This window comes from Uloborus diversus, unplaced genomic scaffold (genome assembly GCF_026930045.1).
Source record: "Uloborus diversus isolate 005 unplaced genomic scaffold, Udiv.v.3.1 scaffold_552, whole genome shotgun sequence".
Lineage (NCBI taxonomy): Eukaryota > Metazoa > Arthropoda > Arachnida > Araneae > Uloboridae > Uloborus > Uloborus diversus.
The window spans coordinates 1-70,361 of record NW_026558739.1 but is presented as its reverse complement, the minus strand read 5'-3'; the positions used below and the strand labels follow the sequence as shown (position 1 = coordinate 70,361).

General features: G+C 34.5%; 33 non-coding genes across 33 annotated transcripts; all 33 read left to right on the top strand.

Annotated features, from left to right (window-relative positions):
- Window positions 1-49,019: 49,019 nt before the first annotated feature.
- Trnas-cga (transfer RNA serine (anticodon CGA)) lies at window positions 49,020-49,101 on the top strand. The gene has a single exon. It is a non-coding gene; the product is annotated as a tRNA-Ser (tRNA).
- A 454-nt stretch (window positions 49,102-49,555) lies between these two features.
- Window positions 49,556-49,637, top strand: Trnas-aga (transfer RNA serine (anticodon AGA)). Its single transcript has one exon. It is a non-coding gene; the product is annotated as a tRNA-Ser (tRNA).
- A 566-nt stretch (window positions 49,638-50,203) lies between these two features.
- On the top strand, window positions 50,204-50,285 carry Trnas-uga (transfer RNA serine (anticodon UGA)). Its single transcript has one exon. It is a non-coding gene; the product is annotated as a tRNA-Ser (tRNA).
- Window positions 50,286-50,592: 307 nt separating this feature from the next.
- Trnas-cga (transfer RNA serine (anticodon CGA)) lies at window positions 50,593-50,674 on the top strand. Its single transcript has one exon. It is a non-coding gene; the product is annotated as a tRNA-Ser (tRNA).
- A 453-nt stretch (window positions 50,675-51,127) lies between these two features.
- Trnas-aga (transfer RNA serine (anticodon AGA)) lies at window positions 51,128-51,209 on the top strand. The gene has a single exon. It is a non-coding gene; the product is annotated as a tRNA-Ser (tRNA).
- A 559-nt stretch (window positions 51,210-51,768) lies between these two features.
- On the top strand, window positions 51,769-51,850 carry Trnas-uga (transfer RNA serine (anticodon UGA)). The gene has a single exon. It is a non-coding gene; the product is annotated as a tRNA-Ser (tRNA).
- Window positions 51,851-52,154: 304 nt separating this feature from the next.
- Window positions 52,155-52,236, top strand: Trnas-cga (transfer RNA serine (anticodon CGA)). The gene has a single exon. It is a non-coding gene; the product is annotated as a tRNA-Ser (tRNA).
- A 453-nt stretch (window positions 52,237-52,689) lies between these two features.
- Trnas-aga (transfer RNA serine (anticodon AGA)) lies at window positions 52,690-52,771 on the top strand. The gene has a single exon. It is a non-coding gene; the product is annotated as a tRNA-Ser (tRNA).
- A 566-nt stretch (window positions 52,772-53,337) lies between these two features.
- Trnas-uga (transfer RNA serine (anticodon UGA)) lies at window positions 53,338-53,419 on the top strand. Its single transcript has one exon. It is a non-coding gene; the product is annotated as a tRNA-Ser (tRNA).
- Window positions 53,420-53,726: 307 nt separating this feature from the next.
- On the top strand, window positions 53,727-53,808 carry Trnas-cga (transfer RNA serine (anticodon CGA)). Its single transcript has one exon. It is a non-coding gene; the product is annotated as a tRNA-Ser (tRNA).
- Window positions 53,809-54,261: 453 nt separating this feature from the next.
- On the top strand, window positions 54,262-54,343 carry Trnas-aga (transfer RNA serine (anticodon AGA)). Its single transcript has one exon. It is a non-coding gene; the product is annotated as a tRNA-Ser (tRNA).
- Window positions 54,344-54,909: 566 nt separating this feature from the next.
- On the top strand, window positions 54,910-54,991 carry Trnas-uga (transfer RNA serine (anticodon UGA)). Its single transcript has one exon. It is a non-coding gene; the product is annotated as a tRNA-Ser (tRNA).
- A 4,444-nt stretch (window positions 54,992-59,435) lies between these two features.
- Window positions 59,436-59,517, top strand: Trnas-cga (transfer RNA serine (anticodon CGA)). Its single transcript has one exon. It is a non-coding gene; the product is annotated as a tRNA-Ser (tRNA).
- Window positions 59,518-59,970: 453 nt separating this feature from the next.
- Window positions 59,971-60,052, top strand: Trnas-aga (transfer RNA serine (anticodon AGA)). The gene has a single exon. It is a non-coding gene; the product is annotated as a tRNA-Ser (tRNA).
- Window positions 60,053-60,617: 565 nt separating this feature from the next.
- On the top strand, window positions 60,618-60,699 carry Trnas-uga (transfer RNA serine (anticodon UGA)). The gene has a single exon. It is a non-coding gene; the product is annotated as a tRNA-Ser (tRNA).
- A 307-nt stretch (window positions 60,700-61,006) lies between these two features.
- On the top strand, window positions 61,007-61,088 carry Trnas-cga (transfer RNA serine (anticodon CGA)). The gene has a single exon. It is a non-coding gene; the product is annotated as a tRNA-Ser (tRNA).
- A 453-nt stretch (window positions 61,089-61,541) lies between these two features.
- On the top strand, window positions 61,542-61,623 carry Trnas-aga (transfer RNA serine (anticodon AGA)). The gene has a single exon. It is a non-coding gene; the product is annotated as a tRNA-Ser (tRNA).
- A 566-nt stretch (window positions 61,624-62,189) lies between these two features.
- Window positions 62,190-62,271, top strand: Trnas-uga (transfer RNA serine (anticodon UGA)). Its single transcript has one exon. It is a non-coding gene; the product is annotated as a tRNA-Ser (tRNA).
- A 307-nt stretch (window positions 62,272-62,578) lies between these two features.
- On the top strand, window positions 62,579-62,660 carry Trnas-cga (transfer RNA serine (anticodon CGA)). Its single transcript has one exon. It is a non-coding gene; the product is annotated as a tRNA-Ser (tRNA).
- Window positions 62,661-63,113: 453 nt separating this feature from the next.
- On the top strand, window positions 63,114-63,195 carry Trnas-uga (transfer RNA serine (anticodon UGA)). Its single transcript has one exon. It is a non-coding gene; the product is annotated as a tRNA-Ser (tRNA).
- A 564-nt stretch (window positions 63,196-63,759) lies between these two features.
- Window positions 63,760-63,841, top strand: Trnas-uga (transfer RNA serine (anticodon UGA)). The gene has a single exon. It is a non-coding gene; the product is annotated as a tRNA-Ser (tRNA).
- A 308-nt stretch (window positions 63,842-64,149) lies between these two features.
- Trnas-cga (transfer RNA serine (anticodon CGA)) lies at window positions 64,150-64,231 on the top strand. Its single transcript has one exon. It is a non-coding gene; the product is annotated as a tRNA-Ser (tRNA).
- Window positions 64,232-64,684: 453 nt separating this feature from the next.
- Window positions 64,685-64,766, top strand: Trnas-aga (transfer RNA serine (anticodon AGA)). The gene has a single exon. It is a non-coding gene; the product is annotated as a tRNA-Ser (tRNA).
- A 566-nt stretch (window positions 64,767-65,332) lies between these two features.
- Window positions 65,333-65,414, top strand: Trnas-uga (transfer RNA serine (anticodon UGA)). The gene has a single exon. It is a non-coding gene; the product is annotated as a tRNA-Ser (tRNA).
- A 307-nt stretch (window positions 65,415-65,721) lies between these two features.
- Trnas-cga (transfer RNA serine (anticodon CGA)) lies at window positions 65,722-65,803 on the top strand. The gene has a single exon. It is a non-coding gene; the product is annotated as a tRNA-Ser (tRNA).
- A 452-nt stretch (window positions 65,804-66,255) lies between these two features.
- On the top strand, window positions 66,256-66,337 carry Trnas-aga (transfer RNA serine (anticodon AGA)). Its single transcript has one exon. It is a non-coding gene; the product is annotated as a tRNA-Ser (tRNA).
- A 563-nt stretch (window positions 66,338-66,900) lies between these two features.
- Trnas-cga (transfer RNA serine (anticodon CGA)) lies at window positions 66,901-66,982 on the top strand. The gene has a single exon. It is a non-coding gene; the product is annotated as a tRNA-Ser (tRNA).
- A 453-nt stretch (window positions 66,983-67,435) lies between these two features.
- On the top strand, window positions 67,436-67,517 carry Trnas-aga (transfer RNA serine (anticodon AGA)). The gene has a single exon. It is a non-coding gene; the product is annotated as a tRNA-Ser (tRNA).
- Window positions 67,518-67,970: 453 nt separating this feature from the next.
- On the top strand, window positions 67,971-68,052 carry Trnas-aga (transfer RNA serine (anticodon AGA)). Its single transcript has one exon. It is a non-coding gene; the product is annotated as a tRNA-Ser (tRNA).
- A 564-nt stretch (window positions 68,053-68,616) lies between these two features.
- On the top strand, window positions 68,617-68,698 carry Trnas-uga (transfer RNA serine (anticodon UGA)). The gene has a single exon. It is a non-coding gene; the product is annotated as a tRNA-Ser (tRNA).
- Window positions 68,699-69,002: 304 nt separating this feature from the next.
- Trnas-cga (transfer RNA serine (anticodon CGA)) lies at window positions 69,003-69,084 on the top strand. The gene has a single exon. It is a non-coding gene; the product is annotated as a tRNA-Ser (tRNA).
- A 453-nt stretch (window positions 69,085-69,537) lies between these two features.
- Trnas-aga (transfer RNA serine (anticodon AGA)) lies at window positions 69,538-69,619 on the top strand. The gene has a single exon. It is a non-coding gene; the product is annotated as a tRNA-Ser (tRNA).
- Window positions 69,620-70,179: 560 nt separating this feature from the next.
- Window positions 70,180-70,261, top strand: Trnas-uga (transfer RNA serine (anticodon UGA)). Its single transcript has one exon. It is a non-coding gene; the product is annotated as a tRNA-Ser (tRNA).
- Window positions 70,262-70,361: the final 100 nt, after the last annotated feature.

Here is a 70,361-nt window from a genome sequence, read left to right as displayed (position 1 = left end):
GGATACAGTGGGGTCGCACAGTTTCCTCCAAGGTTTACCTTCAGCAGCCCGGGAAGCAACACGACGAAATGCATTCCTCCAAAACCTCTTGATTTTAAATCCAGCAGAGTGGAGCGACAAAACTCCACGAGAAGTTGGAGAATACTAGATCCTTTCTTGGCCAAGAAGTCAGCTTTCTCATTTCCGGGCAGACCACAGTGGGATGGTACCCACTAAAAAGCCACAGTTTCTCAATTCCCCTCATGAGTTTTTTGCAGCTCTGTATACGAGACCCCTTAATTTCATGGTGATTACTTGACAAAGCCTGTAAAGCAGAGGTCGAGTCTAAAAGTATTACTGCTTTTTGGAAGGGATACAGATGTGAAGAGAGTTGTTGTAAGGTCACATGAATGGCTTCGAGTTCTCCATCGAAACGGGTTGTGAAAGATCCAATATATTGATAAAAAGAAAAATGGTCACAATGTATTCCAACGCCAGCACCCCGGGAAAAATTCAACAGGGACCCATCAGTACAGATGTGAATCCATTCGTCAAGAGGGAAACGAGTGTTAATTGTTTCCAATGCAATGGCGCTGAGTTCAGTAGGATTTAGGCCGCGTTTTTTTTTTTTTTTTTTTCGTCCACAACCAAAGTCCAATCTGACATCGAGTTCCAAATGGTTCAGTGGTTTCGCAAAAGATAGAAGTTTAAAGGGAGCATCATCAATGTCATTGTATTGGGTGTTCTCACGAACACATTGAATGAAACCTCTCTGAGTCTTTAGATCACGTATTTCACAATGACTGAAGACTTCCACAATGACTCTCCAGAAATTGTTTGGGAGTCTAGTTAATCTTTACTAATAATAAAAGAAGATTGTCACAAAGTTAGTTTTTAGCATGGGGGTGTGCACCTCGAAGCGATTTTTCAAAAATTCGATGTGGTTCTTTTTCTATTCCAATTTTAAGAACAAAATTCTCATAAGATGGACGAGTAAATTACGAAATTATCATAACGTGGAACCGTAACGTGGGCACAAGCCAATTGGCGAGAAAATGCACCATATATTATTTGTAAATATACAGGCGATCCAAAAGACCTTATAATTTTCTATTACGGGCAAAACCGTGCGGGTGCCACTAGTTAATGAAATAAATTACGATACAGCTTATTTGGATCAATAAAAATGTTTCGACATCAATCTATTTGATGTGTTTTCATCATTGACAATTTCAAACGATGGAAAACACCCTGCCCAGCGTTAAAATGCATTTCAAAGGGTTTAACTGACACATGCTTGCGAATAGCTTCTTTTAACTGCGTCAAAGAAGAAATCTGATCTCTATCCACATGTGACTTTTAATAAACCCACAACTAGAAGTCACAAAGTGTAAGATCTGGGTACTTTGGAAACCATTCTTGCAGATTCTTCATTCTTGTAAAACAGTACGAGCCGTGTTTTATTTTCTGTCTCTTCCTCCTATTAATCATTGATTTTGTGCATCGTAACAGTATTTTATGTTGAATAATACAGCTTTTTTTAATTTTTTTAATAGAGTGAAAATTCAGTTCATTATGTATGCAACGGTAATATATAGTTAAAGAATTATTTAAAACAGTTTGAGGGGTACTTGCAATATGCCAGACAGTCCGGTTATATTGCATGCAGTTCTGCCTTAGCTCTGGCTTAGGGCGGTAACTTACTGCTAGTTTGAGGGTTGTTTACAAATGTCTGAAACATTTAAGAGTGCTTATAAAAATTCGTGGCCTACCCTTTTCTACAACGCGAAATTTTGACTTACGCGAGGGGTCTTGGAATCACATTTGTAGGATTTGTAACCGGTACGGTGTCATTTTAAATTGTACAGTAAATGTGTCATTAGGAAAAAAATACCCCCAAATATATAACTTTGTTCACTGTCAAAGTTTTGTGAGATGTTCTGATCATTGAATAAACAAGAAAAAAACTTTTCAAAATACACAGTACAAAGAATATTTTATTACGTGAAGATTATTCTTATTATACATTGCTTTTAAGCCTCATGCAGAGTATGAACATGAATTTCGAAATTATTTTAAACCTCAGTTTCTAGCTAAATGAAAATATTTTGTATTTTTATTTCTTGTATTTTTTCCACACTAAGTTGTTGACCAACAATTTCTTCTTCTTAAGCAGCACTACAGCCTGGTGCAGGACAAGACTTTCTCTGTGTGCTTCCTCCAGGCGGTACGACTTTCTGCTAGGTTTCTCCATTTATTCCCAAGATCTTAAAATCTCTCACAAACTGTCAAACCACCTTGTAGCTGATCTCCGTCTTCTCCTGGTACCCTCAATCTCCGAAAAGGTTAGATTTTTAACTGGGTCTAAATCTGACCCACTATTTAGTAACAAAAAAAAATGTTTTAAATAAAAAATGATAAAAATAAATGTTTATTTTTAATAATGATAATAATTAAGAAAAAAATAATAAACTGATTGTATAAAAATAATACATAATTATAAAAATTTGCACATTTTCTAGCACCTTTACTACCCTACAATAATATTGAAATTACGGATAGGATACGGGAACTGTTAACATGTGCTCCCAAATGTTGTAATCGTAAGTGCCCCATCATCTACTTTAGAACTTGTTTGCAAAATTTAAGAATTCTTAATGTAATAACAAAATTTAAACACTGACATGAATTTATTTGAATGTTCATGCAACGGTTTACATTAACTAAACTTAGCTTATAAGTTAGTTCGAAATGTGTTTTCACGTGAAAAAGAAGGAGATGAAATTACATACAACACCACTAAACAAAGAAGTTGTCGCCTCGGATGCATAAAATGGCTCATTGCTCTAAAGGTTTGACCATCATGAGGTAGGACCTTAGAGCAGGAATTTGTAACTGGAAGGAGCAAGTCAACGCCGCACGAGATACACTGTTTCTAGCGTGGTGTTGAGCAAGTCCAATGGTTGACTTAAAAAACGGTGAAGCAAAGATCCCAAGTCACATGTTTCAACTACGACGAATGGGAGACACGTTTTACTTGAAACGAGTGACAGAAAACCGATTTCTTCCAATATGTTACTTCAAAATATATTACGTGATTTGAAATCCTTGTTTCAAGATTTGAAAGCTTCACTCTCTCCACCTTGTATAATGCCCTCCTCAATGGGTAGAACTGGTTCTAGTCCATAAAGCCTCACACACACACACACATATGTAGGGGTGTGAACAGTCCACACAACTACACATGTGAATGTGGCTTTTGTTTTACTTAAATGTTGTATCAAAACTGTGAGTGTAATTACCTTAGGGCAGGAATTGAAATGGAGGGAGTAAGTCCAATCATTGGCTTAGCAAAAGCTGTCCCTAAGACCCCAAGACACGTGACTTAACAACGACGAATGGTTGGCACGTTTTTGCGTGAAACGAGAGAAAGAATCCTGATTTCTTCCAATGCTTTGCTTTAAAATCTATCACGTGACTTGGAGTCTTGGTTTCATAAATGAAAGTCGTCACTCCCTCCATTTTATCTCTTCTCTATGGTAATTACCTTTGAGCAGGAATTTAATTGGAGGGAGCCAATCATTGGCTTAGCAAAAGCTGACCCGAAGACTTCAAGTCACGTGACTCAACAACGACGAATGGTTGGCAGGTTTTTTTGCGTGAAACAAGCGAAAGAAACATGATTTCTTCCAATGCTTTGCTTTGAAGTCTATCACGTGACTTGGGATCTTGGTTTCATGAATGAAAGTCTTCACTCCCTCCACTTTATCTCTTCTCTATGGTAATTACCTTTGAGCAGGAATTTAATTGGAGGGAGCCAATCATTGGCTTAGCAAAAGCTGACCCGAAGACTTCAAGTCACGTGACTCAACAACGACGAATGGTTGGCAGGTTTTGCGTGAAACAAGCGAAAGAAACATGATTTCTTCCAATGCTTTGCTTTGAAGTCTATCACGTGACTTGGGATCTTGGTTTCATGAATGAAAGTCTTCACTCCCTCCACTTTATCTCTTCTCCATGGTAATTATCCTACCATCTCGGGCATTACAGTTCAATCAATGGTGTCGTTAAGTGAACGATTAAAAGAAGGAAAAATCCTGAAGTTTTCGGCCCATTTCCTGATTGCAAACTATTCTTCAGGCTTTGTAGTAATACGTAATACTTCGTTGAAAGTGCGGCCATGCTTTAAGTAAGCGGCATTCTCATACTTTCCCCTTATACAGTGCAGTTCCATTTTTGGTCGAAGCAATATTTTAAATAAACAGTCCACCTGCATATCTCGCTGCATGCAAAAATTAAGTTTGAAGTTTTTGCAGCGACGAAGGAAAAAAAAAAAAAATACGGACGAAAGCAAGGGGAAAAAAATATTTTCCCATGTCTCCAGCAACGTAAAACGGCACAAGAGCGCAAAATAACCACGAATAATCAATAGCAATCCTTTTTCCCACGAATAAAATCTCCATATTGTGGAATCGGAAGGTGCACAAACAGTGTTTTTCCACACATAATGTCAACTATAGAACGCCACTTTGGTAACGTTAGTGAAAACTATAGGTATTACCCATTGTGTTCCTCAGCTCGGCCACAAAATATGATATGCCTGAGTTCGTTCAGAAAATGATTTTAATGATATGGATTACGATTCACGGAGATGGAAGTAGAAGTCATTTAAGCAGCAGGGCGCATCAAGATATAATGCATGTTCAGTACTCATTAATATACCTCCAGCCTCCGTCATCTCCACATAAGCTTCCATTCAGTCTTTATGTACTTCACGTGCTCTACCGTAACGCTATCTACACAATGAACACTTCAATTGTAATGTTCCATGCGCCTCAGGCCCATGTGCAGTAAACTACCTTTTAGTGAAAGCTTCGAGTTTTGAGAATGGAGTTTTAAGAGCGGATTTTCGCGAGTAGCGTTTTTGAGTTATGGATTTTTTTTACTGCCATTTGCGGTTTTTGCTTTTTACACATGGCTGAAATTAAGATGGGCAAACACAAAAACTGATTGTATGGGAGCCGGATTTTGATATGAGGTGATAAAATACAGGATGTTTTAATACCTTAACGCGATTCCTGATACCGAGGATTTTTGTAAGCTTTCAATGTGAACTCAATGATTTTTTTTCGGCTGCAAAAAGTTACTTTCATTTTCCTTCTAGTTCTTTATACTTGAAACCCTTCTATATATTTAAAAATTTTCGGGGAGATCTAGCGAGCTTGTTTGGTTTTTTTGGAATTGTACTGAATTTTTCCTCCGTTAGGCAGGACTTAATTTCTAACAAAAAAAGTGCGAGAGAGCCCTAATAGTCTTCAGAACTGTTTTTCAAACGTAAAGAGCCTCTTTTTGTTTAATAATAAAAAATTTCCTTAAAATTGAAAGCGTAGAACTTCTGAAAGAGTGGTACTACAGTGCCATGGATTCAGGAATTAAAAACTACAGGTTAAACTCAGCAGATATTTTAAACCTCCTGCGGCGTGCAGAAAAATTACAGAAACATAATCTGCAATCTGTCTGTGGGATTAAGCAGTGTTTTTTGTGCACATGTACGGTTATAACGGTTCGAAGTACTTTCAAAGACGTCTTCAATTTTTCTGCCGCTATGTTTTTTGGCTGGGGCATTATATATAGAGTGACGAAAAATAACTCGGACCCTCTTGAATAATTTTAATGCTAATGAAAATATTTCGACCGAACTTCAAAATGAACAAAAATACATTATTTCGTCTAATATATTTGGGTCATTCTCCAGAAAACATAACTTTTGAACGCAAATATTTTTCAATTTCGAAACCTTTTGTTTTCTTTTCTTTTCTTTTTTTTCATTCTTACATGAAAGTTTTACTTACTAGAAGTTCCAATAAAGAATGACCCAGCTAAGTTCCAATTATTTTACTCATAAATAAAAAAAAAAATGCCTTGTTCATGGAAATAAAAAAAAAAAAGAAAAAAAAACTTTTAATGATTAAAAATCGAGTTCAATTTAATATCAAAGTAGTAATTTTGTTGATTGTGCAAACAATCAGCTATTTTAATGGTTAGTGGGAATTATTAAGCTCTCTTAGTTAAATATGGCTTAATTAGAAGTTTCAAGTGAATGTTAAAAATAGTGTTTAGTAAATTTGAGGATATACTGGCAATTTATAATTTTGGTAGAATGCCTATTACTGATGTATTTCCCCTCCATTTATTTTCACCTGAGAAATAATGACATTGATAAGGTCTGTCACGGAGGTGAGGAATTTTCTATTAATATAGGCCTAATAGATACATTTTTCAGGGAATTTTTTTTTCTTGCTACAATCTGTACATGTTAAGCAAATGAAAATATGTTCACTTCTTTATTTACATTAATTTAAATCCTTGAAATTCAAGTTCACGGAGGTGAGAAGTCAGAATAACCATACTATTTTTTAAAGCAAAATCTATCTTCTTGTTTTTCGACAAAAATCTCACAACTTCAACTATGGCTGAAAATAAACAAGGGGGCTCCCTTGTATCATGGAAAATAAAATTTGATGTCATTACTGCCACGTGTTAATGAGGAATGGCGTTTTGTGTTTAGGTAACGGAGGTGAGAATTTATTGTGTGACATGACTCCTTGTCCTACTAAAACGAACTAAAACACAATATAAAAAATAATAAATATGCTTAAACAAATTAGTATTTGAGACACTTGTGAAAGGAATAATAAATAAATAAGTATATACTTTTAATTAAACAAGTTATTAAGCAACATAATCAGTCACACAAGGTGTGTGACATGCCACGGTGTGAGAATTCACATGTTGTGAACCGAAAATACACTAAAATAAAAATTATTACTAAAAAATTGTTGAAATAAGAAATCATTGTTAAATGAATTGTTCCTTGGCGTTTTTGCACTAAAAGTTGTGTGACAGAAAAGTTACATTTTTTGAAGAATGACCCATTTGCAAATTTTCAAAATGGCTACCGTTAGCTTTAAACGTGTCACAAAATTTTAGGCTACGAGGCGCAACTCACTTACTGATATTTTGTACTACTGCTTGTATAAAGACTTCTTTAGGGATGCCTAAGTTTAATGAGGTTTAGCAAACACCCTTGTCTCCAAGATGTACCAGACAGAAAGATCCATTTTTTCAAATCTGAGGAATACGGTGGCCATTCTGGAGCTCCAATGAAGTCCGGAAAATCTGTCTTACACCAATCTTGAGTGCCTTTAGCTCTGTGTGCAGGTGCAGAATCCTGTTGGAAGGTTCATCTTATGTTTCCAAAGAACTTTTGCGACCAAGGTAAGACAGCACCTTCCAAAATCAGTTTGCGATATGTTTCTTGATTAATCTTTATCCCATGATCAGCAAAAACAAGTGGTGCTTTCCCAATCCTTATATTATATTTCTGTAGCCTGTTTTTGGTTTCTACGCGAGATATTCTTCAATTCTTGGTCGATTTCTTTGATTTACACCTTATTTTAAAGTTTATCATTCAGGCTACTGACGAAAAATAGACCCATGGTCTAAAAATTGTTTTTTCTGTCAAAAAACCTGTTTTAAAGAACCAGAATGAGATTTTCGGTTAAATTTATAACTTTAACTTGCACTGCAACCGACAGAGCTGAATAGCTCGATCGGCAGAATCGTTCGACTGGTAACCAGAAGAATGAGTGTTCGGGCTCATGTCCGGACAACCTGCATCAAGAAATAAGAGAAATATCGCGCTTTACATGAACAATTAATAACAATGAATAACAAATATGAGGGGATAAAGTAGATGCGATGGAAACGCTCCTTGCTGTTATGAAAACTTGATGCAACATGGAGCTAAATTGATTCTTAATTGTAAGGCTTTTTTTTTTTTTTAAAGCTTTGGCTCCGGTAAGAAAATTAAAGCATAATGTAAGCGAAAATATAAGTATCAGGTTTAAGATTTCAGACTACAATGGAATTGATTTTGTTCAGAAAAAAATAATAAATCGTATATTGAAAATCTAATGAGTAATAATCTTCTAATGAGTTTTTGTAAAAATAAAAAAAAAATACTACCTCAATTTGAAGGGCAAATATATATATTTTTTCTTTTTGCAAAAAAAAAAAAATAGCTTATCACATTTTTACTACATTCGAAAAGCTTCGCTTAAAAAAGAACTTAGTTCAAATTATTTTGCATTTTAACCTTGCTGGTAAATGATGAACATCTGCTGCCATCTAAGCCATAATGGTTCAAGCAGCCTGCGATAACAAATTATAAAAACTTTCAAAAATAAAAGCACTTCTCTTCAATATCTTATTTTATATATTATTTCTGTGGATTATTTTTCTGTCAGTATGCGAGATGTTTCTAATCTCTTGAAGAAATTCTCCCCTCATTTTAAAATTTATCAGGCCGGCTAATGACGAAAAATAGACTTGCGGTCTAAAAATCAATTTTTCGGGAACGACCCTTGCTGTTGCAAAACCTTGACGCAGCCTGTAGTTCATATGCAGATTGTTTTCTTCTTTTTTTTAAAGCAAATTTATAATTTTTTTTTTTATTATTTTTTAAATAAATCTTAAAAGCACTAGACTTGGTTGTTCGGTTAAATTGATAAGTTTTTTTCGGTAGAGCGTTCGGCTATAAACTATCTGAACTTTGGGCAAGCTCGGGCTGTCCGACATAATAGCAAATTTACATTAATATTATGCATTACATGTACTCATAACATACAACAAATAACGCACGAAATAAAATAAATGCAGTGGGAATGCTACTTGGTGTTTCGACTCCTTTACAGTGGCGGATCCAGAGGCCTGTTTTTTGGGGGGGGGGGGGGGCGATTTTATCCATGGGCGATTGGTCCATAAAAAATTTTTTTTGGAGGGGGGGGGGTCAGAGAAGTCACGGGAGGGGGGATGTGGGCAGCGCCCTTATTTATTTATTTATTATTTTATTTTAAATTTTATAAAATTGGGCTATGGTATTTTTGTTGTTGGTTAAATGATCGTCTCAAAAAAAAAAAAAAAAAAAAAAAACCTAGGGACACGACCTGAAATCTCGAGACAAATATCAACAGTAGACTTCCTTCTTTCGATTCAAAGCTCCAATTTAATCTTCATCAAAAAACGTGACAAACATTTAAAGTACCCTTATTAAGTCAATTCTTCTTTCTTTAAACAAGTGAATCGATCAGCACCAGCATTTTCCAGTCGATCTATAACTTTGAAGTTAGAAAAACGGAGGGGCAGTGCCCCTTTGTTTTTGAAAAGGAGAGTTGCCCCCATGAGTTGCCCCTATGATTCCATCCCATCCGTTCTCACATGCGCTCAAAAGTATCGGACGCACAAAAGCTATTTCGTTGCGAAGATCATTCATGAGCTTTTAAATTGAGTCTTACAAATAAAGGAAATACATTCCCTTATATCGCCATTTGTTATATATTTTCTCTCATCCTATTATGGAATGAAAGAAAATACCATTCTAATGTAATGTGGGATTTTCAGAGATCGATATGACATGGATTTATGAGGCATTTCTATGAATCTCCTCGGTAATACATTTTTGAATAAAAATAATGATTGCCGAAAAAATGAAAACAAGCAACTACCAAAGTTCATTATAACTACAAATAGCGGCAGTAAAAAACGCGAAACAAAAGTTTAAATAAAGATATATCGAAATAAATCTTGTAACAAAAATTGCTTATATGATAGAACCAGAAGCAAATAAAGCGGTTAATTTTCGTTATACAAAACATAATTTTCCACTATTTAACCAGTATTAAAATAAATTTAGGATCAAGATAAAACATTTTAAGTGTAGTTTACTTTTGTTTGAATAAGATTTTACTAGGAAATGCGAAATACAAGAGACAGAAAAGATCTTTTAACAATTAAAAAAAAAAATTGATCTGTTAAAAAACCATATTCTGTTACAGCATTGTTAAATTACACTTAATCAGTGGCGTAGCAAACTTGGATGTCAACCGGGGTGGTAATCTGGGCTATCACCCCTCACCCCTCCCCATCAACCGAAGGCGAAAAAAAACCTTATTCAATGTTCGATGAAAGAAACGAAGTTCATACAATATTCATAAACAAAACGAAATTGTGTGTCCCCTCCCCCCCCACCCCGAGAGGGATATCATCCGAAATAAACGTTTCCCTCGTATTGATACCAATGCATTGGAGAGATTATAAAACATATGCGAATTTCTGTTGGTATTTATATTTTTCCGTTGGTATTTACATTATCATCTCTTACATGCGTTTTGGGTGTCTCCGCCCCCCCCCCCCCTGCCCCACTCCATATGAGTACCAGCCGCCTCAAATGCCCTTCTAGTGAGACCAATATGTTTGATAGAAGAAAAATATTTTTTTTTCATGTTGGAAATAAAATTCAGAATTGAAACATCGAAATTTCTCATATTCATTTTAGTGTCACACTCTAGGGGGTGTCACCCGGCTTAGCCCCGCCCTGCAAAATAATTTTTAATATAAATTGAAATGTTGGGGAATTTTTTTTAGAATTGAAGCATTTAAATTTTTCAAAAAAAGTTGAAGATCAATTTCAGGTGCCACCTGGGGCAAACCCATCCGCGCCACCGTAGCAATGCTACTGACTTCATCAACTCACATTTATATATAAAATAATTAAATTTATCAAATAGATAAAGGAGGAAAAAAACCCGTATTTTCATATCAATCAACTAAAAAACCGCAAATTAAGGAAATATGTAATACCCGCCCCCCCCCCCCCTGGAGCAAAAATAAAACGTATGTATGGCACCAGTTATAAATATGCAGGAATGATTACACCTTCGAACGATATAAAACAAACGCTGAGAAGGAAATACGCTTTCAATTTTTAACATTTATCATTTAAATTTTGAGCATAAATGAAAAAAATTTAATGTATAAATTTTGAATTTGAAAAAAATTAGATTATTCTTCAGAAAGTGTTCAAACAAAACGATTTATTTTGGTATGCAACCTAATAGTAAAAAAAAAAAAAAACACGAAGTCTGTTGGGGGGGGGCGATCACCCAATCGCCCCCCCCCCCCCTGTGGATCCGCCACTGCTCCTTTATGCAGGATACAGTCATCATTCAGATAAGTTGACTGTTAATCGAAGGGTGTTCTTACTTTTTTTCAAAACTTTGACTCCATCCAGACCATTAAGCATAATGTAAGCGTAAAAAAAAAGTATTAGATTTACCTCAAGGGAATCCTTTTTGTGCAGAAAAACATTTTCATTGTATGCTGATATGTAGATTTTTCTAATTTGTTCGACCTTTTGTACAAATGAGAAAAAATACTACGCCAAATTGAAATTACGAGTTTCACCTAGTAAACCTTTAATTATTTATTCGAATACGATATAAAACATTAAAATTACTATCAACTTCATTAGTAAGAAATCATTTTCTTTTCTGCTTTCGGCTGAAAAAAACAATACATTTTGTCTACGTTCGAAAAATTACACTTAAAAAACGAACTCAGTTCAACTGGTTTTGGTTTTGAATTTTAAGTGTTCAATTAAAAGAAAAGCATGTGCGGGCATTTAAGCTGTAACGGTTAAAGCAGCCTGCTATGGGAAATTGTTCAATATTCAAAAATAAAAACTTTTATTTTCATTTGAATTTATTACTTCTCTAGAATGTTTGTTTCAATCGCTACGTGAGATCTTCCTCATTCTTAAATCAAATTCCATGTTTTACGAATAATTTTAAATCGTACCATGCTGGCTAATGACAAAACATAGACGCATGATTTTTTTTCCGACAAAAAGCGTTTTTGCTGTTTTTTATTACGCATTCTTTCAATGAATAGCATTCGAAAAGGAAGGCGCAATTGCTAGGTTTGTTGGAAATTCGTGCTGTTAATCAGAATGGCGCCAGTTCGAATCCGTGCCAATAAATATCTCTTTAATGTTTCTTTTTTTTTTCCCGTCAGATGCTCACATGGGCAGGACTGTATTTGCCACAACCTGTTTTTCACATGCACAATTACTGCTTTTTCACGAGACACTCAGCCACACTTTTTATGATATTTATGTTTGCATTGAAAATACGTACAACCAAAAGGTGAGCGATGATCAGATTATCACAACGTTGTATTTAACGAGGTTTGGTTACTGATGTCTTCAAATTACATGCCTTCTCTTGTGCGCTTACTTTTTTCCGTTTACTTTTTTCGGTTCTTCTTCATAATGTTCTTTCTTTGAAATTTGTAAAGAGCGAAATGCCTTATGAAACGATTCGAAGCACAGTGTGGAGTTCCGCACGGGTCGACTAGTAGCACATATCTCACCTTATACAATTACAGATGGGGGTCGTTGACGCCGTTCAACAACTCAAGGAGGTCTTTGAGATAAAGCTGTGTTCTAAACCTCATAAAACTGTGGCATCCTTAAAGACCTAAAGAAACCCTTATGAAAGGAGTGGGATAAAATATCAATAACTGAGTTGCGGCCCCTAGCCAAAAATTCTCTGACACGTTTAAAGCTTTATATTAAGGCTAAAGGTAGCCATCAAGTTGAAAATTTGAAAATATATTAGACGAAATTATGTATTCAAATTTCTTAAAGTTTAGTCGGGATATCTTCATTGACATTAAAATTATTATGTATCATGAGTGTCTAAGTTATTTCTTGTGACCCGTACTTTTGTTTGAAAACATAGTAATACAACTGAAAGTTGCATTTTGCCATCTGAGTCACGCTGTATTGGATTTGCAGTGCTATTGCAGTGTCGGATTGAGGGTGGATCCTTTCCCGGATGGTAACTTCTGGGGACGGCAAATTTCCCCTATTTCTGCATTTCTTGCGCTGGAACTTGGTATGAAAACATGACGGAAGAAAGGTAAAATCAGCAGTTTCTAATTTTTGCCCGGACTCGGAAAAATCTAAGATCCAGCACTGCCACAGAATCGCAATTTTCGTTCTGCTGAGGAGACATGTGGAAAATATTGCCAACAACCTCAACATACCATTCTCTCTCCATTGCGCAAGGGAAAAGTTATCAACCTTTTATTTCGATTGATTCAAACCTGTTGACACATTAATCATTTATACTAATGTCGCCCACTTGCTGTTGTACGTTATGTTCTTTTTCGAGTCTTTAACGCTGCCCAGTGTGGTTGGTTCTTCAGAGTTAGGATACGCAACAACGTGCACAAAGATTATTTGCACGGTTCACCGGAGCGAGACACACATAAAGTCGGGCCTTAGCATGAGAACCCAGATTGATTGAGAGGTGGGTGCCCCAACAGTAGTACATGACAGCAGGGAGGGTGGAAAATGAACCGGAGTTTAAACAAATGGAATATCTTTTTTATTTCATTGGGATGTTATTATTCCCCCCCCCCCCCCCAATTCATCCACTGATTCAAATGGATGAAAGAAACTGATTTTTCTTACACAGATGCATTAATGATGTTTTATTGAATCGTAAATATTTAAGAGCAAAGATTTTTTTCTTTCTTTCTTTCGTGACTGAATTGCCGGAAATAGGCGAATACAAATTATTTTGATACGAATATAAAATTTATTTCTGCGAGAGGTTGGCCAGCAACTTATCGAAGAGGCTCTTTTTTTAATTTAATTTCACGGGTGAGTGAGAATCAACATTAAGCAATTGTATATTAGTTTACGTATTGTCAGGGATTCAATTTTTAAAAGTCCGAAAAGTATATTTTAAAAATAGCTGATCTAATGGGAAGTTGGCTATTTATTGAACAACGAAAAGCGATTTCAAGTATATGCATTCCTAATATTTTAAAAATGCAAATTAAAATTAAAGCGTTTATATGAGATGTTAGCCTCAAAAAGAGAAAAGGCCTGTCCTGGATACTACCAAGAAAGTACCAGGGATGCCCACCTAGAGGGGGGAGGGTCAGGGCGCAGACTGTGCCATTGAAGTTTTTAAGGAGGGGGTGTTTTGAGGGATGTTTTCTGTGTTTGGGGGGGGAGGTTCAGATTTAGGGGGTGTTCGTGTTGTTTTTGGGGGTGCGCTCTTGCTTTCGGGGGGTTTGCTTTTTTTTGCCTGCAAGAGCAGTGCTGTTGGGGAAAATATTTGGTGGCGCACATTTTGATAGGTTAGATGTTTTTGTTGATGGATTTTCGTGATGTTAAATAAGGTCTGCTTTAATTTAAAAAGCAGTTTTTTTGTTGATAAAAAAATTTTCTTGGAAACGATTTACAATATTAGCACAGTAATAAGCTACATATTTCAAGGGGAACAGCGTTCTTCCACTTTCTCCCCCCCCCCCTATCGAAACTAAGCTGTGATGTAGTCAAGGGAACAGAAGGGGGCGACGTGTCCTTATTATTTTATTTTTTCTCAAGCGTCCTCCAGTGTATTATATATTTCACCGTCAAAAATCCGAACGGCGGAAATCCGAAACGTCAAAAATCCGAATGCCGAAAATCCGAAATGTCAAAAATTTGAACGCACTTCCATTGAGTTTTAATCAAATTTCTTTTGTGTTCAATAAACAATGAAAGTCAATTTTTGTTAATTTTGTTTAGCTACATATTGTAGCGTAATATGTACCGCACTCTATGTTTTATATATACACATTGCACAACCACTTTCTTTGATTAAATGGCATACTAATTTTCTAAACAGTATCTTCTCGGTTATATTCGAAAATCCGAACAATTTAAAAAATCCGAGCTACCTATGATCCCGATTAATTCGGATTTTTGACGCTCTATTCTATATTTTAATACAAGCGTCACCAAAATTTTTGATTTCCTTACCTTATGTTTGTGTATCTGTAAGCGTTTTCTCGCATCTTTTTCCAGTACTATAGTAATGTAAAAATGCGGAACTATTAATGTAGACTAAGATCTCGTAAAATCAAAATCGGAGTAATATAAAACATGGCTACCTGCGATCGGCCTGCCCTGATCGTATATAGCCATGCACAAACTAAACTTATGGAAAAGTTTTGTCAAACAAAATTGTATCTGTATTTTACTGTGCATATGCAAATTTATATATTTATACTTTTCCTGTGGCAACGCCTCTGGGATTGCAGTTTTATACTGCGGTCTCTGGGACGAGCGCCAGAAACACACTGTCAAAAATGAAACGCTCAATTTTGACGATTCTGCAATCCTCGAGCACTATTTCATTAGTTTTGACGATCCTTTCGTCACCAAATCACGTGATGTTTGACGAAACCAGAAATCTCAAATTTTTGACGAAATATTTTCCTCCTGATTTCGTCACATTGCAGTGCATTCTGGGAGTTTTCGTTTCACTCTTGTACTCGCTCGCTAAATTATCCGATTATTCTACGGCAATTGTCCTATAGGATTCATTAAAAAGGTTAGTATTTATTGAAATTTGTATGTGCAATGTGCCTTATTTTGTTTATTATTGCATTTTTGTTTAGTGTTGTGTTTATTGTTGTATTTAAAACACATTAAAATTGAAAACAAATGGTTCGATTAGGTTTAGAACTATGTGTGTTTTTTGAACTAACTTTGAGTCACCTCCACGTTAGGCTTAGCAAGCATTATATCTTATTTGCAAAAGAAAACGTTGGTTTGTTGACATTTGTTTCAAAAAACTTACTTCCCTTAACGGTAAATAACGATAAATAATGACAAACATGACCAAAGAATTTGTACTAATTTAAACTTACATAAAAAGTTCCACCGTAACTAAACTAACGCAGATGATGAAAACACGGCCTTTATAAATGAAGGGGAATAGAACTTTGAAACTTTTAATTTCAACGCTGAATAGGTATGTTACATGTTTATGAATTTCATTCGTCTCCATGAATTTTACAAAAAAAAATTATGTGAAACGAAGTGTATTTTTTAGTTTAATACATCAAATTTCTTTTACTTTGCATTTTTATTTTCTTAAACAAATATGTGCCCTTCCCCCAATAAGTATTTATATTTTTTCTTCTTCCACTGCACATGTAATGTTTTATTCAATATAATAATTTATACAGTTGCTCCCAAAAGTGTTCGTACACCTATCATTTTCAACGAAACATTGCCCATTAGTTAAAATTAATATTTTGGAATGGGTAAATAATAAGATCTATAATTCATTCTTTACAAAAATATTTTGATAGCAAAATAAAATAGGATTTTTAAGAAATTAAAAATAAAAAAGTATCAAGAACTTATAACACAAAAGTGTTCTTATAAAATATTTTTAAATAATTGTTTAGTAACTTTTAAAACAAACCCATGACACTCGAGGAAAAAAGCGCCTAATGCAATGAAAAATAAATGAAAACACCATACATCAGTTTTTTGTTCCGAAATGATGCCCCCCCCCCCCTTTTTTGTCATGCTCGTTGACAGGACTTATAAAAAGGCGTTTCAATTGTTGTTAATCTCTTTCCCCTCTGCAGATGTTTCTGAGTATTTATGTTGTATATCGACAGATCATTATTTGCTGAGTCTGTTTTTTTTTTTTTTAATGTTTTTACTTGCATAAAACATGAAGTAAAGTAGCTATCACTTGATATTTCAACTGAAGATTTTCAGTTTTTCCGCAATTAAAATAAGTTATTGAAGGTAGAGTTTTAATGTTTAACCTCGATTTAAAAAAAAAATAAAAGATAGCAGCATGTTTGAAAATAATAATAATGATGATAGGCATTTTTTGTTTATTTTCACACTTTAATACGCTCAATTTATAAGTTTTTCTGTGTCAATTTGTGTTACATGATTTGTGACAATTACGTATTTTTCCATTATATATAGTTTCTGTAGCAAAAACAAATTCAGCATTAATATTATTGCTATATTTGCCACCTCAAGCTATTGTCAGCAAAAAATGAAAAAACCCGGTCTACATTAAACCAGACAAAAAAGCAGAACACTACTCAGAAATTAATTTCAGCAATCAACTGAGAGAAATTGTCTGGCTGCCTAAATAAAAATTTTGCCCATCCGTTGTAAAAATAACTAATTCTTGTAATCTTATTGAGAAAATAGCTATCAGCATCAAAATAATCATGCGTTTTGAAAAATGAAAATAAAATCAGAAGCTCTTTAAAGACACAAGAGAATCTAAACTTTTTAACTAAAGAAAAAAAAACCTGAGATTTTATGAAGAAATCGTGAAAAAATGTTTTATTTCAGAAATAAGCTGCTGCATTTAATTGTAAAATGTTCCTCGAAATAGGAAAAAGATCAATGTGCATGAGAACATGCACCCATATGGACTTACACATTTACTTATTATATATATTTTTTCTTCTTAGAACTCTTTTAGGAAGGATCCAACATCGCGGAGATGATCAACACCAGGGCAGACGAAAACTTTTTCAATAATAGTTATGACAATATTCTAAATGTTCGTCATTATGCATATGCATTGATTTCATGTTACACATGTTTGGAAAAAATAATAAAAATTTAGCGGTCGAAAGCAAAGGCATATTTTATAATTATTTAAAAATAATTATACTAAATTAACTTTACCAACAGATTTATTTCATATCTGCATTTTTTTAAAATTAATAGTTTTAAATGTTCTTCTACATTTTGGCAGACAATTCTTATCAAAGTATGAAGTATATAATGCATGCAATAATAAAGTTCCTGTATCAAATATAAATTTTGACAAACAAGCATTCTACATAAAAGCAAAATTAATAAAACAAATAACTGATTGGAAAAATAAAAAGGTAAGATTTTTCTTAAGATTATCTAATTTCATTTGCTATTTTTAATTTTAGAAGAAAGATAAGCTAACTTTAAGTTGGATAAAATCTTTTTTTTCTTTGGAATTTAACATGCAATGCAACAAAGAAGAAAATCCCGAGCAATGTTCCCCCGAAAATATATTAATTTAATTGTGCATGAAAGTGGCATATGAAATATCTGCTGAGGAAGTAGTACGAAAAAATTTCCAGGAGGGCTGGACGATGTAAAAATTTCTACATCGCGATGCATCGCAATATCGCGATGTAGTTCAAGCAGATTGGAATATTCGTACAGCTATAAGGCACTACCCCCCCCCCCCCCCCCATTAGGGGAGTTTTCCTTACAAAAATCCAGACTTTTGTCAAATCTTTCCCTAATTTGGCACATAGGTCCTTTAATGCTCAGGTGTTCACATGTTGTAATGAATACTACCCTATGGGAAACTATCCTATGTGGATTTCCAGCAGCAAAGGACTTCTAGGCCGAATCTGGAAAAGATTCAACGAAAACTGTATTTTTATAAGGAAACTCCTATGGGGTTTGCCCCATATACCGAGACGAAAACTGCCCCATAAGAATTCCCAAGCATCAAAATACAAATGTACCAATATATGCCCCCCCCCCCACTCACGGGGGTTTTCCTCTCCATAGAGGGACGAAAACAGGGGAATTCCCGAGCATCGGAGGACATCTGTGCTAATTTTGGAACAGATTTGATAAAAACTGTTTTTCTTTTCAAGAAAACCTTCTGTAGGGGGGTTGCCCCCCCCCCATAGCGAGACAAAAACTACCCAATGAGAATTCCTGAGCATCAGAGAACAAACTTCTGTGCCAAGTTTGAAAAAAAATCCGTCAGAAACTGGATTGTTTGAAGGAAAACCCTCATGGGGGTCGCCCCCTCCTCCCCATAGATTGGCGAAAAATACCCTGTGTGAATTCCCGAGCATCAAATGACCTCTGTGCCAAATTTGGAAAAGATCTGTTAAAAACTACTTTTTTTTTTTTTTTTACAGGAAAACACCCCGTATGCGGGTTGCCCCCATAGCAAGACGAAAACTACCCTATGAGAATTCCTGAGCATCAAAGAACGAACCTCTGTGCAAAATTTGGAAGAGCTCCGACAAAATCTGGATTTTTTGAAGGAAAACCCTCATGAGGGTTGCCCCCCCCCCCCCATAGATTGGCGAAAAATACTCTGTGTGAATTCCCGAGCATCAAAGGACCTCTGTGTCAAATTTGGAAAATTTATGTTAAAAATTTGTTTTTTACAGGAAATCCCCCCAATGGGGGTTGCCCCCCATAGCAAGAAGAAAACTACCCAAAGAGAATTCCTGAGCATCAGAGAACGAACTTCTGTGCCAAATTTGGAAACGATGCGACAAAAACCGGATTTTTTGAAGGAAAAATTCCCATGGGTTTGCCCCCCCCCCCCCATAGGTTGGCGAAAAATACCCTGCGTGAATTCCCGAGCATCAAAGGACCTCTGTGCAAAAATTAGAAAAGATCCGACAGAGACTGGTTTTTATAAGAGAACCTCACCGTGTGGAGGTTACCCCCCCCCCCCATAGCAAGACGAAAATTACCCTAGGAGAATTCCTGAGCATCAAAGAACGAACCTCTGAGCCAAACTTGGAAGAGTTTCGAAAAAATCTGGATTTTTTAAAGGAAAACCCCCATGGGGTGCCCCCCCCCCACACACACAGAAGGACGAAACCTAACCTGTGGGAATTCCCGAACATCGACGGACCTTTGTGCAAATTTGGAAAAGATCCGACAAAAACTGGATTTATTGAAGGAAATCTCCCCTGTGGGGGTTTAATTAGATACCATGGGGAGTTTAATCTGCAATAACTAGTTTTACTTTTTTAAAGAAATTGTTTGTTTGTATTTTTACAGTAATAAAAATTTATTTGACGTCTTTTGTGTGCCTCTTTCATCAATAACTTGTCTGTTTTTAAGCGGGGGGGGGAGGGGGGCTGCAGGCCCACTATTTCAACTTTCTTTTCCAAATATGGCAAAGGGTCTGCACCCAATAAAATTTTTACAAAAAACTAACTAAAACGACGGCCACTCATGAGTAAAAACATGATTTTCAAAAACTTTAAAGATCGTCGTAAATGACGATTCTGTAAGAGTGAATGTGCGCATTAAATTGGGAAATTACTATGGTAAAATTCTGAAGTTAGGATTTGATCAAATCTTATAAAATACAGTCGAACATCGTTAAAACGAACTTAAAGGGACCATTAAAATCGATTATTCTAATACGTAGTTTGATCTTTATCCGAAAAACAATAAACAATAAGATAAGGATTGCAAAAAAGTTCATTTCAGCAGTTATTTGTTTGAAGCGTGTTCGAATTAACGAGGTTCGACTGTATTCTCAAAAAAAAAAAAAAAAAAAAAAACTAATGTGCTCAAAGGAAAAAGAAAGGAAATAAATTGTCTTAAAAATTTACGAAATTAATGTCCTCATATATGACGAAATTAATTTGACGAAACTAATGCTCTCAAAACTACGAAAATGATTGTTAATTTGACGAAACTAGAATGAAGAAATATTTCGTTACATTTGACGAAATTCGCATCCTCAAATCACTAACAAAAGCAGTTTCTTCAATTTGACGAAATGTTCGCTCGGAGCATATCCCTGGAAGTGGTTTCGTCATAAACGAAGAAAATTTCGTCAAATTTGAAAGTCCATTTCTGAGAGTGCAGTAAGACTGCGGCGGCATGATGTACACAATATAATTGTTCTTTAATAAAACCAAGCAAAACTATAATTGTGTCAGCCACAGCTATTTCTCTAAATAAGATACAGTCCACTACCAGCGATCAACAGTATCGATTGCTGTCTAATGCCCGGGAGACCTCAAAGTACCTACAGCCTTAAAATTTAGTTCAAAATTACTTTGGAACTTGATAATGTGCATCTCAGACCGTTTTTTTTTCTTCTCGTAACTAATCTTTTCAGCTGAAATTTTAAAAAATTAATTTGTTGGAGATTGAAAACATTTCTCTCACATGTGGCATTTTATATCATTCAAAAGAGTTTAAATTTTCGAAAGACTCAAATTTTTCTTCAATGTTTTAAATCCAATGTTTTAGACTTGTACCCCGGTAGAAAAAGTAAATAGTTTACTTTCGTAATTTTATTGTTTTCGGTATTTTACTTTCGACTGTGATTAGAAGGGTAAAAAATATGAATAACTAATAAAGTTTGAAATTTGTGACACACACATCTGGTCAAAACTATTACAAAATCTCATGAGGTACATGGTACATCTTGCAGAAAACTTTCATTTCGTAGCTTGAAGCTTGGTTCGTTGAAGTTCTGTAGAGCGCTCTGTTATCCTAATCTCATCCAATCACAAAAGTAGCTCAGAAATCCCCAAGAATCTTTCTGCTCACCAATGAAGTCATTTCTTTGTCTGAAGAGAGTTTGCTCTTGGAAAGCCTCTTGGAAGATATCATAGTAATCAAACCGTAATCCATAAATGTGCCCAGTCAGCGTGCTGAGAGTGATTCAATGGTTAGCAGAACATACAATGGGACTTTTGTGGCTGAAGCTTTCAAAGAAATTGAATGAAATCCTGCTTTTCGTTTTCATTCCTCTATTCAGAAGTTTGGGCTGGATCTGGATTATCCAAGAAAGAGAAGTTCATTCTTAACAAAACAGTTTTCTTTGAGAAAGAAATTTCTTATGCTTCGCCCATAAGGATTATTTTTCCGTTTTTGAATCATCAAACGTGAAAAATAGTAACAACAGTAAAAAAAATCGTAATACTTTTTAGATATAAACCAAGGTACATGAAGCTACCATCATCGTAACAGAAAAATAAAACGAAAACTGATATTAAATCAAAAATTTAAAACAACCCGACCCTGAGGCCGACCTCACACTGAGATTAATCTTGATTGTCAGAACCAGAACACAGTGTAGATGTATGAATATAAGGTAAATGAATATTTTGCGTCTCCAAAAGAAAAGTCATCTGTTTAGTTTTTATACTCATTATTTCACTAGTTGCCGTTACGTTTGTGTTTGTAAAGATGAAGACCAGAAGATTTTTGAGTTTTTTTGAGTTTTTTAGGCACCAGAGGAAAATGTTGTCGAGAGGGACACTATGTTATTCTCTTAATTTTCGTCCCTTTTCCTTTTTTAAAAGATGGTTTTGCTTTTCTCTCCATTTTAATTCAGAATTTTTATCTGAATCATTTTTAATTTCTTGGTAACGTAATCTTTCAGCTTGACGCTTTTCCCCTAGTTTGCTTCTTTTTTGTATGTTTGTCAAGAAACATGAATTCGAATAAGCAGTTAGAACAACAAAAAAAAAAATGAAGCGCTATAATCGTAAGATGAATATGTATGTCCAGCGAAAGAAATACCTGGGTAGTGACTCCAGAGAAGTGGCAAAATCACACATAACCTTTAAAAATAACATCACGTGTTATTTTAACCAGAACTTAAACGTTTCGTGAGGTCTACACACAATAAACATTGCATTGTACAAACGTTCATTTAGGTAACGATAAAATTTAAAAACATATCCTTACTAGAAGAAATACTGCAGCGACTGCCACCGCACGAACACGCTTTGTGGAAGTGAAGAGAATTTATGCAATATTGTTTGAATTTTGAGGAACCCTCGTTATTTTGCATTTAACTTTATTCGGTATTATGTGGGTTATTCACAGTCAAGGAGCAGTTTAACTTTCTTTAGCAGTTTAACTCTTTTTAATTGATTTTTGTACATGCATACACGTTGTCATATTTTTACTTAAAGGCTTAAAATTATGCTTAAAATTTATTTTAAAAAAGACTGCCAACTGATTTTGATGAAAAAGATTTTGCCAGTCAGTTAACGCTTTTTGTGCTCGTTAAGATTATTAATTCATTTTTTGATGTGGCAGTCGGGTGGTAATTGACAGATGATTCTTCAATCCCCGTTTTGTTTCATTTAGTCGCCCTGTGACAGGTGTCAACTAATTTTGCCCCTTAAAGAAAATCTCGAATCTGTACTAAAAATAGAAATGGTGCACTCATGCTTTTACAAACTTGACAAAAAAGTGTTTTAAATGTATAGCTGTATTTTTTATGTCTTCTGGAAAATAATAAAGACACTAAATCTCATATAGCAATAGAGAGCCTGTTTGAAGAAATAATTTGTTTCAGATTTAGTAGGGAAGATTGGGTAAATGAAAAAAAAAAGGGGGAAAAAAGCTATGTTACCCCAAGTGTGATGATTAGAAATATTAAACTCTGATTGAGTAAGGACTAGGCACCGAGAGGAGGACATTCAGAGAGTTTGGGTTTTTTCCAATTAACTATATTTCTAACTTAACAACGCTACCCTCATTATTGGAAAATGAATCTGTAAAAAAAGTCGTTTTCCAAAGTTCAGTATAATCTTATATTTTTCAGATTAGAAAAATTTAAGATTACTAAACTCCAGAAACGGGAACTATTTTGACTATTTTTACTTGTCGTTCGTATGGAAAATTACTAAAAACATTTGGTTATGCATTTCACTCGCTATTTTTAAAGTACAAGCAGGAACGGATACAGAATACCATTTTAAGGGGGGGGGGGTCATGATGGAAAATGACCGCCCTCCCCCATGGACGAACCTACGGTTTTGGGTACAAAAAATTTATGTTTCTGCTAAGGTGTTAGTAAAAAGCACCACATCAGCTTAGAATAGGGCGCAAAAAAGGACATAAACGTTACTAATTAATTTCATTAGCACTGAAAAGAAGTATTTCAAACCTTTACTTTCAAAAACAATTAATGAATTGAAAAGTTTACTGAAATCGTTTGCATTATATTCATTAAGTGTTTGAAAACAATGGTGGACGGATAATACTGTCGACGGTTTAGGAGGGGGCGGGGGGTCATGACCACCATGACCCTCTCTTTGTATCCGCCACTGAGTACAAGGTAAGTGTTGCCAACAGCCAATTACCCCACTCATGTTGTACACTATGGAAATTTCAAACAATTAAGCTTGTCATACTTCCTTTCTTTTTGGAAGAAGATATGCAATAGGTTTTGATGTTCCTTATTTTCGTTATTTTGAAATGACAAATCGAGAGAAAAGTGGCAACTTTTTGAAAATTTTTCGGAATTCCGGAAATTAGTTTAGATTTTCAAAAGAAAGTACAACGGAATGGAATAATATTTATTCTATGATTTAAGTTTTGCATTACCAAACAGTTGAACCAATTTACTTGGTCAAATTAGTTTACATATTCGTTTTACCACCAATTTTCACCGAGATGATTAGACATTAAACTCTTCATATCGCTTTAAAATGATTTGACATTAACGCTACAAAAGAGAAACGAAAAAGGTCGTCGTTCCGTCCCAGCGTTGAGACAGGAACAACATTTCCGTGCAAGACATTTGATTGAAATTGGCTTCTAGGTCATAAGATGTAAAAATTTCTCCATTGTATATCCTTGGTGGAAGTCCAAAAGTCTTTGTTGAGAGACTTGGAGCTTGTCTATGCTTGTTGCTGATTGTGGATGTATCTTTCTGGACAATTCCTTACAAAGTTGTTATCCCCGAGGCCTAAACACGCGTGACATGTTTTCTTTGTTGGTGGCAATGTTCGAGTTCGTTTCGTTCGGGACACTAAGGGTTGATTTCCTATCATTGCTTCATGTTTATGATTTTACAGACAACGAGCACCAATTTCTGACGAAGCAAAAAAAAAAATTAGTTTTTTCTTTTGAATCAAGGAAGAGGTCCGGAGACATTTATGTAGGGTGAATCTTTTCTCTGCTAACTAAAAATACTTCAGCCTTCTTCTCTTTGTAATGGACTGTAATATAATCCCAATCTCTTGCTCCCAATTTTTCTCATTTCATTTTCATGCTAAAACTGGTTCGTCCATCTTCTTCCTCCATTCTTTGAACAAATAAATAATAAAAATATGTCTCCGATGAAAATTTATGAGAATATTTTTGAAGCTCTGTTGGAGGAGGGTTGATTTCTTATGGCTTCATGTTTACCGTTTTACAGACAATGATAAAAAATTTTGTTTTTTCTGCCAAATCAAGGAAGAGATTTGTCGATACATTTCTCTGCGGTGAATCTTCTCTTTGTCATCAGAAAATTCTGTAGCTTGCTCTTTTCTCCTCTTTGTATTGGTCCGTTATCCGTCTGGACGTGCATATGTACCTACGAATGTATGGACAGCCGAAATATCCTTTTTGAGGGTCCCCGAGTTAATTATCACGAGTTTTCTCGAAGCGTCTGTATGTTCGAGTGTATCTCGCATAACTCTACAACAATATACCGTAGAAGGTTGAAATTTCGTATACAGGGTTTATATAGGGTCTATATAATTGCGCACCTCCCTTTTTGGTTGCCTTCGGATGATCCAAAAGGGGTTTTTTACACGTTTTTTGAGACAAATCATAAATTGGCGGCTACTTGGCAATATATCGCCAAGTTGACGAAAACTTTGGTAACAAAAATTAAGCTTCGAATTTTATGTCAGTTCGGCAATATTTGCACGATGCCGTTGAAAAATCAGCGTTAAAATTGTCGATAATAGGAATTATAATCTCCGTAAAAGTCTTTTATTCATCTGCTGGCTACAAATTAGACTTGTAAGTCTGTTATATATTTTTCTGCGCAGTTTAAGGTGGTATTATATGTATTAATGCTATTGCTGCGCGTTTGCACGTTCTATTTAGCTTTTATTGCCCCGAACTCAAATCTCAGGCATTAACGAAAATAATTCAGTGGACTCCGGTTAATTGAATCAACCGCTTTAATGAATCAAATCGCCAAACACAGAACAAAATCCAGCTTTATTGAATTAGCCGCTGCATTGAATCAGCCGTTTAATAGTATCAGAACTGTTTCGAACAAACGTGATCCAGGACCGTATGCAAGGAGGTGGTTTATAGGGTTCAAATCCCCTCCGAACTTTTTCACCCAAAGAAATGCTTTCCATTATTAATTTATTTTATACTAGTGGTACCCGCACGGCTTTGCCCGTAATAGAAAAATTAAAAAGTCTTTTGGTTCGCCTGTATATTTACAAATAATGTATGGTGAATTTTCTCGCCAATTGGCTTGTACCCATGTTACGGTTCCACGTTATGATAATTTCGTATCTCGCCAATTGGCTTGTGCCCATGTTACGGTTCTACGTTATGATAATTTCGTAGTTTACTCGTCCATCTTATGATAATTTTGTTCTTAAAATTTGAATAGAAAAAGAACCACATCGAATTTTCGAAAAATCGCTTCGAGGTGCACAACCCCGTACTACAAACTAACTTTGTGCCAAATTTCATGAAAATCGGCCGAACAGTCTACTCGCTATGCGCGTCACAGAGATCCTGACAGACAGAGAGCCTTTCAGCTTTATTATTAGTAAAGATTTTGGTGACAAAAAAAATGTTGTTGGGTCATTCTTCAAAAAGTGTAACTTTTCTGTCACACGCCTCTTCCAGTAAAAATTTTAAGGAACAATTCATTTAACAATGATTTTTTAATTTCATCAAAAATATATCTATTTAAACCTGTCAACAATTTTTTTTAATAATAATTTTTATTTTAGTACATTTTTGGTTCACAACATGTGAATTCTCACCTCTGTGGCATGTCACACACCTTGTGTGACTGATTATGTTGCTTAATAACTTGTTTAATTAAAAGTATATACTTATTTATTTGCTATTCCTTTCACACAAGTGTCTCAAACAATAATTGTTTAAGTTTATTAATTAATTAATTAATTAATTTTTTTTGTGTATGTTTTAGTTCGTTTTAGTAGGACAAGGAGTCATGTCACACAATGAATTCTCACCTACGTTACCTAAACACAAAATGCCATTCCTCATTAACACGTGGTAGTAATGACATCAAATTTTATTTTCCATGATACAAGGGAGCCGCCTTGTTTATTTCCAGCCATAGTTGAAGTTGTGAGATTTTTGTCGAGGAACAAGAAGGTAGATTTTGCTTTAAAACCTTAGTGTGGTTACTCTGACTTCTCACCTCCGTGAACTTGAATTTCAGGGATGTAAATTAATGTAAAAAATACGTGAACATGTTTTCATTTGCTTAACATGTGCAGATTGTAGCAACGAAGAAAAATATATTTCTAAGAAAAATGTATCCATTAGGCCTATTTTAATGGAAAATTCCTCACCTCTGTGACAGACCTTATCAGTGTCATTATTTCTGGGGTGAAAATGAGTGGTGGAGGGGAAATACATTAATCTTATAGGTATTCTACCAAAATTATAAATTGCCAGTATACTCTCAAATTTACTAAATACTATTTTTAGCACACATGTGAACTAAAAGTATAACTACTAATTAAGCCGTACTTGAATTAAGACAGCTTAATATTAGATTCCCACTAATCATTAAAATAGCTGATTGTTTGCACAACTAACAAAACTACTACTTTGATATTAAATTGGCCTCGATTTTTAGACATTAAAAGCTTTTTTCTTTTTTTTATTTCTGTAAATATAAGGCTTTTTTAAATTTTTTTTTTATTTATGAGTAAAATAATTGGAACTTAGCTGGGCCATTGTTTATGGTTACTTCTAGTAGAGAACACTTGCATGTAAGAATGAAAAAAAAAAGAAAGCAAAAGGTTTCGAAATTGAAAAATATTTGCGTTCAAAAGTTACATTTCCTGGAGAATGACCCTGTTGTTATTATTATTATTTCAGTTTTATTTGTGAAAAGAAATTGTGAATGACTTAAAAATTGTATTAACTCATTGTGTGTTTTTAGTAGTTTGTGGTAGTTATTGAGAAATTCAATTATTATGTAACAATATGTCGTTCGGTAAGAACATCCATTCCCTCCATTTAGATAATCTATTGTAACAAAAATCAATAGAATGCACATGAAACCAAATTTGATAAACCATATTAATGTTTCAAAAAATGTGTTTGGTAAAACCCCCTCCGAAACAAAAATCTGGTTACGGTCCTGCGCCAGTGCGCCCATATAGGGGAGCAAGAGGGGGCTCCAGCCCCCCCCCCCCCCTAGAAATTGGAACTTCCTTGCTTTTAAGACTTTTTTCTTTGCAAAAAATGTAAAAACATTTATTCTCCAGCCATTAATGAATAATTTATTAAAAATGTCAAACTTTAATAACGCTGATCTGTACTGAAATCGGTTTCCATGGGGAAAATATTCTGCTAAACCATGGGGAAAATATCTGCACCCTCCCCCCTAAAATTTTGCATACGGGCGCCCTTGGCCCTGCGTGATTCATATAAGCGGCTGGCACTGTAATAATAATAATTGACCTTGCTTACATTACATTAGCATTTTTTATGTTTCCCAAACCTTTTTAAGTGTAGAAAATGTTTTAAAAGGTATTCACTTAATAAGTATTGCTTCTAAATCCTGATGTACATGACACCTACGTACTCATTTTTTCGTGTGAAGAAAAAAAACCCATCGATTATTTAATCGGAGTAAAAGGGAGTAATGAAGGTCCGCATCAGATTTTTTTAAAAACAGATTTCATTCATGATTCCTCAGTGCGACAGCATAATGACAGGGTTAACTTAAAATGTATTTTTAACGAGAAAAAGTGGCGACACAAAGTTGACGCATTTGCGAATTCAACTTCGTGCAACACGAGAAAATTATCCATCCTTACACCCTAGCTATCTGATATTTTTTCAGCCACAGTATCAAATTTCTGAGATTCGTAGTTAAATTGGCTACAATTCCCATCCCGTTGTTTCAAATATTAAGGTAGTGCATTAAAAAAAAGTAACATAAAGCAGGCACATTTTGCAAATACAAAATTAAAGTAAATACAAAAAATAAAGTAAAGGTGAAAATCAGTCATTTGAGACGATTAACAGTTGCTGAAGTTCCCAATGTGCCATCGTAAACTACTTTTAAATGTACGATTTTATCTATCAGAGTGATTGAGTTATGCGCGTCCCTGTCTTGACTTAAAAGCAATCCGGCAGAAGTAATGTGCATCAGCATTTGATAACATTAAACAGGCACAAAAATAGTCGAAGAGAAAACAACTACTTGACTCATCCGTTATTATATTTCGTTCAGTTACCGATCAGGTACAGGGGTGCCCTGAACTTAAATTGTTAGAAGGACGGAAATTCTCAATTTCCCGAATGAAACTCCAAATTTCGCCGAAGAATGATAATTTTGCCAATTGGAACTCTAAATTTTAACGAATCGTCAGGCAAAATTTGCCGAATAAGGAAATTTTTGGAAATGTCACAGTGATCTCCCGTGACTTCCCATCGGGGCCAGATCAAGGGTGGATCAAGCTTCTGGCTTTAGATTGCGTCATCTTTACTAATAATCCAGTATAATATTAAAATCTGTTCGCGTCCGTCTGTCTGTCTGAACATCGATCTTCTCGAGAACCGCCCCGAATCGAGAGTCAAACGAGATACCGATCAATTCGAAATTTTCCAAAGAAAGCAATAGGACCAATCTCGTAATTGTGCGACTTTAATTAGCGGAGATATTTATTAAAACGTTAATTAACATAACGTTATTCAGGAATTTTTATTTCTTTCCTGTTGCCATTTTGCATATGGGTGAGCAAGTAAAATTCTAATAATTCTTTTAAAAGAGATTTTTTTGACTGCTGTCCAAATCTCAAAACAACGGTTCCATCTAGAATTTCACGTTAAATTAGTTTAAAATTGGTTGCTCTATTCGGACATAGCCTTTATTTTATCGTCTGCCCTTCTTTATTTTTCACATTCAACGTTTTCAACTCTTATGAAAGTTGTTTCTTTAGCTATGTTTATTGATTGTAGTGTAAGTTTATCATTCACCGGCCTCGTATTTTGGTACATTTAGGATGTGCGACTAATTATGTTTATTTTGTTGGACTTTTCCCCGTCACATGGGTGAGTTTTCGAATTGTAAAACCTCTCATTTTCCTTCCTGTTTCTATTTTTGAAATACATTTTGTATCGTTAAAAGAACATGTTAAATTAAGATTGTTTGGATTCCTTTAAGTGAAACAGAGTTGAACAGAAAAGATTGTTTTTAAGGTTTTTCACTAAAGCTAAATTGGAATCTGATGAACTTCATATTAAATTGATGCTTATTGGATTTATTTAGTCTTGGAGCTTTAGTTTTACGCAATCAACCAAAAAGTGTGTCTCATTTTAAGTAAAAAGCTTATTGTAATTGTACATAAATATTTCAGATATAGTCTATCAGATGTAATTCATTTTAACGTGAGCACAGATTATAGTTGATAATGCATACATTTTCATATTTTGTTCTAATTGAAAAAACTCATAACTTGTATCATTGATAACTATGATTAACGCTAAAGAGATTTTTGCCAAAAATATGCTCTACTGGTGTTTTGCAAACCTTGAATTACGCGTATTTATTTACTCCTTAGCGCTTTAGAAACTGATGTCTGAGTAATACGAAAACATCAATCCGACATCTCTTTCATTTTCTAAGTAGCCCGTGCAACGCCGGGCACACAGCTTGTAAAGATGAAAGTCTGTGTGTCTGGGTCTCTGGATGTCTGTTAATAGCGCCTAGATCGTTCGGCCGATTTTCATGAAATTTGACACAAATTAGTTCGTAGGATAGGAATGAACACCTCAAAGCGATTTTTTGAAAATTCGATTTTATTCTTTTTTCTATTCCAATTTTAAGCCCATTTTACTGAGCGAATTATCATAACATGGACGAGCGAATTACCATAACATGGACGAGCGAATTACCATAACATGGACGAGCGAATTACCATAACATGGACGAGCGAATTACCATAACATGGACGAGCGAATTACCATAACATAGACGAGCCAATTACCATAACATGAACGAATGAATTACTTTTACATGGACGAGCGAATTACCATAACATGGACGAATAAATTACCATAACATGGACGAGCGAATTACCATAACATGGACGAGCGAATTACCATGAGCGAATTACCATAACATGGACGAGCGAATTACCATAACATGGACGAATAAATTGCCATAACATGGACGAGCTAATTAACATAGTGTACTGGCAAGAAATTCATCATCTATTATTTTTAAATATACAGGCGAACCAAATGAACTTTCAATTTTCTACTAAGGGCAAAGCCGTGTGGGTACCGGTAGTTATTAAAATATGAGCATACAAATCGAAAGGGGAGAGGAGTTATAAGTCTAATAGTCGAACACTAATTGAGAGGCTGGAGCTTTCAAGCGGTATTTTATCGCAATAAATTGAAGTTTGAACAATGCAGTTTTAGACAGTCACTTAAGGGTCATGCTCTGATTCTTTAGTTACTTGAAATAATTACAATTTTATTCAAATACTAGTGGTACCCGCACGACTTTGCCCGTAATAGAAAAATTAAAAGGTCCTTTGGTTCGCCTGTATATTTACAAATAATGTATGGTGAATAATCTCGCCAATTGGCTTGTACCCATGTAACGGTTCCACGTTATGATGATTTCGTAATTTACTCGTCCATCTTATGATAATTTTGTTCTTAAAATTGGAATAGAAAAAGAATCACATCGAATTTTCGAAAAATCGCTTCGAGGTGCACACCCCCATGCTACAAGCTAACTTTGTGCCAAATTTCATGAAAATCGGCCGAACGGTCTAGCGCGTCACAGAGATCCAGATATCCTTCGGACATCCAGACATCCTCCTGTCATCCAGACATCCTACTGACATCCAGACAGAGAGATTTTCAGCTTTATTATTAGTAAAGATCTTTCAAAGGAACTGTTTCTTCCTTGAAAAAATATCTTATAACGTTATTGCTTAATTATTTATTTATTTGAATGTAATCCTTATTCAGGATCATTTTTCATCTCCTGTGTCTTGGTACAGGGAATATCAAGAATATTGACCTGCTTTTAACCCACTATATTGTAACAGGAGCAGATAAAAGCGGTGGAACAAAGCTCAAAAAACTCAACAGTATTAACGTTTCATTAATGTCATTGTAAATGTTCTATGTTTCTACCCTCCGCATAACGTGAAGACAAAAACTAAATTCATCAACAATTTCTACAAGGTGATGACATTGATGGAATCTACTGCTTCCATTTATCGCTAGTAACTCTTGCTTGTGTGGAGATGCGAGAAGAAAGGGGTTTTGTTGCCTGTAAATATCGATCGATTCAGAAAGTGTAGACGATTTCACCTGACATTGTGATGTCATAGGCAGTGGCGTACCTAGCATGGGTGACACCCGGGACGAAAGTTTGTGGTGTCACCCCCTCCCCTACAAACGCAAAAGAAAAAAATATGTAAACATGAAAATTCATGCAATTTATAAACTACATGTGTGTTATTGCGAAATTTTAATTCGGCTAATGAACAAAAAAAGATAAAAGTGGGGGGGGGGGATATTTTCCAAAAACTTGCAATTAAACTTAGGGTTTCACCCCTCAGACGGGTGACACCTTGGGCGGACCCCCTTCCCGTAGTGACGCCATTGGTTATAGGTGCAGTGGCGTAGCTAGGGAGGGGCGGAGGGGGGTCCGCCCCGGGCGGCACTTTTTTTGGGGGGGCGTGTCAATTTCTTACTTTTGATGCGAAAAAATTTAACGCGTTTTCCCAATAAGGAAATCATGCTTTTGATCTATTACTGGAGGCAAAAAAGAAAAAAAAAGTCTTCCAATTGTAAGGTTTTAGTACGACAATGATAAGAAAATTACTCTAATACAAAATATGTGTTTTTCTTGTCTACATCTGAGCACTATTGTTTGTTTTTTGTCTTCCTTCGTCTGAAGCTACAAACTGAGAAAGGTGGTAGTGTCACGTCAAAGGACAATGTTTTTTTTTTTGCCGTTAAGGTAAAGTATTACGGAGGAAACAATAAATTTCATAACCTTTCGTAAAATGATGAAGATACCACTTGATTTTAAGTAAATTCCTAAAAAACCAACGTATTAAAAAAAAAAAAAAAAAAACTTTTTTTTTTAAAGGAAAATGACAAGAAGAGTACACGGAGAGAGGTTTCAAATGGTGGCCGATTTCTTATTCGTTGACTACAAAATTTTCACTAAGACTGAATGAATTTTAAGTTCATTTTATAAAAAAAATTATTCACAACTCGAATAATAATTGCTTGTACTACTGTATTACATCATATACAATGAGTTTCACATTTAGTCTTTCATTTTAAGGAAAGGTTTTTAATTAGTAAAATGATCTCTAGGGCAAACCTTTCACATTTTGACCTCTATTTTAGTGACAAAGAGAATCATCCAAGCTTGGTAATATAGCAGTACCGGATGTAGGGAAGGGGATTGGGTGAGTCTTGGTCGTACCCTGGATGGCAACTTCTGAGTTTGTCAACATTAGGTGAGTCCCTACATTTACGTGTTTTTCAGTTTTGTTGAAAAAATTTCTAGACAGTGCCCACGAACCTTCCCAATATTTCACGTATCCAAAGATAGCCTAAAATGGCTTTTTTAACACTTCAGTTTCAGAAATTTTCCTTGAGAAGTCCTGACCCCCTAATGTCACCAAAGAATGCCTAAAATTAATTTTAATATTGGAAAAAAAAAAAAAAAGTCTGGAGGGAGCTCCAAGCATCCTTTCTATAAGCGTTACTAAAAAATGCTTAAAATTCGAATTTTGACTTAACTTTTGCAATGTTTCGGTTGGGCTCCAAATTCCTTTTTTTTTTCTCCTGCAAGAAAAATAAGAAGGAAAAAAATAAGTTTCTTTGTCTTGTTTATTAAAACCTTATTAAAAGACTTTTTGCTCTTTAATGTGTCATCTATTTTTCATCATAAAGGGTGGCAAATTGAAGGACCGCCTCGGGCGGCAAAAAGTGTAGCTACGCCACTGTATAGGTGTACATTGGTTATTATAGACAGTACATTCACAATACTATTTACTATTGATGAAGCTTGACTGCTTTATATCTTTGCATTTTTTTGAACTATTCTGTTTAACATATTAAATCTAATACATTTTCAGAGTTAATATATTAGATTAAATAGCGTGATTGCTTCACGGGGGTGGAATCGATAATTTTGGGTTTAAAATCTGGAAACATGGAACCATTTTGCATATGTTAATAAGCATATCTTAAGTGAAAAACAGAAACGGCGAAACAGTACCATTTTTTACAAATAGAAGGCATGGTAATACTGTTGGTGAAGGACGGTCAAGTTTTAGTAAGTTTCTGTTTCTCTAACATGGATCCGTGTTTTTAATGTGTTAATGAAGAAACACTTTTTAAAATGAAACATTTAATGCAAAATCTGTTTTCTATTTATTTATTTTCATTTAGTTTTGCTGGACGAACCTCCACTCTCAATGTGTTCATTTCCTTGGCCACACAGCGACAGCCCTTTAGTCAGAAAGTTTGTATTTGTGTTTATTTAAATCTCAATTGACAAAATTTGCGAATCCCTTTACATAGAACACTTTAAGCTTACGTTAAATTCGGCGTGACAGCTGGCTGTAATAGATTGAGACAAAGTTAACAATGGAAGAAAAAAACGTATGAATCACTTTCATCTATCGGTGCGTCACATTAATCTTGGGCCCTGTGGTTGAAAAGATAATCGGCGCTTTTATTTGGGGACAATCCCCTCCCCCTGGATCCCCCGTTCCGTGACAGGACACAGCACCGCATAAAGTGTTTCATCACTGACGGTGCACTTTTACCGTTGCAGGTGGTTAGAGAAAGAAAAGAATGGATGTCTACTACCGAAGTCCGCCGATATCTCGAAAGAAAAAAGAGACAGCCGAGCGAAGAGAGAGCAAATCGGGAAAAAAAAAAAAAAACTCCTCCTCCTCCCAATCACCTCTCCTTGTCGCTGCATCCATTGTTGCCATGAAACGCACCGCTAGCTCCAGACCCATCATTTTTGCTTACCATCTTTTTCCCCTGGATAAAGGATTGGTACAAGGGCGTCCTATCAACCTCGCTCATCCGCCATGTTTGGGTTCGCTTGTACACTGTAGTTTTGTTTTTGTTTTCATATGGGTTGGGAACCGCCCAACCCATGGGCCGCGAATCTGAACTAAAATAAATCTTGGAGTATTAATTCCCCCCTTTTTTTTTGCGAAAATTCACGTATTAGAGTACCTGGACGACCGAGCCTCGTTCGGCTTTAAAAGTATTATTTTTTGTCAAATCGTGTTTTTTTTTTTTTTTTTAAGGTTCAATACTTTTCGTAATATACTTGAAAAGCTTCACGTTAACGAAATATTATGTACTCGACCTTCTTATAACACTAAAGTACCAAACAAAGAAGACTCTGAATGTAATTAAATCAACATTTTGCTTTAAACTATCTGTTACGTTTGTTTCCACTATACAATTTTCTTGTCAGTAATTAAAATATTTTGACCTTTTGCTATGGTGAAATCAGTTTTTAACCGAATACTTCCTTTCATACTATGATGCGTTTCACGATTTTATTCCAATCGAGATTTTCTTTTTGAATAAGTACTTTTAGTTTTTACGCCAGAAAATGCTACATACAGCATGATATCCATCAAAACTGATGATCCACAAACCATTCCAACAAATGATAACAACTGTCTTAACAAAACAAACAATCTCAAGACATACAATTCTTCGAAATAAAATATAGATGCCTGATTTAAAAAACATGTTAAACTATTTGAAGTGTAAAAAGAAAATAAATAAATAAAATAAAATAAAATAGGATGATCAAGCAATAGTTTCACTTAAAAAAGAAAAAACGCCTTACATCGACTTACATAATGCTTTTGAATTTGTTTTCAGCCAAGTGTGCTTGAAATTAGCCAAAGTGGCCAATATCAGCCCAGACTGGCAACCCTAAGCAAGTACAAAATTTTAAAGCGAGAAGAGACAAATTTTCATTGTTATGGTTACAAATCGTCTGCCTGATGCGTCAACTCACAGTTTACTTCAAGGCTTAACTCAATTTGACTTTATATTAAAAAACTGTTTTTTGTAAAAAAAATCGCGTTTTTACAGAAAAAAAACACTGATGTAGATGAACTTAGAATGCAAAACTACAATTAAATCCAAAATTTCATCCAAATCGTTAGAGCCGTTTCCGAGATAAGAAATATATATATACCTACAAGAATTGCTCGTTTAAAGATATAAGATACTAGCATTCCCGTACCCGGCATTGCTCGGGTAATGGAATTAGCAGGGGTTAACAGTGCTTGGTGCACCTAGTTTCGAAAATCCCCTATAATAATTACTTATTACCTATAACTTTTTCTAATTTGGGGAGGATCCCGTGGCCCCTGAACTCCTTACATATATGCCTTTGTCCTTAACCGATCTTTAACTGTTATTAACGATCCTTTTAAAATATTGATTATCTTTGCAAACACAGGCCATCCACATTTTATTGATATACCTATGTTTAAGCAAGAACTTCTTTGTATACAACATTTTTAGTTTTTTTTTTTTTTTCTGGTGCTAAAATTATTAAGCTGCTTGATGAACTGACTTTGGAGAAAGCTACATAACATTGGCCATGTGAAAAAAAGTCTTCTCTTAAATTGGTCCCTGCTACTTTTAATGTCTGTCCTTGTGATTTATTAATGGTTATTGCAAAGCAAACTTTAACAGGAAACTGTACTCTTCTAAATTCAAAAGGATAGTTCGCCTGTGATGATGTTCTTAAAAACTTCGTTTCTAGTTTTGAAGAAATGAAAGCAATAGACAGAAACATTATGATTTGACTTGAGAAAAGCCTCGAAGAACCACGTGAGAAACAAAAACAATATCAAATTTATAGTTCGCTATCGACCAAAAGTTGAGATGAAGTACTGAATAATGATTTGAATGGAGGAAAGCCTTCGAAAATAAGGGATTTGAATTCAATGACAGGTTTTAATTTCTCAGAAATTAAGAGGTTTTAATTAATTTCTCCCGAACTAATTGAGATTTCGAAAAATCCTTTCTTAGTGGTTACTTTCGTAATCATGCGGACATGCCTGCCAAATTTCAAGTCTGAAGCTTCAGCGGTTTCGGCTGTGCGTTGATATATATATATATGTATATATATATGTATATATATTATCTCAGGACATTGATTTTTATATATTAAGATATCATATCGTCACTCAGAAACTCTCCCTGGCTCATGGTCAAAAAGGAACTTAAGAATTAAGATTTTTCATAATTCTTAGGAACTTTCCCTTATAATTGAAGATGAAAGCTAATGAATCAGAAACTTCTTTAATACAAATTCTTAAAGAAACTAGTATAAGCTCCAAGCTCCAAATTAAAAATGTTCCTCCTTTGCTGAACTAGCGTGATTAACTAGTGAATTGAGGCACTTTAGGGGCTTTTCAACAATCTACCAATTTGAATGAGAGTCTTTAAAAAATAAAAATAATATAGAAATGCATTGAATGTTGCGAATTATTTGAGATTAAAACTATCCAGTTTCAATCTAGATATCAACTCCCTCGTAAAGGAAAAACAACGCCAAAAATCCTGCGCAGCGCCTATGATGACTTATTTTCGAGTGTCCTTACAACTACGCCAGCTAAGTGAATGCAATCAAGTTATTTTCTTCCTTAAAAATTATTTTGAAAATTGTTCTTGTACAGTATATTTATATCTGTGGTGCAACATAAGGGGAGAAGGGAATTGACATCTCCAGAACTCTTGTTTTTAACGCACTTTCAGTCCTATTACGGCCTGAAGGACATTTATGAACAGGTGCCCCCCCCCCTCCCCCTCTTCCCTTATAAAGTAATTTTTGGCTGTGCAAAGTGCAAGTGATGTATAGTAGTTAGTGGGCCTCAATCGTGTTTTCTACAAAACTGGTGGGCCGCACAATCAAAAAGATTGGGAGCCGCTTGATTAGAGGCATTAAATAAGTGTAAATAAGTTTCAGGGACACGCGATACTATTTTAATGTTCTTGTATTCCTAAACTTCATATTTTCATGAAACATTACGGAGGTTAATAGCTTGTACTTTACTCCCACTGTATTCTATCCTTCTAAAACTTAATTCAACCATCGCTCCTTGAAAACACTCATTTAAGATTTGTTATATAGTCTGGCTTTGTTAACCTGATACTTGACCTTATGAATGCTCATTTTTGTTTGGATTGAAAACAAGAAATTCTTATTTTGGCACAACGCCAAGGACTTGTATTGGTGAAAAAAAACGAGTTTCATCACCTCTATTTTAACCTATCGTTTGCACATTCAAGGTCATCTTGTTAGAGCCGGACTATAGGCATGACTTACTTACTAGGGTTAATTTTGTTTTCCTAAGTTATAGGCATCAAATTAAGAGCTAAAGTTTCAGCTCGACGGAATTCGCAATATTATCTCTCGGGGATATTATTTTAATATATATGGTTTTCCTTTACTTCCTTATTTCTTGAAATAATATGGAGTTTGATTGCTTCTAGCCTTTTGCTGTGTGCCATGTTTCTAAAACTTACCGGAGCTTGATTGTCCTGAAACTTACTTCGGAGCTAGATTTCTTCTAGTTCACTGAGCACTGTGTTTCTAAAATTTACTCCAGGTATCTCTCTTTTGAAGACACTGCTTTAAGATGTTGTATATGACTTACATACTAGTTTTGCTTATGTTTTTAACCGACTTCAAAAAAGGAGGTTATGATTTCGTATTGCGGCTTTTTATGTATGTTTTCGAATTATTCCAACACTACTGAACCGATTTGAATTTTTTTTTTTGAAAGAATATATACTTCCTAGATGGTCCCATTGTAATTTGGTCTGGTCTGGATCTGATAAGGGGTCCCGGAGAAATCCAAGAAACTTTAAATTTCATACGTCACGATCACGTGGTTTTGCTTTGATCGGTGTATTTCACACCTTAGGTTTTGGCTTTCTCTTGAACGATATTTAATTCTCGCGGCACATGGATGATCAATTTTTGCAAAGTTGCGTCACCTGTGAATTTTTTATTGTAGGTGTTACTAATGTATTTATTACTGCGTAGCAAAGCAGTAAATTAAATATATTTTGCTACTTCAATAGTTGAATCAATTACCTTAATATTTTATTTACTAATAAATAACTTTATTTAGGCACTAAAATATAACGTTCTTTATTTAATATTCCAGTTTTTAAATACAGTTAGTGTTCAATTGAGAGGGAATTGAATACAGAACACCCCTCCCCCACGATTTAATTTATATTCTTTAATAATATACATTATAACTGTGTATGATTTCTGAAGTTTGACCAATATTCTAGATTTACTATTTCACCATGCCGTCAGTTCAATTTGAAATTAGGGTTAGATTAATTAGCAGGCTTCAAAAAAAGGAGGAGGTTCTGAACTCGTCGGATTTGTTTTTTCTTTGTACAATGTTCCATAAATAAACGAAGACACCTGTAGCTGTACCCAGGGGCGTGCACAGGGAGGGAGGAGGGACACCTGTTGGCCCAGACCTGAGCCTGAAGGGGGCCCAATATTTTTATAACTAAGGATGAAATATAGGGGTAAACAATATGGAGAGGGACCCGGATAAGTTCATTTGTGATGGGCTCCAAAATTTCTGTGCACGCCCCTGCCTGTACCGATAAAGAAATTTTTTTTTGTTTGAAACGGTATACTTCCTCGGTGGTCTAATGGTAATCAAGTTCAGGTTTGATGAAATTGAGGGAACTCTTCGAATATCATACTCACATTTAAATCGATTTGTACTTTATTAATTTTGTATATTGTCTCACTTAGTGAATCGGTTTTTATGCTTTTTTTTGTTTAGTGGTGGTTTTGTTTAGGGGTGGTCTAACTTCGGTTCCAAATCTTTGATTTACCCTACTTGTTCTTTAGGGAAAAGTTAAGGGTAAAACAATAAATTTCATGCAATTTCCCTCCCAAACGATTAAATACAAAACCCATTGATAAACAAAGATTAAAGATTCTCTGAAGCAAACATAAAATTCCTTCTAGTGGAATTTTTAATCTTCATCTATAGTGGGGCCATGTGAAGAAACATGCGACTTTTATCAAGAGTTACATCATAACACGTATGCGAAACATAAATTACAAATTACAATATTACAATACTAAAATTTGCAATTTTACTTAAAGCGATTTCGTTTTTTTTTTTTTTTTTTCCGTGTATTTGCTTTCGGAAAGCAAACTTTGATAAAGCTGAACTAATGATGAAGACAATTTTTTTTTTGTACATAGTTACGCATTTGAAAAAGGCTTTCTTCACAGTCGTCGGAAGTCTCCGAGACGCTCGCCGTGTTATTTACACCTCAAAAAAGCAAAAAATAAATTACTTTCAAACAAAAAAATAACCGCCTTCAAAAAATACCCAGGAACTAAAAAGCAAAAAAAAAACTGATTACACTTACATTCTATTTCATCCCAAACATAGAAATGAAATTTATTTTACAATTCCAGTACAAAAATCAACTAAACTAAACACCGAATTATAAAATAAACACTGATTTAAATTACTATACGATCAATTATTTTAAATACCTAACTAATTATATACGATCTCTTAATTTTTAATAACCTTTTGAAGTCGGGGCCTCCTATAAACTACTACCTAACGTAACTGAGTAGGTTTAGTTTTGAATATTGATTTCGCGTATAGTCAAATAAGTGTTTAATTCAGGATTCGGTGGGTTGTCAGTTACGTTATGTAGTTGTTTATAGGAGACCCCGACTTCAAAAGGTTATTAAAAAATAAGAGATCATATATAATTAGTTAGATCTTGTTTACCTTCTTAACGGGAAGATATTTCCACAAAAACTGCTGTTAGGATGGGGTAAATAATAATTATCTCCTGCCTTCATAACAGAAGTAAGCCGAAGATAAATTCTGTTCATATTTATAATAGTTTATAACCTTCCCAGGAAAAAATGTCAGCGTAAAACCTTCAAAAAAAAAAACCTCGTAAAACTAGCAGTTATTTCGGACTGATTTCCCTACGTAAAACCTGATCAAAACCTGCAGGCTCTGTTCAGGTTTTTTAGTCCGAAATAACTGCTAATAACCTGCGCCTTCGAGATACCTGAAGGTTCTATTCAGGTTTTTTAGTCCGAAATAACTGCTAATAACCTGTGCCTTCGATTTTCCTGCAGGCTCTGTTCAGGTTTTTTGTCCGAAATAACTGCTAATAACCTGTGCCTTCGATTTTCCTGCAGGCTCTGTTCAGGTTTTTTTGTCCGAAATAACTGTTAATAGCCTGCACCTTTGATTTACCGGCAGGCTCTGTACAGGCTTTTTAATCCATTATAACCGGCGTTGAAAAGCTTTCGATTTACGTTCAGACCCTGTACAGGTTCTATGTCTAAAAAAAGTCAAACACATGTAGTTGTTGTCTTGTGCCGACTGGGTTGGCAACTTTTGGGGTAGGTTGCTTCACTTTTCCAACTGTACTGTAATTTGGAGTAAAGTCTGATTTCCGCTGTACACACACATGCCATAAGGACACGTTTAACGGGTGAGCTATTATTCACAGAACGTTCAAAGGCAGGGGCGGACTAGATCCCCCAAGCGGGTGTGAACCTTGATTCCCAAAGGGCGCAAAAATTAAAAATAAAGGTGCACAGGTTCAGGAAGCTGGAAATAGAAAAAAAAAACCAAAGGCGCACCAGTTTGGGGGCGCAGGATGAAAACCGAGGGAGCAAAAGGATAAAAAATAAGGAGCACAGGTGTGAAAAAGGAGAAAAAAAAAGTTGAAGCCAAAAAAAAAACCTGTTTGAGGCATAAAAAAAATCTGTGAAGGCCACAGGTTTGAGAGCGCAAAAAAAAAATCTGAAGTTCTAGTTTCGAGGAAGCACAGGCAGGTGGAAGCACCGGCCTGTGGTCCGATGGGCCAGTTCGCCCCTGCACAAGGACAGGAGAGAGAAAGTACATCTATGTCCAAACTGGGATTCGAACCTAGGACCTCCCCATTCAAAGTCAGACTTCTCACACCGCTAGACAAAGGGTCAGCGCTGGTATTCACGGCTTCTTTATTACAGAGCCCCTCGTTTGAAACACCTATAGATAGATCACATGCAAAACTGTATCAAGATTTGTAAACACAAGGAGTGAAGAGCGTCTGAACCAATGGGTTGCGACAATATTCATGTATGATTAGAAACAGTCTTGACGCATCCACCCACACTTATACTCAGAATAAAGTATGCTAACTTGGAACTGGAACTCCTAATGCTTGTTCCTTTAAAGCTGGATGCAGCTTAGAAAACAGCTCATAATAGCTTCTTTACTGAATGACTGCAAAGCAACTTTTCTTTCATTGTTGTACAATGTCTGCTCTGTATTGTTCACCAGACAGAGAAAGAAATATCATTTTTCTTAGAAAAAACGGTTTCCTGTCCCTATGACACAATTGTTCAAGTTTGCAAAAATATATCTATTTTAAAAGAATAAGAAAATAAAAACAAATTTTAAAAATATCCACAAAATCTTGGAGTTGCTGCAAAAACTACGAAACGGAAAATGTCAAAATGTCCAAACTAAATAAATATATTTCAAAATGCAAAAAACTAGTTAACGTGCAAATTCTAATACATAAGCAGGTTAAAATCATTGAATAAATTTATTGATATAAATAGGATATGGTGAAAGAAAGTTTAAAATTTGAATTGAAAATAAAATCGCATAAATAATTTTAACTAATTTTCTAGTTTGATCAAATGCCACACCTCTGTGATTCTGAAAATATTTAATTATTTAAGCTTCGGCAATTATAACATGTTATACAGTCGAACCTTGTTAAAACGAACTTGCTTAACGCGAATGAAATGCCATTCCTTGTCAGACAAAGCTACAAATTAGTCTTAAACCATTTCTTTAACATGAAGAGGATTTAGACGAAATCCCACATAAGACAAAGAAAATTTCAAGGTATTGAAGAAAAAGGGAAAAGAAAATCTCCATACTTTAACATAAAATTACTTTCGAAAGTCGAAAGATCTGCATTTGAATGCAAGCGACATGGCTGGCAGCGAGAAAATTCCTTTCCTCGGGAAGGAAAATCGGGAAAACCACGTTGTTCAAGAAAGTACTAAATTTAGCTGTAGATTATGCTTACAGTAAAAAAAGCTGGGATGAACAGTGAAATCTTCGACAAATGGCTGACAAACCTAGATTTAAAATTTCATTGTGAAAAAAAAAGTCTAATTCTGGACACTTGTTCTGCCCAAGTAGAGGTTTAAGGTCTAAAAGCGATAAAGTGTTTTTTTTTACCCATCAACACAGCAGTGAAATTCCAGTCTTGAGATCAAGGAAAAATCAGATGTTTGAAAATGCACTATCGCAGAGAACTGGTTCGAATAGCCATTGCCTCTGTTTCGAATTACTTGTTTCTTACTTAGAAATTATAAACATAAATGCTTGGGTGTACATTTTTGTACAAAGGTACTTGGTTCTTATATTTTCTGAGACACAAGAACAAAAAAAAAAAATATGTGTGCGTACACAAAATCCGGTAAACGTGGAAATCGATTAACACGAAATTCGGTTAACACAAAATATTTTGGCATCCCTGTTGAGAACTTAAATGATTATTATTCGAATAATAGATCTGCATATGAAGAGCATGCTTGCATCTATATTATTTAGCTACGACCTCCAAGGCAGAATAAACCCAAAGCGGTCAGGGCTTTACTAACTTGAGGTCCCTACCTAACAACTGTGACATGACTCACAGCAGTACATAAGATTTATACAATTTAAGAAATAATAGCAATTAAATTTGAAGATGCATTGAGTACCAAATTTTGCTAAAAACCGAATATTTGGTCAAAATCCTAACTGAATATCTGGCTGAATACCAAATAACTGTGGTGAAAATTTTTAACCATATTATTTGTATCTTTATTTCAGGTCAATTTAAAGCAGTTCATGTATTTGTGTCTTAGGTGTAAAGTAAATTCATTTCAATTTAAAATCCTTAAATGTATCTAGCAGGGCTCAAAAATTATATTGCCCAACATACCTGGGGCTTGTAAAAATTCTGATTGGACAATTGACCCTTATATGCCCGGCTTGGCATATAATTATTATAATTTTTTTTTTTTATTGATTATTGGTAATTTTACTGGAAACTTATTATGTACTATTTATTTAAACTTCCATTTCTGTTTAATATTGAAATAATTCTTGTTTCAGATATAATGCTGTTAAATTTTTTGTCTGATTAATGCTATATGACAAATTTAAATATTTTTGTTATTTTCAATAAAAAACCGAACATGTAAAATTTTTATTTGGGCATCTATTTTTCAGGCAAACATGACCGGCAGGGCATGTAAAATATTCAAGATATCAATTTGAATTCTTAATTATAATTAAATTGAAATATTAATTTGATTTCTTATTTCACCAGAAAAAAAAACAATTAAAAAAACTTAGATATTTTTAATTTGTTTTCTAAGTATTTGGTAAGACAACTATCTTTTATTCGGAAAATCATCTTAATATAGGAACAGGCCAGAAAAATTTTAGATGCACATATGAGTTACTTGAAGGTTAAAGAGATCACTGTTTTTAATGGTCTCGGTTATATGGCGTTTTTTTATATTCTCTCGACAAGAGCGATATAACGAGGGGCTACTGTATTATTATTAATCATCATTAATTTATTAAATAGAGTCAAATCTCGATAACTTGAATATTCCTTTATCTCGAATTTTCATCGTTTCCCAAACTCTTGAGACTGTTGTGGAAACTTCCCCATAGCTCAAACTACCAATAACTCGTACCTTTTAGCTGGTCTTTTGGGACTTCAAGTTATTATGAGTTGGCTGAATATTATTTTTTTTATCATAAGCATAATTTTTTTAAAAATAGCTGTTTATTGACTTTACATATTTATGAACACTTAGCATTAGAAGTTTTTTTTTTTTTCTGTTACAATAATCAAATGTTTTGATGTTGTATGTCTCATAAAATGTAAGAAAACTAAGTTGCATATTTACATCAAGATTGCATTATTTGTAATGATCAGTTTTTACTGAAGTTAAGAAGGAAAGAAAAATTATCTCCTCAAAAAATGTGAGAGAGGCAAAATATTCTATTTTTCTGTAATGATTTGATATGACACCTCATTACCCTTCAAATGTTACTTATTTTATTTTAAATTAGTGGTACCCACACGGCTTTGCCCTTAGTAGGAAATTAAAAGGTCTTTTGGCTCGCCTGTATATTTACAAAAAATGTATGGTGAATCTCTCCCCAATTGGCTGGCCTATGTTCCTCGTTATGATAACTTGGTAATTTACTCATCCATCTTATGATAATTTTGCTCGGGAAAATGTTCTTAAAATTGGAATAGAAAAAGAACAAAATCAAATTTTCGAAAAATCGCCTTGAGGTGCACACTCCCATGCTACAAACTAACTTTGTTCCAAATTTTATGAAAATCGGCCGAACGGTCTAGGTGCTATGCACGTCACAGAGATCCAGACAGAGCGACTTTCAGATGTATTATTACTAAAGATGTCATGTCATTTCAACTTAGGTTGGATCAAGCAATCATAAAATGTTGATGTGGTCTATGATGACTTGAACTTCTTTTATTAAAGTTATTAGCAATAATTGATTAAAGTTATTATTGAAGCATATATATTTAATGCAATTAATGTTATATTTTAAATATAATTAAATAAACACATGCTGAAAAATTACTTTACACATAAAGTTTGCATAATTTTCTCAGCATCAACTTAAGCAGTTTTTAGTTTTCAAGTTTAAATCAGTTTTTGACACCAAAGTGGTTGAGAGTATTGCAAATAATATAATTTATACTTTCTGAAATAAAACCAAATGAAACATAAAAAACTACTTCACTTACCTTTTAATCAATTTGAAACATTGAAAACAATATTTATTATTATTGTTGCACACTTAAGAGAGGCTGGGAAAAAAAGATTTCAAGACAACGTATGATTTTTCATGAAAATTTTCTATCACAATCCACAGGGTTGGCAAGTTTTTGACAGGTGATGGTTTTATCCGGTTTTGTGTGTGTGACCGCAGGTTTTACTGTTGTGTCAAAAACCTCTTTTTGACATAATTGTCAAAAACTTTAATTCATGTCCAAAACATATCTGAAATTATTGACACACAAAATTACCTTAACAAGTGGTCCTTCATTCTATAAATTTTGATTTCAGACTCTGAAGAAAATTTCTGAACTGTTTTATATTTTTAGATGATGTGCTATACATATATAATAGTTTTTACTTCAACAAGCTGCTTCTTTGAAAAAAAAAAGAAAGAGACTTTTTTCCGCCTGACTTCAATTTTGCTTTTAAAGCTTGTTTTGTCTTATTTAGAGACGTACCGAGTACTGGGTACTCGGCCAAATCTTGATCAGGCACTCGGCGAATACCAAGTAGTTGTAAAAGATTATTTAGACATGGAAGTCTATACTACTATTGCAATGATTTCAAAATTCGTCACGTGTGTGTCGACGGTTCTTCTTAAAACATAATTGGAACTCGGTACTCGGCCGAGCACTCAGTCAAACTGCTACTCGGTACGTCTCTAGTCTTATTTGTGTCATTCAAAAAAAAGAAAATTTTAAGTTGCTCAAAAAAAAATCTTAATTTGTCGTATGATGTTCTGAATTTTACCGAATGATAAAATACGAGCATGAGCACAAACATGTATCTAAATATCATTATTAATTTTAAAAAAATCATAATAGTAATAATTTTAATGTGCAGTCTCTAAATTTATCGAATCACAAGAAAATTGTCGACAATGAACATTTTTGGTAGGTTTGTCACAGTGACCTGGACCTCCCATTGGGATGCCACAGCTTCAACAAGTGTTTTGAAACAATTAAGATTAAAATGGCAACAATTGAAGCCCTGTGTCTGTACATTGGTGCTTGGATTCGTAGTCGGTGAGATATTGATGCGTAGGTTTAGAGGAAAGTTCTGAACTGGTTAAACGATATAGGATGTACACTGGTTTTTACAATACATGGCCCAGCCCTAGCGGCCACTCCCTTAAACCTTTAATCCCCTTTTATTCGATTTTTTTTAAATAATAAAATTTAATTCACTTTTTTTTTTCTGTTTGAGACATATATAAATTGAGAGGGAAGAATCACTAAAAACCTAAAACTGAATACAACTTTTTCTTACCGTGGAATACGTGTATACGGAAGGAAGTCGTTTTTCAGCTCTTTTGATAACTAGACAGGTATATTGATAAATTTGATAGGCAATCAACAATATTGTACACACAAGAAATAATCATAATAAAACAAAATTAATTAATAATTAATATACAATCAACAATTCATTAATTAAAAATAGATAAATTTAACTAAATTTTACCTAGATTAATTCTTTTTCACACGTATTTTAATAAAAAGTTATCAAAAAAGTCTTCGGCTTGAAAGTTTTAAGCAGGTCTTTTATTAAACTTTATGTTGAGTTGATTTTTGGATGATAATCAATAATAAAAGGAATTCAAACAATTCCTTTTGTCAATTTAATACGACAATAAGTTTCTATTTTGTCATGACAAAATGGGAGCTTTCATAATTTAGCTACAGAAAGATTAATCATGATCTCAAAAAATTTTTTATAAAGATAAACTCAAAAAAAAAAGATGCATCGAATACATTCTGGCGATGCATTTTGTACGAATCCTTGTGAGACCCAGCCTGCTGAGTAAGATCAAAATCGCATAGTACTGTACGAATCGCTAAGAGATATAGTACTAAAGAAAATTTTTAATGGTCAACTGTTTTTGAATATAAGTTTAGTGAAGTGCTACTGACTTCCGGAACTAAATAATAAACTGATATTCGCGGGGAAGATGAAAGATTAATACACATAATACTTATTTAACTAACACGAGCAAAGAGCTGAAAATACACTTCCGTAAACAATCAACATGGCGATCGAGTGGCTTTTGGCTGTTGCCACTTTTTCGTGAAGCATCGTCGAAACCTCCCGCCTTTTACATTGTGCGCACGCGCAGTATCTGCTGATTGCATGGTGAACAAAGTATCTATTTTTAAAAATCATGAAAAACTTAAAATATTATGTCTTTTGTGCTCAAATGATGCATGTTTTTCGTTTTTCAGAAATTCTGTGAGGATCAACAGAAGTTTATCAGCAAAAAGTCGTTCAAGTCTCTTTTAATATTGATTTTCTTTGAGCTGGGTGTATCCGGGGGGGGGGGGGATCATTGCGCCATTAAAATTTTCAGAAGGGATTCTTTCGACATTTTTTTTCGCTTCTTTGGGGGATCTCGCTTCTTCGGAAGTTCAGTAGTTTTACAAGGGAGTGTTCTTGTGCTCTGGGGGGAGGATCCCTTGCTTAAAAAAAGCATTTTTTACAAAAAATATATTGTTTTACCGGCAGGATAGAAAACTGATTTTTTTTTCACTTGAATGTTCTGAATACCGCACGCTCTTCGTGGAGAGAAGCGGTGGGGGGGGGGGGGTGGAGCAATTGTTTGAAACTACGGTTTTGAATAAATATATTTATTTAAAAGGGAAAAAATCAGATGATAACAATTCAAAAATAGCTCATTTGAAATGGAAATCCAATCTAAAAGTATAACTATATTAAAGAAAATTGTCCGAAAAACTGATGCGTAACACCTGCAATGTAAGTTATACTAGGAGGAAAGAAAACAGCAAAAATCACTCTCACATTCGTTTTCGAAAGCCGGGGGGGGGGGATGACGGGCCTGCTGTTTTGTTTGTCAGTAGAAAACTATAAAGTCTTTCGAAAATGGTTGAATTCACTCCTCAAATACCTGTACTATTTTTTAGAACGTTGAATTGCAATTATCATAGATTTAAAAAACCATGGGCGCCCATATGAGGGGGAATGGGGGGCTCAAGCCTCCCCCCCCCCTTCTCCTTTAGAAATCAGAACTTTTTTGCTTTTAGTACTCTTTTCTTTACAAAAATGTAAAAACATTTCTTCTCCAACCGTTAATGAATAAGTTATTAAAAATGTGAAATTTCAATTACTCTAATCAACTGAAAACGCGGTTCCCATGTGGACAATATCTTGCAAAACCACAACGAATATATCTGAGCCCCCCCCCCCCCCCCTTCTTCAAATTTTGCATATGGGCGCCCATGTAAAAAGCTGTACATTACTAGAACTTTCCCTGCATAAAACCTACTTTTAAATTCTCCTCCGAAAAACCTGTACTGATATCAGTAGAAAATTTTCTAAGTTCAAATTATTCTCCTGTGACTGCATCTACCTGTCAAATCCCTGTGTTGTTTTATGCAAAGTTAAATTACCCTCCTAAAACCTGTTTATTACCTGCATTGTCCCTGCATTAAACCTGTATCCAAGTTTTCCCTTTGAAAAACCTGCATTAACCTTCCTAAAACCTGTAGTTCAATGCAGGTTTTATGCTGACATTTTTTCCTGGGGTAGTTTGGTTTAAATTTTTTCCTTGGACGAGCAGCAGTTGTGGCCGAGTGGTTAAGGCGATGGACTCGAAATCCGTTGGGACATTCCTGCGCAGGTTCGAATCCTGTCAACTGCGAGTTCCTGGAAGCAATTCCTCCTTTCCGGGTACTAGAACTTTTGGCAGCGCACGAGTTTTTAACGCACAAAATTTTGAAATAAATAAAATTTGCTTTCTTTCCCATAGAGTATCGTTTTTCGTTGTCCTTTGGATATAAATTTTTAAAACCTTCTTGATTCTTAACGTGAAAAAAAAATCTTTATCTGCCGTACATGAATGAGATTCGAAGAATTTATTATTATAAATTAGGGAAAAGACACAAAAAATAATTAAGTTTTATTCCTTGTGATCAAGTAGAGTAAAACAAGCATTGTGTTTCCTTTAGAAAATTTTTAAATTGTTCACGGTACAATCGCGGGATATTTATTTTGTTTTCAAGACAAAAGAAATTTAAAATATATTCCACACTGAATAAACACTGTAAAATGCCTTTCAGTTAACAGAAATTTAAGGGCGATGTGCCTAGCATCGAGCAGTCGTGGCCGAGTAGTTAAGGCGATGGACTAGAAATCCATTGGGATCTTCCCGCGTAGGTTCGAATCCTACCGACTGCGAGGTTCTGTTTTGTGTTTCAGAACTAACTGGAACGGATGAATTTTTAGATTTCCGGATTTAACGTACATCTGTCACGCTATTGAAGTCCAAGACGAAAGTAAATTTTTTAATAATGTTCGTTTCTGTTTCATGTTTCGTTTCGACAACAATTGGATTTTTCTTCACACTAATAAAAAATCAATACAGAATAGAGGAATATTGAAAGAGAACAAGGTCTAGGGATTTTAAGTCAGAGTCTCCCTAACAAACAATTTTTTTTTCCTACAAAAAAAGTGTGTTCACCGGCATGGAAGATTGAAATGGTGAAAACCTTTGAAATACTATTATCTAATGCAATTAGCCCGGTAGATTTTATATGCTGAAAATGGACAATTTCGGATCTGTATGTATTCTTTATTCATATGTGTCTGATTTTTCTGGTTCACTTTTTTTTTTATTTATAAACTACAGAAAACATGTAAATAATTATCACAAGACTTTTGTATGATATTAGAAAAAAATATTTCTGCGGGGAATTTTTTTGTAATTTAAAGTTTCTGTTACAAAAAATTGAGCCTTGCTCGAGGCAGTCGTGGCCGAGTGGTTAAGGCGATGGACTTGAAATCCATTGGGAATTTCCCGCGTAGGATCGAATCCTGCCGACTGCGAGTAGAATGCGTTGAATCTTTTATTGCGAAAATGAATGTGGTTGATATAGACGATAAATGAGTTTGATTAAGTGATTGAGGGGCTAACTATCTGAAATGTTAAGCAGCCTTTGGAATTTTTGAAATTATTTGTAGAAAATATATCATAAACATTATTTGGCTTGGCAGTTTTTTCCAACTTCTGCGCAATATGTAAATTGAAACCCCTTCACTTCATACCATTTTGTATTATTCAATTTCTAAAGTAAAAACTTGTTATCGAATTACAGAACAGTAGTTTGGTTTAAATTTTTTCCTTGGACGAACAGCAGTTGTGGCCGAGTGGTTAAGGCGATGGACTCGAAATCCATTGGGACATTCCCGCGCAGGTTCGAATCCTTTCAACTGCGAGTTCCTGGAAGCAATTCCTCCTTTCCGGGAACTAGAACTTTTGACAGCGCACGAGTTTTTAACGCACAAAATTTTGAAATATATAATATTTGCTTTCTTCCCCATAGAGTATCGTTTTTCGCTGTCCTTTAGATATAAATTTTTAAAACCTTCTTGATTCTTAACTTGAAAAAAAAACTTTATCTGCCGTACATAAATGAGATTCGAAGAATTTATTATTATAAATTAGGGAAAAGACACAAAAAATAATTAAGTTTTATTCCTTGTGATCAAGTCAAGTAAAACAATCATTGTGTTTCCTTTAGAAGTTTTTTAAATTGTTCACGGTACAATCGCGGGATATTTATTTTGTTTTCAAGACAAAAGAAATATAAAATATATTCCACACTGAATAAACACTGTAAAATGCCTTTCAGTTAAGAGAAATTTAAGGGCGATGTGCCTAGCACCGAGCAGTCGTGGCCGAGTGGTTAAGGCGATGGACTAGAAATCCATTGGGATCTTCCCGCGTAGGTTCGAATCCTACCGACTGCGAGGTTGTGTTTCAGAACTAACTGGAACGGATGAATTTTTAGATTTCCGGATTTAACGTACATCAGTCACACTATTGAAGTCCAAGACGAAAGTAAATTTTTTAATAATGTTCCTTTCTGTTTCATGTTTCGTTTCGACAACAATTGGATTTTTCTTCATACTAATAAAAAATCAATACAGAATAGAGGAATATTGAAAGAGAACAAGGTCTAGGGATTTTAAGTCAGAATCTCCCTAACAAACAATTTTTTTTCCTACAAAAAAAGTGTGTTCACAGGCATGGAAGATTGAAATGATGAAAACCTTTGAAATACTATTATGTAATGCAATTAGCCCGGTAGATTTTATATGCTGAAAATGGACAATTTCGCATCTGTATGTCTTCTTTATTCATATGTGTCTCATTTTTCTGGTTCACCTTTATTTTTTATTTATAAACTACAGAAAACATGTAAATAATTATCACAAGACTTTTGTATGATATTAGAAAAAAATATTTCTGTGGGGAATTTTTTTGTAATTTAAAGTTTCTGTTACAAAAAATTGAGCCTTGCTCGAGGCAGTCGTGGCCGAGTGGTTAAGGCGATGGACTTGAAATCCATTGGGAATTTCCCGCGTAGGTTCGAATCCTGCCGACTGCGAGTAGAATGCGTTGAATCTTTCATTGCGAAAATGAATGTGGTTGATATAGACGATAAATGAGTTTGATTAAGTGATTGAGGGGCTAACTATCTGAAATGTTAAGCAGTCTTTGGAATTTTTGAAATTATTTGTAGAAAATATACCATAAACAATATCTGGCTTGGCATTTTTTTCCAACTTCTGCGCAATATGTAAATTGAAACCGCTTCATTTCATACAATTTTGTTTTATTCAATTTCTAAAGTAAAAACTTATCGAATTACAGAACAGTAGTTTGGTTTAAATTTTTTCCTTGGACGAGCAGCAGTTGTGGCCGAGTGGTTAAGGCGATGGACTCGAAATCCGTTGGGACATTCCCGCGCAGGTTCGAATCCTGTCAACTGCGAGTTCCTGGAAGCAATTCCTCCTTTCTGGGAACTAGAACTTTTGGCAGCGCACGAGTTTTTAACGCACAAAATTTTGAAATAAATAAAATTTGCTTTCTTTCACATAGAGTATCGTTTTTCGTTGTCCTTTGGATATAAATTTTTAAAACCTTCTTGATTCTTAACGTGAAAAAAAATCTTTATCTGCCGTACATGAATGAGATTCGAAGAATTTATTATTATAAATTAGGGAAAAGACACAAAAAATAATTAAGTTTTATTCCTTGTGTTCAAGTAGAGTAAAACAATCATTGTGTTTCCTTTAGAAGTTTTTTAAATTGTTCACGGTACAATCGCGGGATATTTATTTTGTTTTCAAGACAAAAGAAATTTAAAATATATTCCACACTGAATAAACACTGTAAAATGCCTTTCAGTTAACAGAAATTTAAGGGCGATGTGCCTAGCATCGAGCAGTCGTGGCCGAGTGGTTAAGGCGATGGACAAGAAATCCATTGGGATCTTCCCACGTAGGTTCGAATCCTACCGACTGCGAGGTTCTGTTTTGTGTTTCAGAACTAACTGGAACGGATGAATTTTTAGATTTCCGGATTTAACGTACATCAGTCACACTATTGAAGTCCAAGACGAAAGTAAATTTTTTAATAATGTTCGTTTCTGTTTCATGTTTCGTTTCGACAACAATTGGATTTTTCTTCACACTAATAAAAAATCAATACAGAATAGAGGAATATTGAAAGAGAACAAGGTCTAGGGATTTTAAGTCAGAATCTCCCTAACAAACAATTTTTTTTCCTACAAAAAAAGTGTGTTCACCGGCATGGAAGATTGAAATGGTGAAAACCTTTGAAATACTATTATCTAATGCAATTAGCCCGGTAGATTTTATATGCTGAAAATGGACAATTTCGCATCTGTATGTCTTCTTTATTCATATGTGTCTCATTTTTCTGGTTCACCTTTATTTTTTATTTATAAACTACAGAAAACATGTAAATAATTATCACAAGACTTTTGTATGATATTAGAAAAAAATATTTCTGTGGGGAATTTTTTTGTAATTTAAAGTTTCTGTTACAAAAAATTGAGCCTTGCTCGAGGCAGTCGTGGCCGAGTGGTTAAGGCGATGGACTTGAAATCCATTGGGAATTTCCCGCGTAGGTTCGAATCCTGCCGACTGCGAGTAGAATGCGCCGAATCTTTTATTGCGAAAATGAATGTGGTTGATATAGACGATAAATGAGTTTGATTAAGTGATTGAGGGGCTAACTATCTGAAATGTTAAGCAGTCTTTGGAATTTTTGAAATTATTTGTAGAAAATATATCATAAACATTATTTGGCTTGGCAGTTTTTTCCAACTTCTGCGCAATATGTAAATTGAAACCCCTTCACTTCATACCATTTTGTATTATTCAATTTCTAAAGTAAAAACTTGTTATCGAATTACAGAACAGTAGTTTTTTTTAAATTTTTTCCTTGGACGAACAGCAGTTGTGGCCGAGTGGTTAAGGCGATGGACTCGAAATCCATTGGGACATTCCCGCGCAGGTTCGAATCCTGTCAACTGCGAGTTCCTGGAAGCAATTCCTCCTTTCCGGGAACTAGAACTTTTGACAGCGCACGAGTTTTTAACGCACAAAATTTTGAAATAAATAATATTTGCTTTCTTCCCCATAGAGTATCGTTTTTCGCTGTCCTTTGGATATAAATTTTTAAAACCTTCTTGATTCTTAACTTGAAAAAAAAACTTTATCTGCCGTACATAAATGAGATTCGAAGAATTTATTATTATAAATTAGGGAAAAGACACAAAAAATAATTAAGTTTTATTCCTTGTGATCAAGTCAAGTAAAACAATCATTGTGTTTCCTTTAGAAGTTTTTTAAATTGTTCACGGTACAATCGCGGGATATTTATTTTGTTTTCAAGACAAAAGAAATATAAAATATATTCCACACTGAATAAACACTGTAAAATGCCTTTCAGTTAAGAGAAATTTAAGGGCGATGTGCCTAGCTCCGAGCAGTCGTGGCCGAGTGGTTAAGGCGATGGACTAGAAATCCATTGGGATCTTCCCGCGTAGGTTCGAGTCCTTCCGACTGCGAGGTTCTGTTTTGTGTTTCAGAACTAACTGGAACGGATGAATTTTTAGATTTCCGGATTTAACGTACATCAGTCACGCTATTGAAGTCCAAGACGAAAGTAAATTTTTTAATAATGTTCCTTTCTGTTTCATGTTTCGTTTCGACAACAATTGGATTTTTCTTCATACTAATAAAAAATCAATACAGAATAGAGGAATATTGAAAGAGAACAAGGTCTAGGGATTTTAAGTCAGAATCTCCCTAACAAACAATTTTTTTTCCTACAAAAAAAGTGTGTTCACAGGCATGGAAGATTGAAATGATGAAAACCTTTGAAATACTATTATGTAATGCAATTAGCCCGGTAGATTTTATATGCTGAAAATGGACAATTTCGCATCTGTATGTCTTCTTTATTCATATGTGTCTCATTTTTCTGGTTCACCTTTATTTTTTATTTATAAACTACAGAAAACATGTAAATAATTAGCACAAGACTTTTGTATGATATTAGAAAAAAATATTTCTGTGGGGAATTTTTTTCTAATTTAAAGTTTCTGTTACAAAAAATTGAGCCTTGCTCGAGGCAGTCGTGGCCGAGTGGTTAAGGCGATGGACTTGAAATCCATTGGGAATTTCCCGCGTAGGTTCGAATCCTGCCGACTGCGAGTAGAATGCGCCGAATCTTTTATTGCGAAAATGAATGTGGTTGATATAGACGATAAATGAGTTTGATTAAGTGATTGAGGGGCTAACTATCTGAAATGTTAAGCAGTCTTTGGAATTTTTGAAATTATTTGTAGAAAATATACCATAAACATTATTTGGCTTGGCAGTTTTTTCCAACTTCTGCGCAATATTTAAATTGAAACCCCTTCATTTCATACGATCCTTATATATTATTTCTGTAGCCTGTTTTTGGTTTCTACGCCAGATTTTCCTCAATTCTTGATCGATTTCTTTGATTTACACTTTATTTTAAAGCTTATGGTGCTGGCTACTGACGAAAAATAGACCCACGGTCTAAAAATTGTTTTTTTCAGCCGAAAAACCAGTTTTAAAGAACCAGAATGAGATTTTCGGTTAAACTTATAACTTTAACTTGCACTATGACCGACAGAGCTGAATAGCTTGATTGGCAGAGCGTTCTCCTCGTAACCAGGAGAATGAGCGTTCGGGCCCACGTCCGGACAATCTGCATCATAAAATTAGAGAAATATCACGCATGCATGAACACTTAATGAAGTGATTAACAAATATGAGGGAATAGAATAAATGAGAAGGAAATGCTACTTGCTGTTATTAAAACTTGATGCGACTTTGTGCTAAAATGCTTCTGAATTGCACGTTTTTTTTTTTTTTTTTTAAAGCTTTGGCTCTGGTAAGAAAATTAAAGCATAATGTAAGCGAAAATATAAGTAACAGGTTTAAGATTTCAGACTATAATAGAATTGTTTTTTGTTCAGAAAAAAATAATAAATCGTATATTGAAATATATATTCTTCTAATGAGTTTTTGACTCTTTGTACAAATAAAAAAAAATACTACCTCAATTTGAAGGGTAAAATATATATTTTTTCTACTTTTTGCAAAAAAAAAAAAAAAAAATTAGCTTATCACATTTTTACTACATTCGAAAAGCTACGCTTAAAATAGAGCATAGTTCAATTTATTTTGTATTTTAACCGTGCTGTTAAATGATGAACATGTGCTGCCATCTATGTCATAACGGTTCAAGCTGCCTGCGGTAACGAATTGTAAAAATTTCAAAAATAAAAACATTTCTTTTCAATATCTTATCTTATACATTGTTCCCTTCTCATTTTAAAACTTATCAGGCTGGCTAATGATGAAAAATAGACTTACGGTCGAAAAATCAAGTTTTCGAAAACGCCCCTTGCTGTTTGAAAACCTTGATGCAGCCTGTAGTTCTTATGCTTTTTTTTTTTTTTTTTGCAAAGTTCTAATGCAGTTTTCCAATTTTTTACGTCGCTTTCGGCAAAAAAAAAAAAAACCTGTGTGTGTGTGTGTTCATATTTTAATAAAGCTTAAAAGCACTGGAATTAGTTGTTTGGTTAAATTGATAAGTTTTTTTCAGTAGAGCGTTCGGCTATAAACTATATGAACTTCGGGCAAGCTTGGGCTCTTCGACATAATATCAAATTTATATTAGTATTACGCATTACATGTACTCATAACATACACACGTAAAAAAAATAAATGAAGTGGGAATGCTACTTGGTGTTTCGACTCCGTTATGCAAGCTACAGTTATCATTAAGATAAGTTGACTGTTAATCGAAGGGTGTTCTTCCTTTTTTTAAAGCTCTGACTACATTCAGATCACTCAGCATAATATAAGCATAAAAAAAGTATTAGATTTACCTAAAGGAAGTCATTTTTGTACAGAAAAACATTTTCATTGTATGGTGAAATGTAGATGTTTCTAATAGCAGTGTTCAACCTTTTGTACAAATGAAAAAATACTACGCCAAATTAAAGCTACGAGTTTCACCCAGTAAACCTTTAATTTTTTATTCGCGCAAATACGATATAAAGCATTAAAATTATTATCAACTTCATTAGCAAGAAATCATTTTCTACTCCTTTGCTTTCTGCTGAAAAAAAAATACATTTTGTCTACGTTCGAAAAATTACACTTAAAAAACGGACTCAGTTCAACTGGTTTTGGTTTTGAATTTTAAGTGTTCGATTCAAAAAGAAACATGTGCGGGCATTTAAGCCGTAACGGTTAAAGCAACCTTCCGTGTGAAATAGTTCAATATTCAAAGATAAAAACACTTATTTTCAATCTAATTTATTACTTCTCTAGAATGTTTGTTTCAATCGCTACGTGAGATCTTTGTCATTCTTTAATCAAATTCCATGCTTTACGAAAAATTTTAAATCGTATCATGCTGGGTAATGACAAAACATAGAAGCATGATCTTTTTATTATTATTATTTATTTATTTATTTATTTATTTTTTTGGCAAAAAGCTTTTTTGCTGTTTTTTACTACGCATTCCTTCAATGAATAACTTTCGAAAAGGAAGGCGCCATTGCTAGGTTGCTAGGTTTGTTGTGGTGTCGGGCTTTTAATCAGAATAGCGCCAATTCGAATCCGTGCCAATAAATATCTCTTTAATGTTTCTTTTTTTCCCGTCAGATGCTCACATGGGCAGGATTGTATTTGCCACAACCTGTTTTAACACCCTATACGGAGCCGGAATGGCACCTCTTACTAGGGCGAAAAATGGGCACCTTTTAAAAGACAGGCAGCGCGGGGGAAAAGAAGGAACCTTTGGAGAGAAAAATGGCACCCTCACTGATTTCTACAGTAGATCCTCTTCCCCCTCCCCCTATTGTGTGCCTTTTTAATATTATTGTGTTCTATTTATTGTTTGGGTTTATGATAGACAAAGTCTTGGTACTTTTTTCACATTGAATTCATTTTGGATTAAAACTTGTCATTTAAGGCATTTGATCACATTTCAGACTTTCCAACATAATATAAAAATGTTCATGACTTCAATTCCTCTATCTGAGTTCTAACTCTCATAAATTCCCTTGGACTGCTCAGTAGTTTTAAATGATATTGACATTTACTATAGCAGGAAACTAAAAAATAAGAGTGTAGGCATTTATGAATAATTTACAAGCACAGCCAAAAATATTCAGTTATATTACAATCACGGAAAAATCAAATCGTTTCATAAAATGCAGGCGTTTTATAAACGTTCAAAATATTTTAATCAAGAGTAACATATTGATACGTATTTTGTAGTTCTACATTTGAATATCCTATTTGAACATAAGTAATCTAAAAAAGCACTTTTTTTTCTTTGTTAAATAGAAACTTTTTTGACATTAAAAATCAAAAAAAATTTTTAGCATCCTACATAATGAAAAGCATTGGAAACAGAAATTAGAGAGAGAGAAAAAAAATAAACGCGTCTAGACACTGCATTCGGTTTTTGAAATAACACCAACGAAATATTTTCACGTAATGAGTCATGGCATGAAACACACAGAGAGATTTCTTTTCAAAGCTTTTTTTTTTCTTTGCTACGTCTACGCAGATATTTTATTGAGAAGATAAAGACATTTAGTGTATCTGCTGTAGCAGTTAGTTACATCATTGAATTTTCATCCCGGTTACTTATTAATTATTTCGTATTGCTAACAGTAAACAATTTTGGGGAAAATCCGTGAGACCGCAGACGTGACAAACAATGAACACCATATATTAGTACACGTAATAAAAAAAAACATACATCACTATGTTAAAACGGTTAACTATAAACAATAAGCAGTACTCAGTTTACTTTGTTGAAACACAACTCTGAAAACACTAAAAGCCTGTTGGAAAGCCTTAAATGTTATACCATGATTAAATGCCTGTACTTACGCAAGGTTTTGAAGGTTTGTCCCAGAAATGTGGAATTTTAATCCAGTATAATTGTCTATTCAAATGTGAAAATTTAATGTACCAACAACTACGTTGCAGCATCGTCGTCCGCCATTAAAGTGGCTGAATTGAACTTATGCCGGAGTGCACAGCGCATGTGTGAGCGAGGCATCTTTGGGGAGGAAAAGAGTCGCTATTGGCTACTGCGTGAGCTGATGGCCCTTCATTACCTTCTTTCATCCACTGAGGTGCTAAAAGATATCGGAACAATATTTCCTAGCCTCTGTGGCACCCTGTGGCTCCGTCTTGGCACCCTACGGCGGAAAATCGCACCCAGCTGGCACCTCTGGTTATAACAGTACTCAGCCACACTTTTAATGATATTTAAGTTTGCATTGAAAATATGTACGACCAACAGTTGAGCGATGATCAAATTATCACAACGTTGTATTTAACGAGGTTTTGTTACTGATGTCTTTAAATTACATGCCTTCTCTTCTGCGCTTACTTTTTTTCGGTTCTTCTTCATAATGTTCTTCCTTTGAAAATTTTAAAGAAAGAAATGCCTTATAAAGCGATTCGAAACACAGTGCGGAGTTCCGCACGGGTCGACTAGTTTTGTATTATTCAATTTCTAAAGTAGAAACTTGTTATCGAATTACAGAACAGTAGTTTGGTTTAAATTTTTTCCTTGGACGAACAGCAGTTGTGGCCGAGTGGTTAAGGCGATGGACTCGAAATCCATTGGGACATTCCCGCGCAGGTTCGAATCCTGTCAACTGCGAGTTCCTGGAAGCAATTCCTCCTTTCCGGGAACTAGAACTTTTGACAGCGCACGAGTTTTTAACGCACAAAATTTTGAAATAAATAATATTTGCTTTCTTCCCCATAGAGTATCGTTTTTCGCTGTCCTTTGGATATAAATTTTTAAATCCTTCTTGATTCTTAACTTGAAAAAAAAACTTTATCTGCCGTACATAAATGAGATTCGAAGAATTTATTATTATAAATTAGGGAAAAGACACAAAAAATAATTAAGTTTTATTCCTTGTGATCAAGTCAAGTAAAACAATCATTGTGTTTCCTTTAGAAGTTTTTTAAATTGTTCACGGTACAATCGCGGGATATTTATTTTGTTTTCAAGACAAAAGAAATATAAAATATATTCCACACTGAATAAACACTGTAAAATGCCTTTCAGTTAAGAGAAATTTAAGGGCGATGTGCCTAGCACCGAGCAGTCGTGGCCGAGTGGTTAAGGCGATGGACTAGAAATCCATTGGGATCTTCCCGCGTAGGTTCGAGTCCTTCCGACTGCGAGGTTCTGTTTTGTGTTTCAGAACTAACTGGAACGGATGAATTTTTAGATTTCCGGATTTAACGTACATCAGTCACACTATTGAAGTCCAAGACGAAAGTAAATTTTTTAATAATGTTCCTTTCTGTTTCATGTTTCGTTTCGACAACAATTGGATTTTTCTTCATACTAATAAAAAATCAATACAGAATAGAGGAATATTGAAAGAGAACAAGGTCTAGGGATTTTAAGTCAGAATCTCCCTAACAAACAATTTTTTTCCTACAAAAAAAGTGTGTTCACAGGCATGGAAGATTGAAATGATGAAAACCTTTGAAATACTATTATGTAATGCAATTAGCCCGGTAGATTTTATATGCTGAAAATGGACAATTTCGCATCTGTATGTCTTCTTTATTCATATGTGTCTCATTTTTCTGGTTCACCTTTATTTTTTATTTATAAACTACAGAAAACATGTAAATAATTATCACAAGACTTTTGTATGATATTAGAAAAAAATATTTCTGTGGGGAATTTTTTTGTAATTTAAAGTTTCTGTTACAAAAAATTGAGCCTTGCTCGAGGCAGTCGTGGCCGAGTGGTTAAGGCGATGGACTTGAAATCCATTGGGAATTTCCCGCGTAGGTTCGAATCCTGCCGACTGCGAGTAGAATGCGCCGAATCTTTTATTGCGAAAATGAATGTGGTTGATATAGACGATAAATGAGTTTGATTAAGTGATTGAGGGGCTAACTATCTGAAATGTTAAGCAGTCTTTGGAATTTTTGAAATTATTTGTAGAAAATATATCATAAACATTATTTGGCTTGGCAGTTTTTTCCAACTTCTGCGCAATATGTAAATTGAAACCCCTTCACTTCATACCATTTTGTATTATTCAATTTCTAAAGTAAAAACTTGTTATCGAATTACAGAACAGTAGTTTTTTTTAAATTTTTTCCTTGGACGAACAGCAGTTGTGGCCGAGTGGTTAAGGCGATGGACTCGAAATCCATTGGGACATTCCCGCGCAGGTTCGAATCCTGTCAACTGCGAGTTCCTGGAAGCAATTCCTCCTTTCCGGGAACTAGAACTTTTGACAGCGCACGAGTTTTTAACGCACAAAATTTTGAAATAAATAATATTTGCTTTCTTCCCCATAGAGTATCGTTTTTCGCTGTCCTTTGGATATAAATTTTTAAAACCTTTTTGATTCTTAACTTGAAAAAAAAACTTTATCTGCCGTACATAAATGAGATTCGAAGAATTTATTATTATAAATTAGGGAAAAGACACAAAAAATAATTAAGTTTTATTCCTTGTGATCAAGTCAAGTAAAACAATCATTGTGTTTCCTTTAGAAGTTTTTTAAATTGTTCACGGTACAATCGCGGGATATTTATTTTGTTTTCAAGACAAAAGAAATATAAAATATATTCCACACTGAATAAAGACTGTAAAATGCCTTTCAGTTAAGAGAAATTTAAGGGCGATGTGCCTAGCACCGAGCAGTCGTGGCCGAGTGGTTAAGGCGATGGACTAGAAATCCATTGGGATCTTCCCGCGTAGGTTCGAGTCCTTCCGACTGCGAGGTTCTGTTCTGTGTTTCAGAACTAACTGGAACGGATGAATTTTTAGATTTCCGGATTTAACGTACATCAGTCACGCTATTGAAGTCCAAGACGAAAGTAAATTTTTTAATAATGTTCCTTTCTGTTTCATGTTTCGTTTCGACAACAATTGGATTTTTCTTCATACTAATAAAAAATCAATACAGAATAGAGGAATATTGAAAGAGAACAAGGTCTAGGGATTTTAAGTCAGAATCTCCCTAACAAACAATTTTTTTTCCTACAAAAAAAGTGTGTTCACAGGCATGGAAGATTGAAATGATGAAAACCTTTGAAATACTATTATGTAATGCAATTAGCCCGGTAGATTTTATATGCTGAAAATGGACAATTTCGCATCTGTATGTCTTCTTTATTCATATGTGTCTCATTTTTCTAGTTCACCTTTATTTTTTATTTATAAACTACAGAAAACATGTAAATAATTATCACAAGACTTTTGTATGATATTAGAAAAAAATATTTCTGTGGGGAATTTTTTTGTAATTTAAAGTTTCTGTTACAAAAAATTGAGCCTTGCTCGAGGCAGTCGTGGCCGAGTGGTTAAGGCGATGGACTTGAAATCCATTGAGAATTTCCCGCGTAGGTTCGAATCCTGCCGACTGCGAGTAGAATGCGCCGAATCTTTTATTGCGAAAATGAATGTGGTTGATATAGACGATAAATGAGTTTGATTAAGTGATTGAGGGGCTAACTATCTGGAATGTTAAGCAGTCTTTCGAATTTTTGAAATTATTTGTAGAAAATATACCATAAACATTATCTGGCTTGGCAGTTTTTTTCAACTTCTGCGCAATATTTAAATTGAAACCCCTTCATTTCATACAATTTTGTATTATTCAATTTCTAAAGTAGAAACTTGTTATCGAATTACAGAACAGTAGTTTGGTTTAAATTTTTTCCTTGGACGATCTGCAGTTGTGGCCAAGTAGTTAAGGCGGTGGACTCGAAATCCATTGGGACATTCCCGCGCAGGTTCGAATCCTGTCAACTGCGAGTTCCTGGAAGCAATTCCTCCTTTCCGGGAACTAGAACTTTTGACAGCGCACGATTTTTTAACGCACAAAATTTTGAAATAAATAATATTTGCTTTCTTCCCCATAGAGTATCGTTTTTCGCTGTCCTTTGGATATAAATTTTTAAAACCTTCTTGATTCTTAACGTGAAAAAAAAACTTTATCTGCCGTACATAAATGAGATTCGAAGAATTTATTATTATAAATTAGGGAAAAGACACAAAAAATAATTAAGTTTTATTCCTTGTGATCAAGTCAAGTAAAACAATCATTGTGTTTCCTTCAGAAGTTTTTTAAATTGTTCACGGTACAATCGCGGGATATTTATTTTGTTTTCAAGACAAAAGAAATTTAAAATATATTCCACACTGAATAAACACTGTAAAATGCCTTTCAGTTAACAGAAATTTAAGGGCGATGTGTCTAGCATCGAGCAGGCGTGGCCGAGTGGTTAAGGCGATGGACTTGAAATCCATTGGGATCTTCCCGCGTAGGTTCGAATCCTACCGACTGCGAGGTTCTGTTTTGTGTTTCAGAACTAACTGGAACGGATGAATTTTTAGATTTCCGGATTTAACGTACATCAGTCACACTATTGAAGTACAAGACGAAAGTAAATTTTTTAATAATGTTCGTTTCTGTTTCATGTTTCGTTTCGACAACAATTGGATTTTTCTTCACACTAATAAAAAATCAATACAGAATAGAGGAATATTGAAAGAGAACAAGGTCTTGGGATTTTAAGTCAGAATCTCCCTAACAAACATTTTTTTTCCTACAAAAAAGTGTGTTCACCGGCATGGAAGATTGAAATGATGAAAACCTTTGAAATACTATTATCTAATGCAATTAGCCCGGTAGATTTTATATGCTGAAAATGGACAATTTCGCATCTGTATGTATTCTTTATTCATATGTGTCTGATTTTTCTGGTTCACCTTTTTTTTTTATTTATAAACTACAGAAAACATGTAAATAATTATCACAAGACTTTTGTATGATATTAGAAAAAAATATTTATGCGGGGAATTTTTTTGTAATTTAAAGTTTCTGATACAAAAAATTGAGCCTTGTTCGAGGCAGTCGTGGCCGAGTGGTTAAGGCGATGGACTTGAAATCCATTGGGAATTTCCCGCGTAGGTTCGAATCCTGCCGACTGCGAGTAGAATGCGTTGAATCTTTTATTGCGAAAATGAATGTGGTTGATATAGACGATAAATCAGTTTGATTAAGTGATTGAGGGGCTAACTATCTGAAATGTTAAGCAGCCTTTGGAATTTTTGAAATTATTTGTAGAAAATATATCATAAACATTATTTGGCTTGGCAGTTTTTTCCAACTTCTGCGCAATATGTAAATTGAAACCCCTTCACTTCATACAATTTTGTATTATTCAATTTCTAAAGTAAAAAACTTGTTATCGAATTACAGAACAGTAGTTTGGTTTAAATTTTTTCCTTGGACGAGCAGCAGTTGTGGCCGAGTGGTTAAGGCAATGGACTCGAAATCCATTGGGACATTCCCGCGCAGTTTCGAATCCTGTCAACTGCGAGTTCCTGGAAGCAATTCATCCTTTCCGGGAAGTTGAACTTTTGACAGCGCTAGAGTTTTTAACGCACAAAATTTTGAAATAAATAAAATTTGCTTTCTTTCCCATAGAGTATCGTTTTTCGCTGTCCTTTGGATATAAATTTTTAAAACCTTCTTGATTCTTAACGTGAAAAAAAATCTTTATCTGCCGTACATAAATGAGATTCGAAGAATTTATTATTATAAATTAGGGAAAAGACACAAAAAATAATTAAGTTTTATTCCTTGTGATCAAGTCAAGTAAAACAATCATTGTGTTTCCTTTAGAAGTTTTTTAAATTGTTCACGGTACAATCGCGGGATATTTATTTTGTTTTCAAGACAAAAGAAATATAAAATATATTCCACACTGAATAAACACTGTAAAATGCCTTTCAGTTAACAGAAATTTAAGGGCGATGTACCTAGCACCGAGCAGTCGTGGCCGAGTGGTTAAGGCGATGGACTAGAAATCCATTGGGATCTTCCCGCGTAGGTTCGAGTCCTTCCGACTGCGAGGTTCTGTTTTGTGTTTCAGAACTAACTGGAACGGATGAATTTTTAGATTTCCGGATTTAACGTACATCAGTCACACTATTGAAGTCCAAGACGAAAGTAAATTTTTTAATAATGTTCCTTTCTGTTTCATGTTTCGTTTCGACAACAATTGGATTTTTCTTCATACTAATAAAAAATCAATACAGAATAGAGGAATATTGAAAGAGAACAAGGTCTAGGGATTTTAAGTCAGAATCTCCCTAACAAACAATTTTTTTTCCTACAAAAAAAGTGTGTTCACAGGCATGGAAGATTGAAATGATGAAAACCTTTGAAATACTATTATGTAATGCAATTAGCCCGGTAGATTTTATATGCTGAAAATGGACAATTTCGCATCTGTATGTCTTCTTTATTCATATGTGTCTCATTTTTCTGGTTCACCTTTATTTTTTATTTATAAACTACAGAAAACATGTAAATAATTATCACAAGACTTTTGTATGATATTAGAAAAAAATATTTCTGTGGGGAATTTTTTTGTAATTTAAAGTTTCTGTTACAAAAAATTGAGCCTTGCTCGAGGCAGTCGTGGCCGAGTGGTTAAGGCGATGGACTTGAAATCCATTGGGAATTTCCCGCGTAGGTTCGAATCCTGCCGACTGCGAGTAGAATGCGCCGAATCTATTATTGCGAAAATGAATGTGGTTGATATAGACGATAAATGAGTTTGATTAAGTGATTGAGGGGCTAACTATCTGAAATGTTAAGCAGTCTTTGAAATTTTTGAAATTATTTGTAGAAAATATACCATAAACATTATCTGGCTTGGCAGTTTTTTCCAACTTCTGCGCAATATTTAAATTGAAACCCCTTCATTTCATACAATTTTGTATTATTCAATTTCTAAAGTAGAAACTTGTTATCGAATTACAGAACAGTAGTTTGGTTTAAATTTTTTCCTTGGACGATCTGCAGTTGTGGCCAAGTAGTTAAGGCGGTGGACTCGAAATCCATTGGGACATTCCCGCGCAGGTTCGAATTCTGTCAACTGCGAGTTCCTGGAAGCAATTCATCCTTTCCGGGAAGTTGAACTTTTGACAGCGCTAGAGTTTTTAACGCACAAAATTTTGAAATAAATAAAATTTGCTTTCTTTCCCATAGAGTATCGTTTTTCGCTGTCCTTTGGATATAAATTTTTAAAACCTTCTTGATTCTTAACGTGAAAAAAATCTTTATCTGCCGTACGTAAATGAGATTCGAAGAATTTATTATTATAAATTAGGGAAAAGACACAAAAAATAATTAAGTTTTATTCCTTGTGATCAAGTCAAGTAAAACAATCATTGTGTTTCCTTTAGAAGTTTTTTAAATTGTTCACGGTACAATCGCGGGATATTTATTTTGTTTTCAAGACAAAAGAAATTTAAAATATATTCCACACTGAATAAATACAGTTAAATGCCTTTCAGTTAACCGAAATTTAAGGGCGATGTGCCTAGCATCGAGCAGTCGTGGCCGAGTGGTTAAGGCGATGGACTAGAAATCCTTTGGGATCTTCCCGCGTAGGTTCGAATCCTACCGACTGCGAGGTTCTGTATTGTGTTTCAGAACTAACTGGAACGGATGAATTTTTAGATTTCCGGATTTAACGTACATCAGTCACACTATTGAAGTCCAAGACGAAAGTAAATTTTTTAATAATGTTCGTTTCTGTTTCATGTTTCGTTTCGACAACAATTGGATTTTTCTTCACACTAATAAAAAATCAATACAGAATAGAGGAATATTGAAAGAGAACAAGGTCTTGGGATTTTAAGTCAGAATCTCCCTAACAAACATTTTTTTTCCTACAAAAAAGTGTGTTCACCGGCATGGAAGATTGAAATGATGAAAACCTTTGAAATACTATTATCTAATGCAATTAGCCCGGTAGATTTTATATGCTGAAAATGGACAATTTCGCATCTGTATATCTTCTTTATTCATATGTGTCTGATTTTCTGGTTCACCTTTATTTTTTATTTATAAACTACAGAAAACATATAAATAATTATCACAAGACTTTTGTATGATATTAGAAAAAAATATTTCTGCGGGGAATTTTTTTGTAATTTAAAGTTTCTGTTACAAAAAATTGAGCCTTGTTCGAGGCAGTCGTGGCCGAGTGGTTAAGGCGATGGACTCGAAATCCATTGGGACATTCCCGCGCAGGTTCGAATCCTGTCAACTGCGAGTTCCTGGAAGCAATTCCTCCTTTCCGGGAACTAGAACTTTTGGCAGCGCACGAGTTTTTAACGCACAAAATTTTGAAATAAATAAAATTTGCTTTCTTTCCCATAGAGTATCGTTTTTCGTTGTCCTTTGGATATAAATTTTTAAAACCTTCTTGATTCTTAACGTGAAAAAAAATCTTTATCTGCCGTACATAAATGAGATTCGAAGAATTTATTATTATAAATTAGGGAAAAGACACAAAAAATAATTAAGTTTTATTCCTTGTGATCAAGTAGAGTAAAACAATCATTGTGTTTCCTTTAGAAGTTTTTTAAATTGTTCACGGTACAATCGCGGGATATTTATTTTGTTTTCAAGACAAAAGAAATTTAAAATATATTCCACACTGAATAAACACTGTAAAATGCCTTTCAGTTAACAGAAATTTAAGGGCGATGTGCCTAGCATCGAGCAGTCGTGGCCGAGTGGTTAAGGCGATGGACTAGAAATCCATTGGGATCTTCCCGCGTAGGTTCGAATCCTGTCAACTGCGAGTTCCTGGAAGCAATTCCTCCTTTCCGGGAACTAGAACTTTTGGCAGCGCACGAGTTTTTAACGCACAAAATTTTGAAATAAATAAAATTTGCTTTCTTTCCCATAGAGTATCGTTTTTCGTTGTCCTTTGGATATAAATTTTTAAAACCTTCTTGATTCTTAACGTGAAAAAAAATCTTTATCTGCCGTACATAAATGAGATTCGAAGAATTTATTATTATAAATTAGGGAAAAGACACAAAAAATAATTAAGTTTTATTCCTTGTGATCAAGTCAAGTAAAACAATCATTGTGTTTCCTTTAGAAGTTTTTTAAATTGTTCACGGTACAATCGCGGGATATTTATTTTGTTTTCAAGACAAAAGAAATTTAAAATATATTCCACACTGAATAAATACAGTTAAATGCCTTTCAGTTAACAGAAATTTAAGGGCGATGTGCCTAGCATCGAGCAGTCGTGGCCGAGTGGTTAAGGCGATGGACTAGAAGTCCATTGGGATCTTCCCGCGTAGGTTCGAATCCTACCGACTGCGAGGTTCTGTTTTGTGTTTCAGAACTAACTGGAACAGATGAATTTTTAGATTTCCGGATTTAACGTACATCAGTCACACTATTGAAGTCCAAGACGAAAGTAAATTTTTTAATAATGTTCGTTTCTGTTTCATGTTTCGTTTCGACAACAATTGGATTTTTCTTCACACTAATAAAAAATCAATACAGAATAGAGGAATATTGAAAGAGAACAAGGTCTTGGGATTTTAAGTCAGAATCTCCCTAACAAACATTTTTTTTCCTACAAAAAAAGTGTGTTCACCGGCATGGAAGATTGAAATGATGAAAACCTTTGAAATACTATTATCTAATGCAATTAGCCCGGTAGATTTTATATGCTGAAAATGGACAATTTCGCATCTGTATGTCTTCTTTATTCATATGTGTCTGATTTTCTGGTTCACCTTTATTTTTTATTTATAAACTACAGAAAACATGTAAATAATTATCACAAGACTTTTGTATGATATTAGAAAAAAATATTTCTGCGGGGAATTTTTTTGTAATTTAAAGTTTCTGTTACAAAAAATTGAGCCTTGTTCGAGGCAGTCGTGGCCGAGTGGTTAAGGCGATGGACTTGAAATCCATTGGGAATTTCCCGCGTAGGTTCGAATCCTGCCGACTGCGAGTAGAATGCGTTGAATCTTTCATTGCGAAAATGAGTGTGGTTGATATAGACGATAAATGAGTTTGATTAAGTGATTGAGGGGCTAACTATCTGAAATGTTAAGCAGTCTTTGGAATTTTTGAAATTATTTGTAGAAAATATACCATAAACAATATCTGGCTTGGCAGTTTTTTCCAACTTCTGCGCAATATAAAAATTGAAACCGCTTCATTTCATACAATTTTGTATTATTCAATTTCTAAAGTAAAAACTTATCGAATTACAGAACAGTAGTTTGGTTTAAATTTTTTCCTTGGACGAGCAGCAGTTGTGGCCGAGTGGTTAAGGCGATGGACTCGAAATCCATTGGGACATTCCCGCGCAGGTTCGAATCCTGTCAACTGCGAGTTCCTGGAAGCAATTCCTCCTTTCCGGGAACTAGAACTTTTGGCAGCGCACGAGTTTTTAACGCACAAAATTTTGAAATAAATAAAATTTGCTTTCTTTCCCATAGAGTATCGTTTTTCGTTGTCCTTTGGATATAACTTTTTAAAACCTTCTTGATTCTTAACGTGAAAAAAAATCTTTATCTGCCGTACATAAATGAGATTCGAAGAATTTATTATTATAAATTAGGGAAAAGACACAAAAAATAATTAAGTTTTATTCCTTGTGATCAAGTAGAGTAAAACAATCATTGTGTTTCCTTTAGAAGTTTTTTAAATTGTTCACGGTACAATCGCGGGATATTTATTTTGTTTTCAAGACAAAAGAAATTTAAAATATATTCCACACTGATTAAACACTGTAAAATGCCTTTCAGTTAACAGAAATTTAAGGGCGATGTGCCTATCATCGAGCAGTCGTGGCCGAGGGGTTAAGGCGATGGACTAGAAATCCATTGGGATCTTCCCGCGTAGGTTCGAATCCTACCGACTGCGAGGTTGTGTTTCAGAACTAACTGGAACGGATGAATTTTTAGATTTCCGGATTTAACGTACATCAGTCACACTATTGAAGTCCAAGACGAAAGTAAATTTTTTAATAATGTTCGTTTCTGTTTCATGTTTCGTTTCGACAACAATTCGATTTTTCTTCATACTAATAAAAAATCAATACAGAATAGAGGAATATTGAAAGAGAACAAGGTCTAGGGATTTTAAGTCAGAATCTCCCTAACAAACAATTTTTTTTCCTACAAAAAAAAGTGTGCTCACCGGCATGGAAGATTGAAATGATGAAAACCTTTGAAATACTATTATCTAATGCAATTAGCCCGGTAGATTTTATATGCTGAAAATGGACAATTTCGCATCTGTATGTATTCTTTATTCATATGTGTCTGATTTTTCTGGTTCACCTTTATTTTTTATTTATAAACTACAGAAAACATGTAAATAATTATCACAAGACTTTTGTATGATATTAGAAAAAAATATTTCTGCGGGGAATTTTTTTGTAATTTAAAGTTTCTGTTACAAAAAATTGAGCCTTGCTCGAGGCAGTCGTGGCCGAGTGGTTAAGGCGATGGACTTGAAATCCATTGGGAATTTCCCGCGTAGTTTCGAATCCTGCTGACTGCGAGTAGAATGCGTTGAATCTTTTATTGCGAAAATGAATGTGGTTGATATAGACGATAAATGAATTTGATTAAGTGATTGAGGGGCTAACTATCTGAAATGT